The 60948-nt window shown below is 40.7% G+C and overlaps 1 protein-coding gene across 2 annotated transcripts; it reads left to right on the top strand.

Moving 5' to 3' along the window:
• The first annotated feature begins 326 nt into the window (after positions 1-326).
• Positions 327-53156, top strand: SAMD13 (sterile alpha motif domain containing 13). 2 transcript variants are annotated; one of them, XM_005887420.2, is made up of 4 exons: positions 327-413; positions 5072-5156; positions 33071-33182; positions 51993-53156. In XM_005887420.2, the coding sequence occupies exons 1-4, from the start codon at positions 404-406 to the stop codon at positions 52134-52136; spliced, it is 351 nt and encodes a 116-aa protein (XP_005887482.1). In that variant the 5' UTR covers positions 327-403; the 3' UTR covers positions 52137-53156. The 2 variants fall into 2 exon arrangements, with proteins under 2 accessions (XP_005887482.1, XP_070220522.1); XM_070364421.1 differs by lacking the exon at positions 51993-53156 and adding an exon at positions 37360-40004.
• The last annotated feature ends 7792 nt before the right edge of the window (positions 53157-60948 follow it).

Raw genomic sequence — 60948 nt, 5'->3', positions numbered from 1 at the left:
ACGCTCTAATGTGGACTTGGCCCGAGGAAATCTCTGCTTGTCATAACTGCCAAACCCCAGCTCAAAACTTCATCAGAATTGCCACGTGCGAATAAGACAGGAAGAAAAGGGTATTAGCCTGAAAACTCCCTGTTTAAAAATCTCTTTCGGAGTGTTTCACACCTCCAGCTCCCAGGAAGTTTTAAGTTCTTGCAAATGTCCTCCCTTTACCTTCTTAGCGCCCCGGCCCCATGCCTTCCCTCCCGGGCCTCTCAGCTTCCTCGCCGACCCAGCCCTCGGACCCTCGCCCCGAGGGCGGAGACTACAAGTCCCGGCGTGCCCCGCGCGCCCGGCCGGGTGCACTGGGGCTGGGCGCGTGGCGACCGGCGAGCTCTGCACCGGGGAAAGCCTCCCGGCGCTGGCCATGCGGGGAGGTAAGTAATCGCTCGTGCTACGAGGGCACTGGGAACGCGCCCGTCCTACCCCACCCTGTCCAGGATGGAAGGAAACGAAGAAAGCCACGAGAAAAACTGCCCTGCCCTCCCTCGTCTCTGCTGTGTGTCCGGTGCTCCTGCAGCTTGTTGTACCCCCCGAGTGTGTTATCTGTCACCCCGGAGTGGAAGTGGGGGCAGAAGCGTGCCCGGCCCCGTGGAGCGCTGCGGCTCCCTGGGGGCTGCAGGGCGGAGCTAGCAGGAGGGGACCAGGAGATGGCAAGGCTCGGCTGGGCGCTCACCGAGCGCCACACCTCCCTACTCCCTTTCCAAAGATGAGTTCGCCTGGGGAGCCCCCAGTCCCAAAGACAAACGATTTCTTCTTGAAAACCTTAGCCAGAAACTTTCCCCTCTGTCACCAGTGCCACAAGCGAGTCGTTTGGCTGTCGGACGTGACCGCTGATTCAAGAGTCTCTCCGGCATCCCCTCTCCTGCCCTATGTTCTGCCCCCACCGCCCCCTCTCCAGGCCCTCCTCAGTTTCCCCTAGAGACCCTCTAGGGCCCTGCTGAGCTCGGCCCTCCCTTCGGCGACTTCTTGAGATGACTTCTGCAGCGCTGTGTACCCAGGTCTGCGCTCGGCGATTCGGGCTGGAGACGCCTGCGGGCGGATACCTGGAGGCAAGGCAGGGAGGATGGTTCCCCCGGGAGGGTGCTTGCTCACTGGGGGATGAGAGATCAATAAAAGAAGCCGATTGAGGCACCAGTTTCCCATCCTTCCTGACCCATCTCCCTTCCTATCTGAGCCCATTTCCAAGTGTCCCCGAAAGTACTGCTCCGAAATTTCAGCACGAGGACTTCTGAAGTTACTTTAGCACATCCCATGATATCCTGGATTAGAGGGTCTTGTTGGTTTGCATCTCTATCTCTCACTCCCCTTACACACACAGACACAAACACAATGCATACTGCACATTCTGCAGACACACGAATACCACGACACTATGCACACCACAAACACACACATATACCACAGGTACAACACCCACACATATTACACAGCATACGCTTATCACACATACTGCATTTAAGCTATGCCCTACACACACAGCAGACACCACACTACACACAAATAGACTTAATTTTTATTAGCAGAGGGTTAATATCACTTTGTGGAGGGAGTGAGGAGGAAGTGGTTGAGTACTAATATAGATGCTTATACCCACAAATGTCAGTTTACTCCAAAATTAGAAATTAGCTGATGAATGAAACCTCCTGTTGTCAGGATATGTGGCTCATTTTTTATAAAATGGGATTGATTTTTCACAACACCTTCTGAAACCCACACCCTTGTCTAACAGGCAAATTTTGATCACAACAGGCAAGACAGTAAGGGATGTCCTCTTCTATACGTAGGAAGAAATTCTTAGAGGAACAGAATCCTTTCTCCTGTGAGGGTGTCTGAGAGTCAGTATAACTACACATGCTTTGCCTCTCTCCTTTCAAGAGTGGTGGGCTGAACCTAGTATTGTTCTAAGCACTGCCATGACAGTGCTGTCAGGGTACTCTCTTCTCTATCCCTTGCCCCCAGGACTCACAGCCCAGCCCCCTTCCATTTGAATTTAGTTGGAAAACAGTTTAGACACCTCAGATCAACTTCAAAAGCATTATGGAATCTGTTGGTGAAAGAGTCCTCTGTCTCCAGAATAGTTCATCATTTTGATCATTGGTGACAAAACAAACCAAGAAAAAAACCCACTTGTTTGAGCTGTGCTCAAAAAATAGTACTCAAAAATAAAAGAATATTTAGAAGTCTGCCCTAAATTATTATTTACTCTTTCAAGGGGGGCAATGGCAAAGATGTGCAGAGAGAGCATTTGAAATTTTTCTCAGTGATGATCTTCCAAGAAGTTGAAAATTTCTAATACCATTCCTGCAAGAAGTAAGGGGAAGAAAATTGACTTTGAAATTCAGACTGCAAATTTAGATCATAGTTGCTGATTTTCTAGTACCCTTAAAAATTGCTAAAGAAAAGAGAGACCAGCAGCTTTTTCCTCAGTTCTGCCCACTCTATACAGTATTTCAGCAGGAGATGACTTTTTCTAGGATCCTTCTGCCCTACCTTGAGAGATTTTGTTGACATCTTGACCTAAAAGTGTGCAAATATTGATTGTTTATTTCAGTGACAACCATTTATGTTCCTAGTTATATACAGTATGTTTGTGGAATGGGAATGTTTCCCTTGAGCAGTAGTTCCTAGTCAAGCAAGAGAACTGTAAGATTGATCAGGGTAACTTAATCAAAAGATCATGCCTGGCCTTTATTCTACCTTCCCCTTTCCTGAACTGGGACTTAGGATGGTGGAAGATACTATGAATTTGGGGGTTGGCACAAATCCTTTTTTTCATATGTAATTAATAAAGTAGCAGGTGCTCATAGAAAAGAAATGTTGAATTTGTTGAATTATGCTTTTTACGCAACTGGGGAAATCTGGTAAAATGAAACCTCCCAGACTAATTGTTTTTGTTTCGTAGAATAAAGTTTGTTTTATTTTGAGTTTTTGGCTGACTTCATCTGGTAGGATGAATGCCAAAATTAAAGAATGTGGGCGTCCTCAAGCGATCTGGTCATCTCCTTTGCATCCTCTCTGAAATATGTTACTTCCTGCATAATGAAGTAAAAGGATTTTCTGCTGGGCAGTACTTTCCTTATTCTCACAAAGAGCTTGAAAGCCAGCCCTGGGAATTTTGTCAGCAAAAGAGTAACACAGGACTGCAGCTTCTGGGTGTTCACTGAATATAGCCCATAGGCACTGGACTTTCTCTTATTTTTTCTCCCACAGAGAAGAAAAAAAATAGTTTGACACATGACATTCATGCTCAAAACAGCAAAGACATATGATACAGAAACAAGGAGGGGGAGGGAGAAAATAATAGCCTCTTGATACAGTTTGTTTTCCTTTGATCAAGACAGGTGCAGAGAGAATTCTGCAGCTTGGGGACTTGTGATTCATTCACTTCCACTAATTGTGCTGAAGGTAGTTAGCAAAAGTGAACAGGCACACTGTAGCTTTAAAAAGTCAGCCATGAACCAGAAGGCAGTTGGTGCAGCTTGTGTGTGATTCCTAACGTCATGTTGGCTGAGAGCCAGCCTGGTTTTATTTCACTGTGTCAAATTGTACCTCCTTATTGAATTCCTTTGCCAGCCTACTTTGTGAAAGAAAACACTGGGGTTTCTTTGGCTGTTCTTGATAAGCCTATAAAAAAATGACATGTTTTAGTTGCTTCTAGGTAGGTTTTCTTTTTACTCTTCCACAAGAAAAGAAAATAATAATAATAAGACAATGTAGTGTGGTGTTGCAGAGTATCATTGTGAGTGTTTTGTTTTGTTTTGTTTCTGAGATGCTTAGAAAATGGTGAATGTGTAACAGTTTCCAACTGAAGTGAAATCATTCTTTTGGCATGGAGCAAGCAGCACTATCTTCTGTCTACTCTGTAACGGTGTGTGGATGTATGTTAATATCTAGATGTATATTAAATGTTGGATTTCTCTATGAATGATCTAAGTGGTGTAGTGACTGGAAGTTTGTGTGTGTGTGGTATGTGTGTGTGTGTGTATATCAGCAGTGAAGATTATCCCACACTTAACAGTATTATTTGTTAATCATCTACTTCAGTAACAGTGATAAAATCTTGTGAATATACTAAATGATGCACTTGTCATGTCAGAGTAATCCCTAGGGAAGAAGTGCCGAAGTATAAAGTGATTTGAGAGGAAATGTATTTAATTTATGGCTTCAGCTGTAGAAGAACAAGCACATTTCAGAACTAGTTTTTTTTTTTCCAGCAGTTTTGTTTGTAGCTTTTTCGTCTTGCTAATTGCATATTAATTGTAGAGGGATTTTATTTTTTCTGTGTTCTTCCTACTAAACAAAAAGACAAAGTGATGGATGCTACTATATCTCCTTGAATGTTTTGATGATTTTTACATAAATCTAATGAGCTGCCTACCCTCTCTTACACACACACACACACACACCAGCAGCACCTTTCTGTGTTAAGGGCTATCTGACATTTTCGTGAGCTTCCAGCTTTACCAGAGCATGGCCATCTCACAGACAGGTTTTTAAGGTTTTCATTGAGAATATATGAGGTAGGGGAATACTTGCTGACAAAAGCTTTAAGTGCTCTTTTGCATCGCAGTGAAAAAATAGAGGAGAAGTGGGAGTGGACAGAAAAAAAAAAAAAATACAGTAAGAAAAAAAGAAATCACAGCCCGAGGTGGAAAGGGGAGGAAAAGGGGGATTGTTTTTGTCGACTTTGACTCATTTATGAGTTGCAGTGTCTTAAGTGAGAGCTTGGCACTGGGAGAAGCTGTGCCAGTTCGCACAGCACTTGTTTTGAACAAGGATTCAATTTCATTTGCAAATGCTTATTGTCGAGGCAGGGAGTGCCAGCACAGATGAAAGCACCCCAATCTGTCTCCTCCAATTCTTTAGGTTTAATCACATCTCTCCAATCGCTGAGGGAACTGGAGATTTAAGCAAACATATACGTGAATTGGTGTGAGGCTGTAAAAGGGACCATTATGTTTCCGATTCAGAGTATATATTCTTCTCTCACTTTCAAAGAATTAAACACGAGCTTTTCTCCCTTATTGATTAGTTGCTGAAGTAAAGGAACCCTGCAGCCTCCCCATGCTATCTGTTGACATGGAAAACAAGGAAAATGGCTCTGTCGGTGTAAAAAAGTAAGTGAAACTGGCTTGTGAGTTCTGCTTCTGCAAACAACAGAGGGACTTGGGTTCTATTTTTATACTTCTTGCTTACCTACTACAATACACTGTGGGGGCTGTCTTGGTTCATTGGTCTACACTGGCGACCAGCTTCCCCTCTCCCTCCAGCCCCAATTGCCTTTTTCTGTATTCCATTTCTAAGAGATGACTCAGACATCAAAGTGCATAAAGGGTTAGTGTATCAGGCTTTAAAACAGGGAAGGTTGAAGATTCCAGTCCTGAATTCTGTATATTGAAACAAAAACACAGAGCAAACACAGACTCTGCCTCCCAAGTCCATAGGCTACATGGAGTATGGGGCGGCGGGGGGGGCGGTATGTGTGTGTGTGTGTGTGTGTGTGTGTGTGTGTGTGGGAGAACAGAAAAAAGAGATTGCGTCTTTTTAGAATAAAACCACCCATCTCAAAAATGAAAGCTATAGGAAGGGAGGGAAAAAAGTGTCAGAATACTAAGTTTAACAACTTCTCTGTCCTCATTTTATGAACTGTTCCTTGAATGTGAAATATTTCTGCATATACCAAAGTCTCTTTTTTATATCTGCTCTTACAATTGAAACTTCTGATTATATCTATTGTGAGTTATATGCTTGATACTTTTAAATAGAAAAATTCAGTTGCATTATGTGGTGTATTCTGAAACATGCTATGTATTTTAGACATAAAATATCTGTAAGTATATGAAAAAATATTTATTCTAGGAGTTATATTTTGGCTCTAACCATATTGCTTACAAGGAAGAAGTATGCTCCAAGACAGTGTTGTCTGTTTCATTTTTTCCCTGTCATTTTAGTTTAAAATCTCCTTCAACTTGAGCTTTGGAAGAAGCTAATGTAATCTGTAGAAGTTGTTATAACTGAATGAAAAAATAGTATGCTATATATGTTTATGAATAGAAGGTATCTTTTATATTAAAGTTACATTAAACTTAATAAAATCTGCTTTAAAATTTTCTCCTGTAATTTATATATCAATGCCATGCTTCCATGCTTGTTCCCATGTTTGAAGTTTGGGGAAGGTAGGTGGAGGAGGAATGAAAGAAACAGATGCTTTTTGTAATGTGTCGGTTAGACCAACTGCTTCCAGTAGTACCCTGGGCAGTGATGAAATGACCTACACAGATATTGTCCACCGTGGTAGCCATGAGCTGCGTGTGGCAATTACAAACGTGAAATATGACTAATGTCTGATGAACTGAACTTTTAATTTTATTCAATTTGAATCCATTTTAAAAGTTAACAGCTTCATTGAAATATGATTGCCATATAATAAACTGCATGTGTTTAAAGTATAAAATATGATAAGCTCTGACATTTGTATACACCCATGAAACTATTACCAAAATTAAGATAACAAACATATCCATCATCCCCACAGGTTCCTCATAAACCTTTATAATCTCTTCTTCCTGCCCTTCTCTGCCCTTATATTCCCCAGGCAACACTGGTAGTCTCTCACTGAAGATTAGTTTATTTTTCCTAGATTTTTATATAAATGGAATTATTCAGAATGTACTTTTTTTAGGGGGAGGGAAGGGGTCTGGTTTCTTTCTCCCAGAATAATTAATTTAGGATTTGTTTATGTTATAATATGTATCAATAGTTCATTGATTTTTATTACTAAGTAATGTTTTATTGTATGGATATACAACACTTTGTTCATTGTTTGTCCACCCACTTGTTCATAGACTTTTGGGTTGTTCCCATTTATTAGGGATTACAACTAAACTGCCTTGGTCACTTGTGTACAAGTGTGTGTGTGAACATATACATTTTTCTTGGATAAGTATCTAGGAGGGAAGTAACTGGGCCACATGGTAAGTAAGTAAGTGAAGTCGCTTCCGCTCTTTGCGACCCCATGGACTGTAGCCTACCAGGCTCCTCTGTCCATGGGATTTTCCAGGCAATAGTACTGAAGTGGATTGCCATTTCCTTCTCCAGTGGATCTTCCCGACCCACGGATCGAACCTGGGTCTCCCACATTGTAGACAGACGCTTTACCATCTGAGCCACCAGGGAAGGCCACGTGGTAGGTGTATGCCAAACTTTGTAAGAAATTGCCAAACTATTTTCCGAACTAGTTGTGCCATGTTACATTCCCACCAGCAGTGTGTGAGCATTCCATTTGTTCTGTGTCCTCAGGAACTTGGTGTGATCGGGCTTCTTCATTTCATTAGGTGTGTTTTGTTTTGTTTTTTAATCTGAAGATGCTTTGTGTAGTATGACCATTTTAACAACATCAATTCTTCCAATCCAAGAGCATGGTATATCTTTCCATTACTTTGAATCATTTTCAGTTTCCTTTATCAGTGTTTTAGATAGTTCTCTCCTTGGTTATTAGGTATGGTTTTAATTTTCATTTCTGTAATGACTGAGGATGTTGAGTTTTTTTTTTTAATGTGCTTGTTTTATCTACAGATCTTCTTAAGTATTGTTCAGATCTTTTGCCCATCTTTTTATTGGGCTGGTTTTTTAGTATATTATTATGTAGAATTTTTACATATTCAGGTTACAAGTCCTTTGTGATATACATGATTTGAAAATATTTTCTTGTTGTATATAATTTGTTTTTTCATTCTCTCTGCAGTGCCTTTCAAAGTGCAGAAGTTTTAAATTTTGATGAAGTCCAGTTTATAAATTTTTTATTTTATGGATAGTGCTTTTAGTGTCACTTATCTAAGAAATATTTGCCTCGCTCAAGGTCACAAAGATTTTCTCTTATGTTTTCTTAGATTTGGGACTATAATTTTTGAGTTAATTTTTGTATATGGTGTGGAATAAGGATTAAAGTCTTAGTGTTGATAGTGGTTTCGGTTGTTGGTTTTTTTGCCTTTGGATACCCAATTGTTCCAGCACCATTTGTTGAACTATCTCTGCAACTTTGTTGAAAAAAATAACTGATCAAATATCTGTAGCTCTAGTTCTGGACTCTATTTTATTCCATTGATATTTTGTATGTATTTATGAGAGTCCCATGGATGGAGGAGCCTGGTAGGCTGCAGTCCATGGGGTCGCTGAGGGTTGGACACGACTGAGCGACTTCCCTTTCACTTTTCACTTTCATGCATTGGAGAAGGAAAGGGCAACCCACTCCAGTATTCTTGCCTGGAGAATCCCAGGGACAGGGGAGCCTGGTGGGCTGCCATCTATAGGGTCACACAGAGTCAGACACGACTGAAGCGACTTAGCAGCAGCAGCAGCAGCATCCCAATACAACACTGTTTGGGTAACTATACCTTTATGATAAATCTTGAAATCAGGTAGTATTATCCACTCAACTTTGATTTTTTTTGGAACTTGTTTTGGCACTCTTAGGTCCTTTGCTTTTCCATATAAATCAGCTTTTAAATTTCTACCCCCAAAAAATGCCTGCTGGTCATTTGACTGGCATTGCATTGAATTATAGATCAATTTAAGGAGAATTGACATTTTAACAATATTGTGTCTTCCAACTCATTAACACAGCATTTCAATCCATTACTTAGGTCCTCTTTAATTTCTCTCAGCAATGTTTCATAGTTTTCAGTGTGCAGGTCTTGCACATATTTCATCAGATATATCCCTCCATATTTCATATTTTTACACTATAATTAATGGTTGTTGTTGTTTAGTTGCTAAGTCATGTCTGACTCTTCTGTGATCCCATGGACTGTGGCCCACCAGGCTTCCCTGTCCATGGGATTTCCCAAGCAAGAATACTGGAGGAAGTTGCCATTTCCTTCTCTATGAGATCTTCCCGACCCAGGGATTGAACTTGCATCTCCTGCATTAACAGCAGATTCTTTAACACTGAGTCACCAGAGAAGCCCATTATTGATAGTGCTTTTTAAATTTAAATTTCTAGTTGTTTATTGCTAGTATAAAGAAATATGGCAGGTTTTTTTTTAATGTTAATCTTGTATCCTACAACCTTGCTAAACTCACTTATTACTTCTAATGGCTTTTTCATAGACTCTGTCAGATATTTAACATAGACAGCTATGTCTTGTGAATAAAGACAGTTTTACTTTTTCTTTCCCACTGTGGATACCTTTCATTTCTTTTTCTTACTTTATTGTGCTGAATAAGATCTCCAGTAAAAAGTTGAATAGCACTGGTGAGATTAGACATCCTAATTTTGTTCTCAATCTTAAGACAAGAAAAACTTTTACTTTTTTTCTTGTCTTTCTTTTCAGCCTGCTTTTAAATTTTTCTCTGGGTCATTGATTGTTGAGCAATTTGATTATGAGACTCAGTGTAGTTTTATTCATCTTTCTTGTGTTTAAAGTTTGTTTTTTGGGAGGGGGAATCTATGGGCTTAGTTTTTATCAAGTTTGGAAATTTCTTTTTTTTTAATTTAATTTTTTTATTTTTATTTTAATTGGAGGCTAATTACTTTACAATATTGTGGTGGTTTTGCCATACATTCACCATTCATACATTCATACATTCATACATTCATGAATCAGCCATGGGTATACATGTGTTCCCCATCCAGACCCTCCCTCTGACCGCCCTCCCCATCCCATCTCTCAGGGTCATCCCAGTGCACCAGCCCTGAGCACCCTGTCTCATGCATGGAACCTGGTCTGGTGATCTATTTCACATATGATAATATACATGTTTCAATGCTATTCTCCCAAATCATCCCACTCTCACCTTCTCCCACAGAGTCCAACAGTCTGTTCTTTATATCTGTGTCTCTTTTGCTGTCTCGCATATAGGGTCATTGTTAGCATCTTTATAAATTCCATATATATGCATTAGTATACTGTGTTGGTGTTTTTCTTTCTGAGTTACTTCGCTCTGTATAATAGGCTGCAGTTTCATCCACCTCATTAGAACTGATTCAAATGTATTCTTTTTAATAGCTGAGTAATATTTCATCATGTATATGTACCACAGCTTTCTTATCCATTCGTCTGTTGATGGGCATCTAGGTTGCTTCCATGTCCTGGCTATTGTAAACAGTGCTGCGATGAACATTGGGGTACACATGTTTCTTTCAATTCTGGTTTCCTCAGTGTGTATGCTCAGCAGTGGGATTGCTGGGGGAAATTTTCAACTGTTATTTTTTAAATTTTCTTTGGTCTTTCTCCACTTCTCCTTTGGGGACTCCGGTTATAGGTTTATTTGATCACTTGATATTGCCCCACAATTCACTGATACCCTGCTAATTTTTTTCCCAGTCTTTTTTCTGTGTTTCATTTTTGGATAGTTTCTATTGCTTTTCCTTAAGTTCACTAATCTTTTCTTCTGAAATGTATAATCTCTTGTTAATCCCACCCAATGCATTTTTCATTTCAAACAAGTTTTCATCTCTAGAAGTTCAGCTTGGTCTTTTAAATCTTTCATGTCTTCACTTTACATATCCTTCCCTCTAGCTTCTGAACGTATGAAATATAGTCATAAAATTGTTTCAATGTCCTTGTCTACTAATTCTATCACTTCTCAGTCGGTTTCAGTTGATTGGTTTTTCTTTTCACTATGGGTCATATTTTTCTGCTTCTTTGTACGCTTGGTAATTCTTTATTGAAAATTAGGTGTTTTGAATTTTGCCTTGTTGAATGTTTGATAATTTTGTATTCCTGTAAATATTCCAGATCTTTGTCCTGGGATGTGCTTGAATTAGTTGGAAACAAGCAATTGATCCTTTGAAGCCTTATTTTATTAATAAGTATTGTTAGTCAAGACTAGAGCTGTATTTACCCTTTTTTTCCCCCTTTTATTGAAGTAAGACCCACATTTCTACTCTAACCAATACTCCTGAATGATGCGATATTCCTCTCTGGAAGATAGAAACAAGTACTGTTCCCAACTCTGTGTGATCTCTAAGGATTTTTGTCTCTAATTCTTTTTCATGATTCTTTCCCCAGCTTATTTCTTCATGTGTATGTGATAATCAGTACTCCACTGAGCACTTGAAGGGAAACTTCTACACATCTCCAGAGTTCCCTCTCTGTAGCTGTCTCCTCTCTGGAACTCTGCACCCGGGCACAGCCTAAAATCTCTCTTCAGGCAGTAAGTGGCCAGGGCTACATGCTTGTTCCCACCCTTCAGGGACCACTATTCTTTACTGCCTGTGTCCAGTGCCTTGAGTGCCAGTTTCATACATCTTGTCAATTTTTTAGTTGTTTTAGGCAGAAGTGTAGTTCTGGGCCCCATGACTCCACCTTGATCAGAAATAGCAGTCTCAGTTTATATAGCAAGTGGCTATTGGCTAACCTGTTGGCCAAGATAGAGTTAGATTATAATACTGAATCCCTAAAACATAGAGTCTTAAGGCTCTCTCTGAGATCTGCTCAAACTGGGATCACAGTTGCTTCCATTTTGTTTTCCAGGCATGGAAAATAAAGTTGCTTTATTAGACAATGTACTTCACAAAGGATCATTTCCAAAGAAGCCTAGGATAATGACCTATTCACTGGCCGTGTGCTACTGCTCAGAGCTTTAGTTTTACAAGGCTATTGTTTATGGAGTCCTTTCTCTGTGTCTAGCACTTTGTGTGAGCCTTGTTAATCCTCACAACCATATTTTGAGGTATGTGCTATAATTCCCATTTTATAGTGGAGAAAACGAAAGCTCCAGGAGGTAAAAGACCTTCTAAGAGTTCATTGCTTATAAGTCCTGATGTTGGTATTTAGGTTTAAAGTCTGGCATTGAAGCCTGAGCCCTTTCTTCTGCACTGGGGTGACTAGGTTTTCAAAGGTAGCTTTCAGTCTCTTTCACCAGAGGCACAGCTCTCACTCCCAGGGGGCTATAGAAGCCTAAGTACCCAAGATTTGTAAATGATGGAAACATTCAATACTATGACCATAACTTAACAAAGACAGGACTTCCCTTTTCAAAATGGCATATTTCTTCTAAGTATAAGATATATCATAAGTCTGTTCTAAGTTATGCTAGGCAGTGTTTCTCAAAGTGAATTTGTATCACTTGGAGGGCATGTTAAAATACAGGCAGCTGGGCCACACCTCCAGAGTTTCTGTTCGGTACATCCCAAAGGCCTGGGAACTTGTGTTTTAACATGTTCTCTGGTAGTGTTGATGCTGATGTCCAGTGGCTTTGGAAAACAATTTGGCATTATTTTCCAGTGTTGAACCATGAAATATTTTATAACTCAACAAGTCCATTTCTGGATATATGTTAGTGCCAGATATATACTAGAAATGACATTTGAACCATAGATGTAATTTAACATTTTCTGGTGGTCATATTTAAACAGATGAAATTAATTTTAATATAGTTTATATTTGACTGAAAATACCCAGGATGTTATCATTTTTAAATGTAGTCAATATAGCACATTATTAATGAAATAGTTTATATTTCTGTGCTAAATTTTATCAGTGCACTATATATTTTACACTTAGAGTATGTTTCAGTTTGGATGGAAAAATTTTATTATAAATATTTGATCTCTATTAGATTTCATAAAATTTGTGATTGAAAAAGTAGAATCACATACCTAAATAATTCTTAAAAGTCTCAATAAATGAATCAAGTACCAAAAATTATTTTCCTTTAATACATTTGTGTACATTGACACAACTTGTTCTTCTTCTATTTTGTATATTTCCTTTTTGTTCATTTATTTGTCTGCACCAGGTCTTAGTTGTGGCATGTGGGATCTAGCTCCCTGACCGAGGATCGAACCTGGGCCCCCTGCATTAGGGGCGGGGAGTCTTAGCCACTGGACCACCAGGGAAGTTCCTGGTTCTTCTCTTTTAGATTTGACTTGACTTGGAAGCAATAGCGTATCCTTTCAAAACTAAGTTAAATTTGCTGATACTCAAAAAAATCATATTGTTAGCATTAAATTCAAAAGTGTATTACATAAATTTATAAGACATATAAATTTATCCAATAAATCATTCTTCAAATTTCTCTTAAAATTGATTTGTGTTAGAAAGATGTGTAAAATTATTTTTATTATACTCTGAAAAGTTACAATTTCAACACAAAATTTTGTGCCTCTTTACCTAGGTTACAAATCAGCATTTCCTTTTTTTTCTTTTTCAGGAGCTTCAAATTAATCTCATTTACATGTAGTCTGATACATCAATGAGAAAATACGAATTTCTCTGCCATTTTTTGTCTTTAATTATTGAATATTTGGAAAGCATTTTTTGTTTTAATGAAATCTTGAATTGGACTTAACAATACAATAAGTCTTTGTATATTTCTTCTATAACTTAACGAGTATTGGCAAAGAACACAGATCTTTAAATGTGCTCTGTTTCTTTTAAGAGTTCCATTTTTCGGCATTGATCTGTGGCATTTACAAATATTTATGGAATGATTTAACAATGGCATTCTTGACACATTTCAGGAGTCCGCTTCAAAAAACCGAACACATGTATCATACAGTACAATGAAGCAATGAAATATGTCTCCTGTTTTAAAAGTATATTAAAACCAGATTTTTTTAAACTTAGTGTGGCTGAAGTACCATCTACCAGGATAGGATTTAATTTTTTCAAATCTAGCTGAAGTTATTCTTCAATAAATATAAAACATTTAAAATATTTAAATAGGAATTCAGTTTTTCAGGCCATAAATTGATAACATTTCTTCTTAAATTTGGAAGTCTTCTGAGATAAAGCAGACTCCAAGTATGAACTTGGCAGTGTCTTTGATGTTATGGGCTTCCCTTGTGACTCAGATGGTAGAGTCTGCCTGCAATGCAGGAAACCTGAGTTTGATCCCTGGGTCAGGAAAATCCCCTGGAGAAGCGAATGGCTACCCACTCCAGTATTCTTGCCTGGAGAAGTCTATGGACAGAGGAGCCTGGCATGTTACAGTCGGTGGGGTCACAAATAGTCAGACATGACTGAGTGACTAACACTTTTCACTTTTGATGTTGCACTACTCATCTAAAGCTAAAGAAAAGTAGTTGTGTTTTTCCAAATTTGAACCAATCGATCTTAGATACTGTTAAAAAGATCTTACATTCTTCGGGCAATTGTTTGATGGCATGATTGAAAAATGTCTCACTTTTGATGAACTGCCTTTTTAGTATTTTATCATAATATTCTAAAAACTGAATATAACAACATAGCTATTGAAAAAACTGTGTTCTTTTTTTGTGCTAGAATCCAAGTTGTTTATAGCTGGGCAAATTTATGAGCTCAGATTCTGTTTAAAATCACTTCAAAATGTTTTGTTGGACGTTGAATTTTGATTACAGGTGTCTAATGTTATTAGCTCTTTTTGACTGTTGAGAAGCAAGTTACCAAATTCACTATGTCTTTGCTAAAAATGTCACTTAATGTTTATCCATTTTTCTTTTTTTTTTTTTGTCTTGGTATTTTTCCTTAGGTTGGGTGTTTTTTTTTTTTAATTTTATTTTATTTTTAAACTTTACAATATTGTATTAGTTTTGCCAAATATCGAAATGAATCCGCCACAGGTATACCTGTGTTCCCCATCCTGAACCCTCCTCCCTCCTCCCTCCCCATACCCTCCCTCTGGGTCGTCCCAGTGCACCAGCCCCAAGCATCCAGTATCGTGCATCGAACCTGGACTGGTGACTCGTTTCATACATGATATTATACATGTTTCAATGCTATTCTCCCAAATCTCCCCACCCTCTCCCTCTCCCTCTCCCACAGAGTCCATAAGACTGATCTATACATCAGTGTCTCTTTTGCTGTCTCGTACACAGGGTTATTGTTACCATAAACAGCTTTTTTCCTTTTGCTCTGCTCCAACGAATTGCAATTGCTGTTCATCATGAAATTTCCAATATACTTTGAGTCAGGCTCCTTTTTTCTTTACTGTTCTGACTCTGGTGCTAGTTTCTGCATCTCCTTTTGATTCTGCATCAGTGGTATGCCTCCTTTTTACATTTTAAAATGTATCCATACTTACTTTTAACTAAAATATTTTATTGCAATTAAAATTGTAAGATTATTAATTACCAATTACAACATACAAAGAGAGTCTTATAACCTGTGCTGTCGGCATCAAACACATTACAATATCACATGGGTGCATAGAAAAGATCATTTATCCTGAATCAATGTATAGATGCCAACTGGATTGCCATGTGTTTATGTGTAAAACTAGAGAAAGAGAGCTGCATCTGATTGAACTTCAAAGTAGTTTCTAGGCACTGCAATGGTTAAAGGGAAATGTTATCACACCAAAACAATGAAGTTGTGTTGATCAGAAACATAATTTACTTTAATTCGGGTTTTTAAATTTAAACTAGTTAAAATGAAAAACCCAATTTCTTAGTTGGATTTTTAATGCTCAACAGCCACCTGTGTTTAGAGGCTACAATATTGCACAGGTTATAGCCAAAACAAGCTCTTGCACACATGCATGGGGAGAAAGGTTAAATGAATATGGGGTTGGGGAGGATGATTCCCTCAGGTCAGGGATGCAGGGGTGGGATGGATATAAGCATTGTCAAGATTATAGTTTTTTTAAAAAATATTATAGCTTCTATTTTGCATGATGGATTCATGGTGATTATTAAGTTTTAAAATAATTAAATAATTAAGAGGGAGCCATCTTAATAGTTTGGGGTATGTTCTTCTAGACAGTTTCTATATAGAGCTCTCTGTATCCATATATATGTGTGCTGTGCTTAGTCACTCTGTCATATCCGACGCTTTGTGACCCTATGGACTGCAGCCCGCCAAGCTCCAAGCCCGCCAAGGACTCTCCAGGATACCACTCCAAGAATACTGGAGTGGGTAGCCATTCGCTTCTCCAGGGGATCCTCCCGACCCAAGGATCAAACTCAGGTCTTTTGCATTGCAGGCAGATTCTTTACTGTCTGAGCCACCAGGGAAGCCCAATGTATATGGAGACATAAACTTTTATTGAACAAATGGGAACATAATGTTCTCTTTTTTAGGGATTTCAGAATCACAGATTTTGAATTAATCAAAACTTTGGTACATGACACTCTTGCTATTGATCTATGTTTAATCATGTAGAATTTTCAATAAATTATAAAAAATTCTAGGTGTTTCACATATATGTGCGTATCTATACAACTTACAAGTATACATGTGAATATTTTTCCCCATTCATTTAGTCTTATTACTCCATTTTTCATCAGTTGGTCTTTTATCCCTTTTTTCCTTTTCTTCTAGGAGGGAGGAGGAACTAATATTCCCACACACAATAGATGCTTTTAGTAAGTTGGCAGCTTTTCAAGTGGTTTATCTCCCCACCACCACCAACCCCTCACCCCACGGTAGAGAAGCTCTACTGCAATAGAATGCTCACAGCAACAAAGCTTAGCAACCTTCAAAAGAAGCTATTTCTTATTAAAATCATGCCTTTTCTTGCTCATGTATCTCACCGTCTTCTTCTGCCTTTGTGTTCAGTTGGTTGTTTTATTATGAAGCAAAGACTAAATTTTGGAACTAACATTTCTTTTATAATTAGTAAAGTGATACTTTTCTTAGTAATGAATATTGGAAAGTTTTCAACTCACTTTAATATTGAAATACTAGCTTTTAAACATTGAGATATAATTTTCATATAATGTATCAGTTTCAGATATACCACATAATAATTCATTATTCACCACGATAATTCAAATGTTCACCACGATGACTGTAGTTAACATGAATCACATACACAGTTAAAGTTTTTTCTTCTGATAAGAATTTTTAAGATCTACTGTCTTTAACAACTTTCGAATATACAGTACAGTATTATTAGTTATAGTCACCATGCTGAATGTTACATCCCCATGAATTACTTATTTTATAACTGGAAGTTTGTACATTTTGACCACTTTCACCCATTTAGTGCTCTGCAACCCCTCCCCTCACCTCTGGCAACCACCAATCTGTTCTCTGTATCTTTGGTTTTGGATTTACTTTTTTTGAATATTTTATTTTTAGATTCCACATATAAGTGAGATTATGTATTTGTCTTTGGCTGACTTATTTGACTTGCAGAGGGCATTTAAAATGCCCTCACATTCAATTTATATTGTCAAAAATGACAAGACTTCCTTTTTATGGCTGAATACTATTATATTCTATATATATATATATATATATATATATATACACACACACACACACACACACCACATTTTCTTTATTTTCCGGTGATGGACACTCAGATGGCTTTCATGTCTAGGCTATTGTAAATAGTGATGTAATGAATGTGAGGGAGCTATATCTTTTTGATTTAGTGTTTTTCTTTCTTTTAGTTAGATGCCCAGAAGCAAAATTGCTGAATTGTATGGTAGTTCTGTTTTTAATTTTTTTCAGGAACCTACCTCCTATTTTCCATACTACAATTCTACCAATAATGCATAAGGGTTCCCTTTTCCACATCTTTGCCAGCATTTGTTATCTCTTGTTTTTTTCTTATGCCTTTCTAAAGGGCATAAGATACTTCCTTATTGTTTTGGTTTGCATTTCCCTGATGATTAATGGTTCAGTACATCTTTTCATATACCTGTTGGCCATCTGTGTATCTTCTTTGGAAAAAATGTCTATTCAAATCCTCTGCCCATTTTTAAATTTGATTGTTTATTAATATTTATTTTTACTGTGGAGTTATATGTATTCTTTATGTATTTTGGATTTGCAAGTATTTTCTCCTGTTCAGTAGGTTGCCTTTGCACTTTGTTGGTTCTGTTTGCTCTGCAGAAGATTTTTAGTCTAATATAGTCCCACTTGTTTATTTTTGCTTTTGTTGCCCCTGTTTTGGGAGTCAGATCCAAAAAAAAAAAAAACATCGCCAAGACTGATGTCAAAGAGCTTACCACTTATGTTTTCTTCTACAGGCTTTATAGTTTCAGGCCTTACATTCAAATCTTTGACCCACTTTGAATTAATTTTTCTATGTGGTATAAGGTAGTGTTCCAGTTTCATTCTTTTGCACATCGTCCTCTTGTTTTTCCAGCACCATTTATTGAAGAGACTATCTTTTCCCCTTTGTATATTCTTGGCTCATTTGTCATTAATTAATTGGCCATATGTGCATTAATACTAACTTTTGAAATAGCCCTCTCTGAGGACTGTTAACTATTAAATATTAAGCTAATTATTAAATTTAAAGAAGTTGTCATTCTTAATGTGAATTACAAGATTAGGAAGTGAATGATAGAAGTAAGATATTAGGATAACGTTAGAAATTATTATTGGTATTACTAGAATTTCTATTGGTATTGCTAGAATTTTTAGGTAGGGCTTCCCTGGTGGCTCAGATGGTAAAGAATCTGTCTACAATACATGAGACCTGGGTTCGATCCCTGGCTTGGGAAGATCCCATGGAGAAGGACATGGCAACCCACTCCAGTATTCTTGCCTGAAGAATTCCACAGACATCAGAATTCAGGTGGCTACAGTCCATGTGGTTGCAAAGAGGTAGACACAACTGAGTGATTAACATGCCAAATTTCAAAACTCTGACTTCATTGTAGAATTATTAAAGAGACCTTTCATATAACAAAAATAACAATAGCTACCATTACTTACCTCATTAAAAAAAAATCCAGCAATGTTTATGTGTATAGCAACCCACATATCAGTCAGGCATCTAATTCTAAGGGAATCAGTCACATCTAGGGTTAAATAAATAACTTCACAGGATATTTATTTATTTGCCTGGAAGTCCTGCAAGGTTCCTTAGGGAAGGAGGAAGAGGAAGCTGTTAGAAGTAATTGTGCATCTGATCACTGGCTTCAGCTTTTGTTCATTTACTCGTATTCCTGTCCTTTTGTGTTGTCAAGTAAATAATCAGCAGTCCTTAGATGTGTGTTTTTTAAAAGCAAGGAGGAGATTGCAAACAGCTTGCTGCAACCAGACTCCACAACCATACTGCTTGAGTCTACCTGCTTGAGTGAGGGCTCCTGGCACGCTGTTCTTTCCAGGGAACAGCAGTCTGGAACAGGGAGTGATCTCAATGTAAGATTCCACTCTACTAAACACATGGGAGAATAAAATAAAGCTCCCAAGATGTTTAAGTGGCTAAATATCAAATACTTCTTAACAGATAGTTTGTTAGAAAGAAAGGAAGAAAGGGAGGGAGGGAGAGAGAGAAGGAGGAAAAAAGAAGGAAGAAGAAAAGAGAAAGAGAAAGGAGAAGGGGGGAGTGGAGAGGAGAGGGGGAAAGTGAGCCACTAATTCAGACATGCAACATGACCTTTCTAATCAGAATCTGATGTCGTAACCCTTCTGTGGATACATTTGGTAGGATAAGTCAGGGTGCTATATGTATGGATTCTTGAATCAGAGAATATATGGTAGTTGATAGTGATACTTGTAATTGGTAGTTTTATTTTTCTTCAGTTCAGTTCAGTTGCTCAGTCGTGTCTGATTCTTTGTGACCGCATGAATCAGAGCATGGCAGGCCTCCCTGTCCATCACCAACTCCCGGAGTTCACTCAGACTCATGTCCATCAAGTCGGTGATGCCATCCAGCCGTCTCATTCTCTGCCGTCCCCTTTTCCTTCTGCCCCAATCCCTCCCAGCATCAGAGTCTCTTCCAATGAGTCAACTCTTCGCATGAGGTGGCCAAAGTACTGGAGTTTCAGCTTTAGCATCATTCCTTCCAAAGATCACCCAGGGCTGATCTCCTTCAGAATGGACTGGTTGGATCTCCTTGCAGTCCAAGGAACTCTCAAGAGTCTTCTCCAGCACCACAGTTCAAAAGCATCAATTCTTCAGTGCTCAGCTTTCTTCACGGTCCAAATCTCACATCCATACATGACCACTGGAAAAACCATAGCCTTGACTAGACGGACCTTTGTTGGCAAAGTAATGTCTCTGCTTTTGAATATGCTATCTAGGTTGGTCATAACTTTTCTTCCAAGGAGTAAGCGTCTTTTAATTTCATGGCTGCAGTCACCATCTGCAGTGATTTTGGAGCCCAGAAAAATAAACTCTGACACTGTTTCCCCATCTATTTCCCATGAGATGATGGGACCAGATGCCATGATCTTCGTTTTCTGAATGTTGAGCTTTAAGCCAACTTTTTCACTCTCCTCTTTCACTTTCATCAAGAGGCTTTTCAGTTCCTCTTCACTTTCTGCCATAAGGGTGATGTCATCTGCATATCTGAGGTTATTGATATTTCTCCATGCAATCTTGATTCCAGCTTGTGCTTCTTCCAGCCCAGCGTTTCTCATGATGTACTCTGCATATAAGTTAAATAAGCAGGGTGACAATATACAGCCTTGACTTACTCCTTTTCCTATTTGGAACCAGTCTGTTGTTCCATGTCCAGTTCTAACTGTTGCTTCCTTACCTGCATATAGGTTTCTCAAGAGGCAGGTCAGGTGTTCTGGTATTCCCATCTCTTTCAGAATTTTCCACAGTTTCTTGTGATCCACACAGTCAAAGGCTTTGGCATAGTCAATAAAGCAGAAATAGATGTTTTTCTGGAACTCTCTTGCTTTTTTGATGATCCAGCGGATGTTGGCAATTTGAGCTTTGCTTCCTCTGCCTTTTCTAAAACCAGCTTGAACTTCAGGAAGTTCACGGTTCACGTATTGCTGAAGCCTGGATTGGAGAATTTTGAGCATTACTTTACTAGTGTGTGAGATGAATGCAATTGTGTAGTAGTTTGAGCATTCTTTGGCATTGCCTTTCTTTGGGATTGGAATGAAAACTGACCTTTTCCAGTCCTGTGGCCACTGCTGAGTTTTCCAAATGTGCTGGCACATTGAGTGCAGCACTTTCACAGCATCATCTTTCAGGATTTGGAATAGCTCAACTGGAATTCCATCACCTCCACTAGCTTTGTTCATAGTGATGCTTTCTAAGGCCCACTTGACTTCACATTATAGGATGTCTGGCTCTAGGTGAGTGATCATACCATCGTAATTATCTTGGTCATAAAGATCTTTTTTGTACAGTTCTTCTGTGTATTCTTGCCACCTCTTCTTAATTTCTTCTGCTTCTCTTAGCCCACCCTCATGACCACATTTAACCTTAATTGCTCTATCTCCGAAAAGCCCTTGCCCACACTGAGGGTTAGGACTTCAGCATAGGAATTTTGGGGGTCAGGTGGACACAATTCAGTCTTAACATATTTTCTTATGATAAAAGTTTGGTTATGTTTGGTTATTCCCTTAAATAAATGACAACTTGGGTTAAGGATTGAATCTGTTCAATTTACCATTTGTGCATTGTAAATAGCTACCTTAAGGAAGTATACATTTCAAAAGAGTAAGATGAGCAAAACTTAGAGTCAGCTAATCATATCATCGTATTTTAAATGTGATAACAACAAGGAGTTCCTATCAAAGTCAGCAGAATTCACAAACATGCATTATATATCTTCTATACATTAGTAGCTCGAAGGGTTGCTGTTTTCTACATAGATTCTGGTGTGCTACTGATATTCCTACAAAGGAAAACCGAGTTTGTTAAAGCATTAAAGCCATAGTCAGTCCTTTGGAATAGTGACCACTGTGCCTGGCTCAGAGCAGGGAGGGGGAGCTCTGCAGGCCGTCTGTATGCAGTTGTCTTTAATATTATTACGGGAGTATGAAACATTCCTATGTTTATGTGTAGTGTGAATGTGGGTGTGAATTGTATCTGATAGCAAATAATATACAAAAATGCATGGAATCCTGTTGAGAGGAATGTCTTTATTTCCTCCAGGTCAGAGGTCTTTATTTGTACTAGGAAGTTGAGAACAGGTGGGGGAAAAGGCAGATTTGTTTTCAGAAAAATGAAGTGGGGTGTTTGGGAGACATTCCAGCAGAGGAATGCCAAGGACAGAGTGCCCTGTGATTTCAGAGGAAACGCATGAGCCTGAGGGAAGATGTCTCTGAGGAAAGAAATGATGCAGGAAGACTGACCTCCCTGTTCCTGGGACCTGATCCTGATGTTGCTCTGGATTCAGGGCTCCACACACCTAATACAGCCTGACTCACACTGCCCTCCCTCCCTCCCTCCATTCCTCTTCTTCTTTAACTGCTCTTTGTAATAAGGCAGGAACATGTTAAAACCATTCTTCATCATGCAGCTGACTTGAGATTTTCCTTTTCACTAGACTGCAAGTTCCCAAGCCTTATTAATTGCCAGACTCGTCGTGAGCAGGTGAAACTTAATTGATAATGGGAATAAAAGATCGGTTGGGTTTATTAGGAAGGAGATGTTTAACCAGTATCTATTTTAAATAAGTAGAGTTCTAACCCTTAAAAGCTGAACAAACAGGGTTTTGAGTAGCATAACCAAAGCTGTGGATATGGGAAGGTCCAGGATGTTGACTGGTTGGATTTCAGTACAAACTTGGAATGGGAAAGAAGCCTGGAAAGTTATGTTTGAATTAAATCCCTGAGTGCCAAATATACAGAAGAGCTATTTGCTCTTTCAGTACTTTTGTTGCTTGGGTATGTGGCAGTGAAATGCAGTCAACTCTTACATAGCTGGATATTAAAAAATGAAAAATGTCCTGTCAGGAAACTTTGAATCATCCTTTCTCTTTGTCTGGCTGTCTTTAAGCCAGATACCTACTTGTTAGGATGAAGGGAGAGGGAGAAAAAAAAATGGAGATAAACTGAAAGCTCATTTGGTTGCTTCATCCTTAGCTATGTCCATAGGCCAAGAGATCAATGTTGATTTATTGTGATCAAATTTATATTGCTTTTAGCCAAAGGCTGTTTTAAGATATGACCAAAGAGTAGGTTAATATAATTTGAAAAGTAAGTTATCAAGATCAAAATAGTACAAAGTTCAAGTGTATTTCTGAGTGGAAACACAAGTAACATTGAGAATTAGCTTTATAAAAGGAGTAGCATGATAAATAAATGTCACTGTAATATATTAACTAATTGAAAGTAAGTTTTGCTCTGAACTTTAAAGTTGAAATGCAATCAATAGGTATAACAGGGTTTTGAAATCCCATATGGGCTGTATTTATCCAGAGTTTCCTTCTGGTCTTATCAACCTTCAGAATCTATTCTAACTATCATGAAATATACACACTAAATTCCAAGAAAGAGTTTCGAATATTTTTCACCTGTTTCCACGAATAAAATTAAAGGGGAATGGGCACTTCTGCTGCTAGCACTTCAAATTATCATGTGCCAACATGAAAACATTCACCATAAGGTCATAATCTGCATGTATCTGCCAAATTTGTTATTTATTGCATTTCTGTCCTCACGGTTGTGTCTCTTTAGCTCTCTCTAAAAGTGAGGTGATTGTTTAATTAAGGGATAATCAGTTCCCAGTGTGAAGTATTCATGCATGATATAATTCTTATCCATACATGATGTTCCCAATCATATGCACAGGGACTGAAAGGAGACAGTGTTAAATGGGAACATTGATTCGAATAAGTGATGGGACTGGAGACAAATTCTGCTGTTCATTTCTTGCTAGTCTTTTTTATAATAAGGAAAAAATGCATATATATACTTTCAAAGTCTCCATGCCTGGAAAAATATTCATGAATTTATCATCTTTATATTTACATTATATTCTAGGAAATATTTTGCTGTGACAATAATAATAAATACCAAATGATAATGGAACTGTTATATCTGCCATCTCTTTTCATTAGCAAAATTAGCAGCCGTAAAGGGAACCACCAGCTGGGAGCTGTTTCAAACAGCACCATTTAAATTCCTCCTGGAGTTTGACATGGACATGTTTGTTATAAGAAAGATTTGAAGAGAATGGCCCATTTAAAAGGGAACAGAGCATCTGAGTTTGCCACAAATAACAGTCCTTGAGGAAACATATGGCTTTCCCAGTGGGGAAAGGTGACGCTTAAATCCATCCTCTGAAATGTTCTCATCATTTTTTCTGGCCTTGGCACTCTGGCCTCCTGAACCCCCACCATCATGGGCCTTGGACCACCTCTAGGTTTCTTCTTAATACTCTTGCTGAAACCACTGGACAATTCTGCAGACAATTCTCCTCTCAGGGAGGACCTGAGTGTTTGTTTGAAGCAAGTGATGCCTTTCAGAATTGCATTAAAAATTTTCAAGTATCCTAGTCAAGCAGCATTCTCCAGGCCCTCCGGTGCATGCATCCTCAGAAGCACCAGTTCATTCCCCCAATTCTAACACTTAGAGTACGCTGTTTACATGTCTGCTTCCCCTCACCAGAGTGCCGGTTCCGTGAAGGATATGCGTGCCTATCCTCGTAACCTGTCTCTAAGCACAGCACTGAGAAGACAGTAGGCTTTTAGTAAACATTTATTGTATCAGTAAGTATGGGCTGGAAAAAGAATTGATATGGAGACAGACAGGTATGGAATTCAATCCTGGTTTTATATACTATGTGATATGCAGTGAGTTCTTAACCTTTCTGAGCCTTAGTTTCCTGAAAATCAGGTCACAGTAGCCAGTTTACAAGGAGCTAGAAGACTGACAATAGGTTATAAGTGAAAAGCCTATTGTAGACTGTAAGTACCCTCTGGATGTTAGTCCATTAATGTAACAGATCTTTGCTGTGTATCAACTGTATATTCCAGTCCAACCAGTGCTGGGTGCTGGAGAGATGCAGAGATGGAGACAGTTTCTCCTTTCAAGATGTGTGTGGTCTAACATTGTGATTTTTATGTTACTTTGTCTTTTGAGCTAATCAGCTGTAACTTAAGTGGATCAGACGTTCCCCTAGATTCTTCTGTAAGGATCCCCTCGCCCTAAGTAGGAGACTTTCCTCATTACTCTTGCTCTTCATGGTAGGCTGCCAGCACTTTTGCAAAGCCTTTGTTCTCTGCTATGATGCTAGTACTCAAGAATATTTCAGAACTGAGGAAGTGATGATGTCATATCCCAGCAGAATAAGAATCAGGAAAGGCTCCCATCCTAAAATTACAATGTAGCATACTTTGTATATATATATATTATATATATATATATATATAATATTTGTATGTATAGATGTAGAAGCTCTATACAGTCAGCAAAAACAAGACCAGGAACTGACTGTGGCTCTGATCATGAACTCCTTATTGACAAATTCAGACTTAAATTGAAGAAAGTAGGGAAAACCACTAGACCATTCAGATATGACCTAAATCAAATCCCTTACGATTATACAGTGGCAGTGAGAAATAGATTCAAGGCATTATATCTGAAGAACTATGGACGGAGGTTCATGACATTGTACAGGAGGCAGTGATCAAGACCATCCCTAAGAAAAAGAAATGCAAAAAGGCAAAATGGTTGTCTGCGGAGGCCTTACAAACAGTTGAGAAAAGAAGAGAAGGTAAAGGCAAAGGAGAAAAGGAAAGATATACCCATTTGAACGCAGAGTTCCAAAGAATAGCAAGGAGAGAGAAGAAAGCCTTCCTCAGTGATCAATGCAAAGAAATAGAGGAAAACAATAGAATGGGAAAGACTAGAGATCTCTTCAAGAAAATTAGAGACACTAAGGGAACATTTCATGCAAAGGTGAGCACACTAAATGACAAAAATGGTATGGACCTAACAGAAGCAGAAGATATTAAGAAGAGGTGGCAAGAATACACAGAAGAACTATGCAAAACAAAGTCTTCATGACCCAGATAACTACGATGGTGTGATCACTCACGTAGAGCCAACATCCTGGAATGTGAAGTCAAGTGGGCCTTAGGAAGCGTCACTACAAACAAAACTAGTGGAGGTGATGGAATTCCAGTTGAGCTCTTTCAAATCCTAAAAGATGATTCTGTGAAAGTGCTGCACTCAATATGCCAGCAAATCTGGAAAACTCAGCAGTAGCCACAGGACTGGAAAAGGTCAGTTTTCATTCCAATCCCAAAGAAAGGCAACGCCAAGGAACGCTCAAACTACCTCACAATTGAACTCATCTCACACACTAGGAAAGTAATGCTCAAAAATATCCAAGCCAGGCTTCAACAGCCAGTGAACCGTGAACTTGCAGATATTCAAGCTAGACTTAGAAAAGGCGAGGAACCAGAGATCAAATTGGCAACATCTATTGGATCATCGCAAAAGCAAGAGAGTTCCAGAAAACCATCTACTTCTGCTTTTATTGACTATGCCAAAGCCTTTGATTGTGTGGATCACAAAAAACTGTGGATAATTCTTTAAGAAATGGGAATATCATACCACCTGACCTGCCTATTGAGAAATCTGTATGCAGGTCAAGAAGCAACAGTTAGAATGGGACATAGAACAGCAGACTGGTTCCAAATTGGGAAAGGACTGCTTCAAGGTTGTATATTGTCACCCTGCTTATTTAACTTATATGCAGAGTACATCATGTGAAATGCTGGGCTGGATGAAGCACAAGCTGGAATCAAGATTGCACGGAGAAATATCAATAACCTCAGATATGCAGATGATACCACCCTTCTGGCAGAAAGTGAAGAAGAACTAAAGGGCCTCTTGATGAAAGTGAAAGAGGAGAGTGAAAAACTTAAAGCTCTACATTCAGAAAACTAAGACCATGACATCTGGCCCCAACACTTCATGCCAAATAGATGGGGAAACAATGGAAACAGTAACCGACTGTTTTCTTGGGCTCCAAAATCACTGCAGATGGTGACTGCAGCCATGAAATTAAAAGACATTTACTCCTTGGAAGAAAAACTATGACCTACCTAGAAAGCATATTAAAAAGCAGAGACATTACTTTACCAACAAAGGTCCATCTAGTCAAAGCTGTGGTTTTTCCAGTAGTCATGTATAGTTATGAGAATTGGACCATAAAGAAAGCTGAGCTCCGAAGGATTGATGCTTTTGAACTGTGGTGTTGGAGAAGATTCTTGAGAATCCCTTGGACTTCAAGGAGATGCACCAGTCAGTCTTAAAGGAAATCAACCCTGAATATTCTTTGGAAGGACTGATGCTGAAGCTGAAACTCTAGTACTTTGGCCACCTGATGTGAAGAACTGACTCATTGGAAAAGACCCTGATGCTGCAAAAGATTGAGGGCAGGAGGAGAAGGGGATGCCAGAGGATTAGATAGTTGAATGGCATCACCAAAGCGATGGACATAAGTTTGAGTAGGCTCCGGGAGTTGGTGATGGACAAGGAAGTCTGTCGTGCTGTAGTCCATGGGGTCGCAAAGAATGGGACACGACTCAGTGACAGAACTGAACTGATATTTTGTTATCACAATTTGATAGCTCTTCTTAATGAATAAAGGCAGCTAATTGAAGATAGCCACAGGGATGGTGAATTCAGATGTTTTCTGGGGGCACTTAAGAGTGTATTGGATGGGTCACTGTGCTTACTGCTAGAAGTGAGCTGATTAAAAAGCCTAAAAAATGTTTTAGAACAATGAACTCCTTTCCAAACATTTTTTCAAGCCTATCTTAAGCAAGAGAGGGAAGGTAAATGGTACCTAGAAAAGAGTCCTCAATGTCAGCTCATGACTGCTTATGCTGATAGGATGATGGAAAATCCCAGCATGATAATACCCCACTCCAGTACTCTTGCCTGGAAAATCCCATGGATGGAGGAGCCTGGTAGGCTGCAGTCCATGGGGTCGCTAAGAGTCGGACACGACTGAGCGACTTCACTTTCACTTTTCTCTTTCATGCATTGGAGAGGGAAATGGCAACCCACTCCAGTGTTCTTGCCTGGAGAATCCCAGGGATGGCGACGCCTGTTGGGCTGCCGTCTATGGGGTCTCACAGAGTCGGACACGACTGAAGCGACTCAGCAGCAGCAGCAGCAGCTTTAATTTGAAAATACATGTTAACACCCTAACATGTTAAGAATGTTAGGATGAAAAATAGTTTTTCCCCATGTGTTTTGCCTAAATGGTAGGAAAGCGTTGTGGGGGTGGGGGTGGGGAATCAGGGTGAGGTGAGGGACATGTGGCATGTGTGAGTGAGCAAGTACATGAGTGTGTGCACACAAGGGCAGTACTGACAGATTTACAATCTCTATGCCCAAAAGGGACCGTACCTCTAATTAGTAAGCATTGACTCTGTTTTTAAATTAAGTGTTGTGTTAATAAGTAATTGATCACATGTGCCATTGATTATGGAGAAGGCAATGGCACCCCACTCCAGCAGTCTTGCCAGGCAAATCCCATGGACAGAGGAGCCTGGTGGGCTTCAGTCCATGGGGTCGATAAGAGTCGGACACGATTGAGTGACTTCACTTTCACTTTTCACTTTCATGCATGGGAGAAGGAAATGGCAACCCACTCCAGTGTTCTTGCCTGGAGAATCCCAGGGACGGGGGAGCCTGGTGGGCTGCCATCTATGGGGTCACACAGAGTCGGCCACGACTGAAACGACTTAGCAGCAGTAGCAGGAGCCATTGACTAGTGACTCCTTTTTCTTTAGGAGAGAATTTTGTTGTTGTTATTGTTGTTTTAATTACTTTTTACTGGAGTATAATTGCTTTACAATGTATTAATTTCTACTGTACAGCAAAGTGAAGCAGCCATACATATACATGTATCCCCTTTTTTGGATTCCCTTCCCATTTAGATCACCACAGAGCACTAAGTAGCATTTGATGAGCTACACAGTAGGTTCCCATTAGTTATCTACTTTATACATAATATCAGTAGTGTATACATGTCAGTCTTTATCTCCCAAATCATCCCACGCCCCACTTACAGCCTTGGTGTCCACACCTTTGTTTTATACATGTGTCTCTATTTCTGTTTTGCAAATAAGATCATCTACACCATGTATCTAGATTTTTTTAATCAAATATTTTAAGTTTCTACTATGAGCAAGACATTATTCTGAGGGTGAGGCAGAGGTACAGCTCAGCCGTTGACTTCTAGATATTTGAAGACTTTCAGAAATGCACAGACTCTGGGCAATTTTATTTCTATTGAAAGTAACATGAATCTTTTCAATTTGCACTGAATGTTGAATGTTTCCAAGCTTAGTTCTTGGACCCAGTTCTCTCCTTGTCCCCTCCCAAGGTTTCAAATGCCATCTGAACACTCTGACTCCCCACTGTGTACCTCTAGCTCACTTGTCTGCTTTGAGCTCCAGACCCATATTCCGCATTAAATCTCAACTTGGATGTAGATGGTACCCCGCACTCAGTGTGTCCAGCTAAACCTGGGGGTGTGGTCTAAGTGAAGTTACCACCATCCAGCCAGTTACAGGACACTTTCATCTCCTTAGTTCTCATGTCTAGTCCACCACTGGGCTCCTCAGGTGGTGCTCCTGGTAAAGAACCCGCCTGCCAATGCAGGTAGACATAGCAGACATGGCTTCAGTCCTTAGGTTGGGAAGATCCCCTGGAGGAGGGCATGGCAACTCACTCCAGTATTCTTGCCTGGAGAATCCCATGGACACAGGAGCCCGGCAGGCTACTATTCACACGGTTGCAAAGAGTTGGACACGACTGAAGCAACTGAGCGTGCAGGTACTTTGTTGTTCACTTGCTCAGTCATGTCTGACTCTTTGCGATCTCATGGACTGCAGCATGCCAGGCTTCCCTGTGCTTCACCATCTCCCGGAGTCTGCCCAACTCATGTCCGTTGAGTCGATGATGCATCCAACCATCTTGTCCTCTGTCATCCCCTTCTCCTCCTGCCTTCTCTCTTTCCCAGCAACGGGGTCTTTTCCAGTGAGTCAGCTTTTCAGACCAGGTGGTCAAAGTATTGGAACTTCAGCTTCAACATCAGTCCTTCCAGTGAACACCCAGGACTGATCTCCTATAGGATGGACTGGTTGGATCTGCTTGCTGTCCAAGGGACTCTCAAGAGGCTTCTCCAATACCACAGTTTGAAGGCATCAATTCTTCAGCTCTCGGCCTTCTTTATGGTCCAATACTCACATCCATATTTGACTACTGGAAAAACCATAGCCTTGACTAGACACACCTTTGTAGGCAAAGTAATATGTCTGCTTTTTAACATGTTTTCTAGGTTTGTCATAGTTTTTCTTCCAAAGAGCGAGCGTCTTTTAATTTCATGGCTGTAGTCACCATCTGCAGAAATTTTGGAGCCCATGAAAATAAAGTTTGTCACTGTTTCCATCATTTGCCCATCTTTTGCCATGAAGTAACAGGACCAGATACCATGATCTTAGTTTTTTGAATGTTGAATTTTAAGCCAGCTTTTTCACTCTCCTCTTTTACCTTCATCTAGAGGTTCTTTAGTTCCTCTTCGCTTTCTGCCATAACAATTATATCATCTACATATCTGAGGTTATTAACAGTTCTCCCAGCAATCTTGATTCCAGCTTGTGCTTCATCCAGCCCAGGATTTCACGTGATGTACTCTGCATATAAGTTAAATAAGCAGGGTGACAATATACAGCCTTGATGTACTCCTTTCCCAGTTTGGAACCAGTTGATTGTTCCATATCCAGTTCCAGCTATTTCTTCTTGACCTGCATACAGGTTTCACAGGAGACAGGTAAGGTAGTCTGGTATTCCCATCTCTTTAAGGGTTTTCCAGTTTGTTGTGATACACACAGTCACAGGCTTTAACATAGTCAGTGAAGGAAAAGTAGATGTTTTCTAGAACTCTCTTGCTTTTTCTATGATCCAACGGATGTTGGCAATTTGATCTCTGGTTCCTCTGCCTTTTCTAAATCCAGCTTGGACATCTGGAAGTTCTTGGCCCATGTACTGTTGAAGCCTACCTTGGAGGATTTTGAGCATGCCCTTGCTAGCGTGTGAAATGAGTGCAATTGTGCAGTAGTTTGAACATTCTTTGCCTTGCCTTTCTTTGGTATTGGAATGTAAACTGACCTTTTCCATTCCTGTGGCCACTGCTGAGTTTTCCAAATTTGCTGGGATTTTGAGTGTAGTACCTTAACAGCATCACCTTTTAGGATTGGAAATAGCACAGCTGGAATTCCATCACCTCTTCTAACTTTGTTCATAGTGATGCTTCCTAAAGCCCACTTGACTTTGCACTACAGGATGTCTGGCTCTAGGTGAGTAATCACACCATTGTGGCTATCTAGGTCATGAAAAATTCTTTTTTGTGTAGTTCTTCTGTGTATTCTTGCCACTTCTTCTTAATCTCTTCTGCTTCTGTTAGGTCCATACCGTTTCTGTCCTTTATTGTGCCCATCTTTGCATGAAATGTTCCCTTGCTATTTCTAATTTTCTTGAAGAAATCTCTAGTCTTTCCCATTCAATTGTTTTCCTCTGTTTCTTTGCATTGTTAATTGAAGAAGGCCTTCTTATCTCTCCTTGGCTTTCTCTGGAACTCTGCATTCATTGTGTATATCTTTCCCTTCCTCCCTTGCTTTTTGCTTCTCTTCTTTTCTCAGCTATTTGTAAGGCCTCCTCAGACAACCATTGTGCCTCTCTGCATTTCTTTTTCTTGGGGATGGTTTTGATCACTGCTTCCTGTACAGTGTTATGAACCTCTGTCCGTAGTTCTTGAGGCACTCTGTCTATCAGATCTAATCCCTTGAATCTATGCATGCACTAGTCCACCACTAGCTGTTGCTGATTCTGTTGGTTAAATACTTTTTAAATCCATATGTTTCTCTCCTTTTCTACAATAGTCTCAGTCACCATGAGCTCTTACTTGGTCCTGTCTTCTCTGGCTCCTCTCCAATACTCTTTTTTCCAGAAATGTGAGTCAGATCAGGTCACGCCCATTACCTCAGACCATTTAACAAATCCCATTGCTCCTAGACAAAAATTCAGAATCCTCAATGCGACATCCAAGACCAACATGGCTCTCTGTATGTATTCCTGTCAGAGAGCCTGAAATCATCTTTACCTGACTTCTTCATATGATTAACTTTCTGGCTGCTCTCTAGACCTTACCTGAAAAGAAACTTCCACAAGAAAGCTTCTCATAGGCCCTCCCACTGCCATAGGACAGAGTACCCATCCTTAGCTGCATTGCATGGCTATGCATTTGGTTGTATGATTGTGAGTCAGTGTCTACTCCCCCTGTGCTGTGTGCTCACAAAGTAAGGACTGTTCTGTTTTACTCACCAAATGTATTCCCAGTTGGAGGACTAGGAGAGGGCTTGGTCCTGAAGGACCTCCCGAGCCAGGTGAAGCTATTTGGAATTATCCAAAGGGCAATGGGAAGCCTTTGAAAGTTTGGAAGCAGGGGACAATGTGATAGGATGTATACTCTAGAAGAATCACCGTGGACAAGGCGTAGAGAAATCCAAACAAGTACTCTTGAAACACGGAAATAAGCAGAGACACAGTAACTGCAGGTCCACTCTTTCTCTATTCCACCTTTCCTCCTCTCCTCTCCAAATCCAGTGAGGTTACCCAGATACCCTCTCAAACAAATGCTTGATCTATATCTAGTTGCCTGAACATTGAGTGACTTCCTAACAACTTGGTTGATGCAAGGAATAATAAAGTGAGAACTGGTCCAGACCCAAATGTACATCTTCAGCCCACATCTCCCACTTTAGTAGAAAGTCTAGAGACTGTCTAATAAGCAGAGTATAATACAATGTGGAAAGTGCTCTGATAGGAGTTAGAATGGAGGTCTGGAACTCAGAGGCGGTTATAACTAATACACTTTCAGGTGGAGCAGAAAATGCCTCACAGGGACTGTGGCATTTGATCCAGTAGGAAGGATAGGATTTTTTCAGAGACAGCTGAGGGGGCCCTCAGTGGCTGGAACAGCACGTGAAGGGCATGGCTGTTGGGGAATGGCTTTAGCTCTGGATGGGGATGGGGGTGGGGAAAGTGGTGATGTGCTGGGGCCTTATTGTAGAAGGTCTGGTATTCTTAGTTCAGGAGTGTGAATATGATATTCTGGGCTGCCAGAAGTCACTGGACCACTCCGAATATCTCTAAATTAAAAAACAATACATGAGGGAATACTTTATATTAAAGGTTTATAGAAAAAGCAGTGACTGGGCCAGTGAGAGCAATGATCTTCTGAACCCAAGAAACACAAGAATGATTCTGGTCCTGAAGCATGTACCATGGGGTCTGGGCCCCTGGTTGCAGTGAGCTGACCCAGGCCTGCCCCCAGGAGACCGAGTAGGGACCTGGCCACACACGGTCGTGAGCATGCTCTGCCCTGATAGCCATCCTGATTGGTATTTTATTTTGCAGTTCCATGGAGAACGGGAGGCCACCGGATCCTGCAGACTGGGCCGTGATGGATGTTGTCAATTACTTCCGAATGGCAGGATTTGAGGAGCAAGCTAGTGCATTTCAGGAACAGGTAACTCAATCTAGAGAAATACACAATGAACATGATTGCCTCCCTTCCCCACAACAAGCAGAAGGGACTGAGAAGGAAAGGCATAGAGAGCAGTGAGGGATCAGTGATGCCCCAGGTCACCCCAGCCCCCGGGAAACTGAGAGGGTGGGGAAGGGAAGTATGGAAGTGACAAGCTAATGATTCCTTCCTGCAAGAGGAAAACCCAAGCTCTGAGACAGAGACATGGGTGCAGCTATAGAGAGGAGGTCCAAGTCTCATCTCCATCTGCATCTCAGAAAGCAGAACACAGAAAAAAGAGGAAAATGAGGGGTGAATCTGGCAGAGAGACACACTTCTGTCTGCTGCTGGCCTCTGCGCCACCTGAGCTGTTAATTAAGCCTCCTCCAATTTGCTTGCTGGGTGCTGAGCAAAGTCGAATGGAAAGAACACAGGGTTTGGATTTCAATCCTGCTTCTTATAATTCTTTGTGATCCCAGGCAAGTTGTTATGACTCTCTGAGTCATGTTTTCACATCTGTAATACCAGGCTGTCAGTGCCTAGGGTGGTATTTTGAGAGTTAAAGGGTGAAGGCACGGTGCCTAGGGTAGGTGCTGGCCCAACTTTGATGCCCCCCAAATGTGAATTCCCTCACTCAGATCCAGTGTTGGTACTGGAGAGATGGAGAGAAGAGCAGGGGATCCCTCCCAATTGTCTGGGTGATTCCTGGTTCCATTTTCCAGGCTGGGCCAGCACTGCAAGGGATGGTTCTCAAAGGGCTTTGACCATGAGGAAGCAAATCAAGGTACATGTGATCACCACCAGACCAGCTCTGTAGGAAAACACAGAGTTCCCATTTCCCTGTCAATGAAGTCTGCAGTCTTCTAAGCATTCAGTTCACTTTTCTAATTTTATAATGTAATTGAGAGAATTATAAACTGAGCAATACATTTCGCTGCTTCTTGCACATCCCCTTAGCCATTTCTTTCTCTCTCAAGATAGGTTTGGATAAGTGCAGTTTTCTAATATCATGTTTTCTAATGAGATATATATCTTGTATTCTAATAAATATCTAATATCGTATATAGACAAGTACACTTCTCTAATATCATAAATAAATCTAATCTCTAGATTTCCTTCAGCCAGTTTTTTTCTTCAACTTTATCCCTGCATATGTGTTTTTTGTTAATTTGGAAAATTTGCCAGAATAACAGCTTAAATCACTTCACACCCACCAGGACAGCTAAAATTAGAAAAACTGATAGCAAATGTTCATGAGGATATAGAGCAACCACACTCTCCTACATCGTTAGTGGGAGTGTAAAAAAACACTCATATATCTACCCCATGATCTAGCAGCTTCATTCCAGAGTGTTTACCCAAGGGAAATGAAAGCATATGTCCACCAAAGATTTGCACAACACTGTTCAAGTAGCTTTATTGCTAATAGTACAAAACCAGAAGCCCAAGTGTCCATCAATAGAGTGAATATACAAACTGTGGTCTAGCCATCAGATCAGATCAGATCAGATCAGTCACTCAGTCATGTCCGACTCTTTGCGACCCCATGAATTGCAGCACACCAGGCCTCCCTGTCCATCACCAACTCCCGGAGTTCACTCAGACTCACATCCATCGAGTCAGTGATGCCATCCAGCCATCTCATCCTCTGTTGTCCCCTTCTCCTCCTGCCCCCAATCCCTCCCAGCATCAGAGTCTTTTCCAATGAGTCAACTCTTCACATGAGGTGTCCAAAGTACTGGAGTTTCAGCTTTAGCATCATTCCTTCCAAAGAAATCCCAGGGCTGATCTCCTTCAGAATGGACTGGATGGATCTCCTTGCAGTCCTAGGGACTCTCAAGAGTCTTCTCCAACACCACAGTTCAAAAGCATCAATTCTTCGGCACTCAGCCTTCTTCACAGTCCAACTCTCACATCCATACATGACCACAGGAAAAACCATAGCCTTGACTAGACGGACCTTTGTTGGCAAAGTAATATCTCTGCTTTTGAAAATGCTATCTAGGTTGGTCATAACTTTCCTTCCAAGGAGGAAGCATCTTTTAATTTCATGGCTGCAGTCACCATCTGCAGTGATTTTGGAGCCCAGAAAAATAAAGTCTGACACTGTTTCCACTGTTTCCCCATCTATTTCCCATGAAGTGGTGGGACCGGATGCCATGATCTTCGTTTTCTGAATGTTGAGATTTAAGTCCACTTTTTCACTCTCCTCTTTCACTTTCATCAAGAGGCTTTTTAGTTCCTCTTCACTTTCTGCTATAAGGGTGGTGTCATCTGCATATCTGAGGTTATTGATATTTCTCCCAGCAATCTTGATTCCAGCTTGTGTTTCTTCCAGTCCAGCATTTCTCAGGATGTACTCTGCATATAAGTTAAATAAGCAGGGTGACAATATACAGCCTTGACGTACTCCTTTTCCTATTTGGAACCAGTCTGTTGTCCCATGTCCAGTTCTAACTGTTGCTTCCTGACCTGCATACAGATTTCTCAAGAGGCAGATCAGGTGGTCTGGTATTCCCATCTCTTTCAGAATTTACAGTGGAATAAAGAAAAATGAACTATACTGATACACACAACAGTTTGGATGAGTCTTAAAACATTATGCTGAATGAGAGAAGCTCTGCATAAAAGAGCTTGTTCTGAATGGTTTTTGTCTTATTCCATGTGGGTTGCTATAACAAAAATACCATGAACTGTGTAACTTATAAACAATACTTATTTCTCATATTTTACAGGTAGGAAGTCTAAGATGAAAGCATTAGCAGACTGGGTGTCTGGTGAGGGCCCACTTCCTAGGCAGCCATCATTTTGCTGTGTCCTCACCCAGAGGAAGGGATGAGCAAGCTCTCTGGGCCCGCTTTTATAAAGGCACAGATATACATGGGGGCTCTGTTCTCATCATCTATTAATAATTGCCTCCCAAAGGGCCCGCCTCTTAATATCATTACTAGTACCCTCAAGATCCATTGCGGGGTTGGTTTCAACATACAAATTTGGGGGAGAACACATTCAGACCACAGCAGTTCTGTTTAGATAAAGGATGAAAACAGGAAAATACACTAATGGTAGAAAAAAAATCAGACAGTGCTCGCCTCTGGGTAGGCAGGAAAGGGGAATGACTAGGAAGGAGCATGAGGGAACTTTCTGAGGGATGGTGGCATTTTGCATCTTGATAAAGCTTTGGGTTATGGGTATATGCTTTGGTCACTGCTTATGCACAAACATATGCAGATGATTCAGATTTGTGTATTACACAGCCAGTAAATGTTTCCTCAAAAGTAAAGACCTATAAAAAATAATTAATGGTATACAAACTGAAGTATTTAGGGGAGAAGTATACTGATGATGCAACTTACTTTGAAATGCATCAGAATACAGACTCACAGTTGCATAGAGGGATGAGTAGATGGATAGACATATGATACAATAAGCATGGAATATAATCATTGTAGAATCTACGTGGTGGCAATACAGGTGCTCCCTATAATATTCTTACAACTTCATGTTTGAAATTTTTTATAATAAAATTGTGGGGGAAAATAACTGCGGTTGGAGAGTGGAAGGCTGATCAGCTGAAACCTATTTTGTTTTGGTCTAATGTTATAATGTCCCTTTGTGTCATTGCAGTTGAATAACTCACTTCTAAAATTAAATTTAAATAGTATTATGAAAGGTTAACAAAAAAAAGAACTGAGCTAAAAGGTCTCTTGGCCAGATTCCCAGCTGCCCAAAAGCATTTTTCAGAAGGAGCTTTTGCTCAGACTCCTCTGATACAGATGGCCCAGACTGGGGGTGGAGGATATTCTTTGGGCCTTTCAGACTCTGAAATGGAACTGGCAAGCTCTGAGCTCTGCCCAGGAGCAGGCCCTTTCTCCCAGGAATGACATCAGTCTAGCACCAGTGACATGGGAGTCAAAAGGGGACACAGTTCCCCAAAGCATCTCATTCAGAAGTCCTTCAAGGGAGAAAAGGAACACCGTCTTGTTTCTTCAACTCTGGAGCCTGAGAAATGAATTCCTGAGGGAGTGGAATTTTGCAAGCATGGTCTAGATGCTCAAGTTACTTCATTCTTATGGAAAGGTGATTGGAAAGGAAAAGAATCTGCCTTGAATTATTCTCTGGAAGTGACTTGAATCTTCCTCCTACTTTGAATCTCATATCTTTCCTCTTCTCATTAAAGGAGGTAAACTTTGCAAGGAAGCAACCACTGGCCAGACTCAGGCTGACAAGACCAACAGCTGCTGTGCTTTTCATGAGGACTGAGGATCAGGATCCTCTGCTATGTTATCCTCTTCCATCACCATGCTTCAGAGGCCTTCAGTGCTTCACCTCCAGTGATCTTCCTGGAAATGAACCCCAAGCAGTCAGCAGTCACTCACCACATTCATCCCTGATGGGAAGACTACAGGCTACCCCCAGCCCAAACACAGGACCCTTTTAGGCACTTCTAGGTCACAGCAGCTGAAAGAGAAAAAGAATGGCCACATCCTTAAATCTCCATAGGGTAGGCTCTGCCCTTCCATGTGACAGAAGCAGGCCAGGAAAGTGAGCATCCTCTAAACCACCTTAGAAAGTGGCAGGTTCAGAAAGGGTAGTACAGTTGCCAAACGCAGCACGTCTTGGTGTGAGAGCTTAGTTTCTTGGCTGTTATGGATGGAATGTTTGTCCCCCTCAAATTCATTTTAAAACCCTAACTCGCAATGTGATGGTGTTTGGAAGTAGGGCCTTCAGGAGATAGATTTAGATGAAGTTTTGAGGCTGGAACCCTCGTGGTGGGGTAAATGCCCTGGAAAGGGAGCTTGCTCTTTCTCTCCGTATTATATGTAAGGATATAGCACGAGGGCAGCCATCTGCAAGGTGGGAAGAGGGCCCTCACCAAGAGCCACATGTTGGCACTGTGATCTTGGACTTCCTGCCTCCAGACTGTGAGTAATAAATCTCTGTTGTTTAGGCCACCTGACCCTTGGTGTCTTGTTACAGCAGCCTAAGCTGACTAAGACACTGACATTGACGCCAGACATGTCCACCATGACATGTGCTGACTTTCAGGAGAATGTCTATCTTCTTGGTATGGTCTCACAATATATTACTGGATATCCTGTTGTTGTACCAACCAGACTAAGAGGTTTATTTCTAGCAGCGTGTTCCTTTGGAAGAGGTCAGGCCATTGATTTGTCCAAAGTGCAGGGATGTCCCATGTTCCTGTGGTATGGAGGGGCAGCTGGATTAGCCGAGGGATCTTTGTGTAACCTCCTTTTCTCTATGCAAGCACAGTGATACCTAATAATTATCTCCCTAAGGTTCCCACTGATGCAGTTATCACCATCAGGTTTTCCTCTTATCAACTTCTTTTGAGCTTCTGTGTGAGCCACAAGTACAGACCAAAAGAATTATCAAGAGGGAAGGCCTAAGAACCTGCCCAGTCCCCTCCACACCCCTGCACCAAGGATCCACTGTCAACAGTGTGCATGTTTGGGGTCATTTCCTGCTCTGGCCATTCTGTCATGACCAGTGACATGGCTCTCTGTCGCCCACTGGCCTCATTAACGTTGCTCCCCAGATGACTCACTGGCGCATAAGAGGAGGAGGCACTGGGATCCCTTCCTAGACAAGGCAGTGATTACGGCTATTGCCAACACTGTCTCTCATCCCCACCAACACGGTGGTGTGGTGGCTCTTTTCCCAAGTGTCTTCCAGCATTCAGACCTCTTAGGCTGTGGTGTGAAGGATATGAGTGAGAGTCATGACTCCTGGTTTCTTTCCTTCTGATCAACTCATGGTCATTAGAAGACCCTGCAGGGTTGGCCTTTCTGGGACTCAGATTTCTATGATGAATGTTGAGTTAAACAAGCCGAATATTGCTCAAGTTCCTGCTTTAAGAGCCAATTGTTACCTTGCAACTGGCCCTCACGAAGTAAGCTTTCAATGCACAACACAGGGCAGAACTAGATGATAAAAAATTGGCAGTGGCCCAGGGATGTGCGTCACCTGCTTTTCAAGAGTCAAAGGTAACTTAGGAATTTTACTTTCCTAAGGGTTTAGTTTTTAAGAAAGAACTTCTTGACTAACTCATTCAGAGGCACCTCTACCTTCCTTACATAGAACATTTAGGATAGAGTTTATTTTGTTAAACTCTGAAGGCTGAGAAGCTTCTGACGGTGCTTTCAGTTGCCAATTAAGTCCATCACAGCAAATGCATCACTCCAACTGGACCCTACCTGCCTGTTGTAGGGTAGTCACTTCATATCTTCTTTATCTGACTCACACACTCAGAATGTATGTGAAGAAGATGGAAATGGAGAGCGCCATTCAGTCACTGTCACATAACTCATATCGTTCAGATCCTCAGACTCACAAGTGAGCGACATCACTGACTCTGTTTCTAGAATAATATGTATCACTAAAATCATTTTTTTTTCAGAGTATCATGACAAAATAATATGCAATTCATGGTGACTAATTTTAATCCATTATCTCCTCACATTCCCCAAACCATGTGACTGGAACAGTATTTTACTGTGAAATGTCCAACTGATTGTTAAAGCTGTTCATCTGAAATGCCAAGACTGATCATTCTTTTAAGATGGCTTATTACTAACTTCGTTTTCTGAAGGTTGAGCTTTAAGCCAACTTTTTCACTCTCCACTTTCACTTGCATCAAGAGGCTTTTAAGTTCCTCTTCACTTTCTGCCATAAGGGTGGTGTCATCTGCATATCTGATGTTACTGATATTTCTCCCAGCAATCTTGATTCCAGCTTGTGCTTCTTCCAGTCCAGCGTTTCTCATGATGTACTCTGCATATAAGTTAAATAAACAGGGTGACAATATACAGCTTTGACGAACTCCTTTTCCTATTTGGAACCAGTCTGTTGTTCCATGTCCAGTTCTAAGTGTTGCTTCCTGACCTGCATACAAATTTCTCAAGAGGCAGATCAGGTGGTCTGGTATTCCCATCTCTTTCAGAATTTTCCACAGTTTATTGTGATCCACACAGTCAAAGGCTTTGGCATAGTCAATAAAGCATAAATAGATGCTTTTCTGGAACTCTCTTGCTTTTTCCATGATCTAACGGATGTTGGCAATTTGATCTCTGGTTCCTCTGCCTTTTCTAAAACTAGCTTGAACATCAGGAAGTTCATGGTTCACATATTGCTGAAGCCTGGCTTGGAGAATTTTGAACATTACTTTACTAGCGTGTGAGATGAGTGCAATTGTGCAGTAGTTTGAGCATTTTTTGGCATTGCCTTTCTTTGGGATTGGAATGAAAACTGACCTTTTCCAGTCCTGTGGCCACTGCTGAGTTTTCCAAATTTGCTGGCATATTGAGTGCAGCACTTTCACAGCATCATCCTTCAGGATTTGGAATAGCTCAACCGGAATTCCATCACCTCCACTAGCTTTGTTCATTCAGAAAACGAAGATCATGGCATCCGGTCCCATCACTTCATGGGAAATCGATGGGGAAACAGTGGAAACAGTGTCAGACTTTATTTTTCTGGGCTCCAAAATCACTACAGATGGTGACTGCAGCCATGAAATTAAAAGACGCTTACTCCTTGGAAGGAAAGTTATGACCAACCTAGATAACATATTCAAAAGCAGAGACATTACTTTGCCAACAAAGGTCCGTCTAGTCAAGGCTATGGTTTTTCCTGTGGTCATGTATGGATGTGAGAGTTGGACTGTGAAGAAGGCTGAGTGCTGAAGAATTGATGCTTTTGAACTGTGGTGTTGGAGAAGACTCTTGAGAGTCCCTTGGACTGCAAGGAGATCCAACCAGTCCATTCTGAAGGAGATCAGCCCTGGGATTTCTTTGGAAGGAATGATGCTTAAGCTGAAGCTCCAATATTTTGGCCACCTCATGGGAATAGTTGACTCATTGGAAAAGACTCTGATGCTGGGAGGGATTGGGGGCAGGAGGAGAAGGGGACAACAGAGGATGAGATGGCTGGATGGCATCACTGACTTGATGGATGTGAGTCTGAGTGAACTCCGGGAGTTGGTGATGGACAGGGAGGCCTGGCGTGCTGCAATTCATGGGGTCGCAAAGAGTCGGACATGACTGAGCGACTGATCTGATCTGATCTGATCTGATTACTAACTTTTGATAATGTTTATGAGGCCACTGACTTACTAACTATAAATAAAATAATTTATTGCTACAAATTGCCAAGTAACACTAACCTCCTCAGATGGAGCAGTAAAGTGGACAGGCCAGTCAGAGCAACTCTGAGCCCTACTCTGTGTCCTAAGTTGTGATCAGATGGACTTCAACTGTCGTGATTCTAGACAGACACTTCTAATCAGACCCAAGACACATCCAGGTTTGTGGAGGTGGGGGGAGAAAGGGGTTAAGATTATACAATTATAAAAGCCTTCTTTTGTAATAAAAGTACAAAATTATGATACAAATTTGCTAAGAGGAAATTTAAGCTTCCTTAGCTTCATGGTAAATCCAGCTCTGAATTAGACCAGTTAAAATCCTGCAAATGGGAAATAACTTTTATTACCTTGTCAGCATATTACAATACCAAGTACTAGAAGTATTCCAGGTGCTTTGACACATGATATTTCTTAACAGTTGAAGGCTTCTGAAATGCTTAGACTATTTTGTAGCATAATGAACAGGGGAAGTGGCAACTCAAACTCTGCTGATATGTCCTTTAAGCCCACAAAAGTTTTGAAAAGAAAGAGTCAAAAAAACAAATGAGTAATGTTAGCAATAAGAAAACATCCAAAAGAATGGAAAGCAAAACTGATAAGAAACTTCTGAATTTTTTGATTGAATAAAGTAGAATAGATTTCTATAAACCAAAACCCCAAATGATTTTTAAATCATTTGTTTGAAATGAGAAGTTATAAGATAGCCAGGTACATGGTGCTTCTTTGGCTTATTCACTTGTTCAGTTGTTTCTATAGTAGTTATAGCTTTTTCTAACACTTATGAAAATAAATATAAAACTATTAAAACAAAATAATGGACATTATTACAAATATTTTATTTTACTCTAATAAGGCCACCCAAAAGCCTTGTAGGTATAAGAATCATTTGAAGGAAGCACAGAAGATTCTGGGCAGAAGGAGGATTAGATACAAAGTTATGGGGACATGAAAAAATATAATTTATCTTGAAAACTCCTAGTACCTTGAAGTAAGAGATGTGGAGCAGGGAATCCCTGAGGATAAAACTGAAAGATAAATAGGGGTCCAGATAACAGACAGTCTGTTTGCCTGAGAGGGACTAGGAACCACTGGAGGATATTGAGTGGGGAGTACCATGATGAAATTTGTGTTTTTCAAAGATCAGTCTATTGTCAATGTTGGAAAGCAAGGAGACAAAGCACAGGAAATCTGTAATTGTTCCATTGGGGATGGAAAGGAAGAAACAGATTAGAAAGTCTAGGGAAGATGGTCAAAGAATTTAGTAGATCATTGGCAATGGAGGGTGAAGATTTGTCCTGTTTCAGTTCTCTGCCTTAGCACCAGGATTGAGCTCACTGCTCAAAATGGGAGAGGGAAGAGGCTTGGTTGATGACTGCTAGATTTCTAGATTGGTTAGTTGCAAAATTATCCCATTAACCAGGACATCTATGAGAGGTCAGTTCTTTTTCTTTTTCTTTTTTTAACTTTTTATTTTGTATTGGGGTAGAGCCGATTAATGATGAATGTTGTGATAGTTTCTGGTGAATAGCAAAGGGGCTCAGCCATACATACACGTGTACTCATTCTCCCCAAACTCCCCTCCCATCCAAGCTGCTACGTAACATGGAGCAGAGTTCTATATGCTACACAGCAGGTCCTTGGTGGTGTAGCACTGTATACATCCATCCCAAACACCCTAACTATCCCTTCCTCTTAGCCTTCCCTCTGGGCAATCATAAGTTCATCTCTAAGTCTGTGAGTTTCTTTCTGCTTTGTATGCTTCATTTATATTATTTCTTTTTAGATCCCACATATAAAGAATGTCATATGATATTTCTCCTTCTCTGTCTGACTTCATTCAGTAGGACAATCTCTAGATCCATCCATGTTGCTGCAAATGGCATTATTTCATTCTTTTTTATGGCTGAGTAATATTCCATTGTGTATATGTACCACATCTTCCTTATCCATACAAGAGGTCAGTTTTAAGAGTTTTACGAGGAATAAATGGATGGATGTAGAGATTGATCCAGCCGGTCAGCTGATGACAGTAGGGTTTCACTGGAGCTGAGGGGAGGCCTGGGAGGTGGAAGACACTTTCCTTCAAGTAGAGGAGTGAATGGGAGGCAAGTGGAGGGAGAACCAGCAGTGGGAGGGTTGTATAGACATGAGGGCTCTTTTCTAAGAGAGGATACTTATTTAGATGCAGGGAAGTAACCAAAATAATTGGATAGTTTAAAATAGAATGAAATTTAGAACAGTTTAACGAAGCAAAATCCCTGAGGATAGGAAAGGGATGAGATCAAAGAGGGTGGAGGGACAAGGATATGGAGAAATTTGAACCCTCGTGCATCACTGGTGGGAATATAAAATAGTGCAGCTGCTACAGAAAACAGTTCTGGCAGTTCTTCAAAAGGTTAGGCATATAATCACCATGTACCTAATCCTGTCCAACTCTTTGCAACCTCATGAACTGTAGCCCACTGGGCTCCTCTGTCCATGGGATTATTTCCAGGCAAGAATACTGCAGTGGATTGCCATTTCCTCTTCCATGGGACCTTCCTGACCCAGGTATTGAACCCGTGTCTCCTGCATTGTAGGTGGATACTTTACCACTGAGCTATCAAGAAAGCCTTGAAAAAAAAAAATCACCATATGACCCAGCAATTCCACACAAAAGAACTGAAAAGAGGGACTCAAATAGATAATTGTACAGAAATGCTCATTGCAGCATTACTCACAATAACCAAAAGGTAGAAACAACCCAAGTGTCCATGCACAGATGAATGGATAAATAAAATGTAGTCTAGAACATAGAGGGCTTCCCTGGTGGTTTTAGCAGTAAAGGAGTGCAGGAGACATGGGTTGGATCCCTGGGTTGGGAAGTTCCCCTGGAACAGGAAATGGCAATCCCTACTCCCTCCAGTATTCTTGCCTAGGAAATCCCATGAACAGAGGAACCTGACAGGCTACAGTCCATGGGGTAGCAAAAGAGTCAGACATGACTCAGCAACTAAACCACCACCCTCATGGAACATACAAAGGAATGTTATTCACGCATAAGAAAGAATGAAGTTCTGATGCAAGTTGCAAGATTAATGAACTTTGAAAATATTATGCTCAGTGAAATAGGCCAGTCAAATATTATATGATTCCGTTTATATGAGATATCTTAAATAGGCAAATTCATAGACATACAACCAGGTTAGAGATTGTCAAGGGCTAGTAGGGGAGGAAGGGGTTATTGATTCATAGGGTTTCTCTTTGGTGATGGAGAAGTTTAAAAATTAGTGGCAATAATTGCATAACATTGTGAATATAACTAATGCCACCACTGAATTGTACACCTAAAAATAGTTAAAATTGTCTTTTTTGTGTTATATATATTTTATTGGGCTTCCCTGGTGGCTCAGACAGGTAATCTCCCAGCAATGCAGGAAACTCAGGTTTGATCCCTGGGTTGGGAAGATCCCCTGAAGAAGGGAATAGCAACTCACTGCAGTATTCTTGCCTGGAGAATTCCATGGACAAAGGAGCTTGGTGGGCTACAGTCCAGGGGGTCACAAAGTCGGACACAACTGAGTGACTAACACTTTCACTTTTCTTTCATATTTTACTGCAATAAAATGTAATGTCAGGTAATATACATGATTCAACTTGGTTGATAAAATATTCAACTATTATATTTTTTAAAAAGAACATGAAGGGGTTAATTCTGATCAAGACTGGTACGTCGTCCTCTGTCCTTCCTGTGCTCTGGGAGCAAGGAAAGCATGTGCACAGAAACAGCTGAGAAGTTCCTTTCCCTCGGGGACATTCAGGGAGTTCCTGACAGTTTCTGCTTTTTTTTTTTTTTTTTTTTTTTGCTAACCAAGAGGCAAGCGTCTCTGCTTACAGTGGATAGGATGGGTAGAGGTTTAAAAAGGAGCTAGAGGAGAGAGTAGTGAAGTTAAGAATGGCCACCAAGAGGAAAGGGAAAGGGAGCTGAGCAAGGATAAATAAAAGAACTGTTGATATATTCTCCTGACCCAGCCAAGACGGGCATACTGCACATGTTTAGTGCTTATCTTCATGGTTTCTTGATTCCCACCCCCATCCTCATCCCCACTGCACCAGGTACAGGAATCAGAGAACCTGGATTGATTGCTAAATTGTTCCTGGGTGGAGTGTTCATGGCATGGGCACAATGCAGGACTCAACCATAGAGGGTGATTCGAGAGAGAGCATGTAAAAAGAGTGGTTCCCAGGGCCACCCAGTGCGTGCAGACTTGATACAAAAGAGGAGTCAGCAGGTGACACATTACCCTGGAGAAGGAGAAAGAGATGAAAAAAGTGGGTTTAATGGGAGGCAGGAGTGGGAGAGAGATGAAGATATTGGACCTTCAGTGTTACAGTGGTGGGGCGCTCCTGGCTGATGACATAGGTGATGTGATTGAAATGATGTGATTGAAATGGTTGGTGTACTAAGAGCAGACGTCATGAAAATGGGTATAATAGCTTAACTATGGTAGAGGGTTTTTACTCTATAGTCTAAGGAGATTGGTTGGGGGGTGTTCTGCTTCACTGTAATTCAAGGTCCTAGGCTGATGGGAGCTCTGTCATCTTCAGCAGGACACTTTCAAGATCACTTGGGAACTGACATCCAGTTGGTGTAAGGATAAAGAGCAAGAAGGAGCACACGTGGGTGGTTCTATGGGTCATGCTGAAGAGAGGTCATCCTTTCACTTGTCATTGGCCAGACTGTGGTCACACAGCCACACCCAATTACAAGAAAGTCTGGAAAATGTGTAGTTGTGTGCCCTGGGAAAAAGAGCAGCCCTGCTACAATTGAGCTTTAAAGCCATTCTTTAAAGCATTGGCTGTCTTTAAGTCCAGAGAGGCTAACTTTAAGAGAACAGCTGAAGTGAAGAAGCCATATCTGACTGTATGTGGAAGTCTTCACTTCTAATTCTGTTCCTTCAATCTGTTCTTTCTTCTCTGGGCAGAAATCTCTGTAACCTAGTTTCCTCATTTGATGACATGAGTTTTGTTCCTTTGCTTCATCAGAAATGTGTACATGATTTTTTGGTGTAATAGAGCCCTTTATCACCCACTTTGTACCAGAAGCAGATATCCACAAGGAGATATCCATTACATTACTGAAGGCATAGCCTGCAGAAGGAGCCAACATGGATTTTGTGTTTGATATAAATGATACAGGGCTCTCCTGGTAGCTCAGCTGGTAAAGAATCCACCTTCAATTCAGGAGACCCCAGTTCGATTCCTGGGTCAGGAAGATCACCTAGAGAAGGGACAGGCTACCCACTCCAGTATTCTTGGGCTTCCCTGGTGGCTCAGTTGGTAAAGAATCTGCCTGTGATGCGGGAGACCTGGGTTCAATCCCTGGGTTGGGAAGATTCCCTGGAGAAAGGCATGGCAAACCACTCCAATATTCTTGCCTGGAGAAACCCCTTGGACAGAGAAGTCTGGCAGGCTACAGTCTACATGGTCACAAATAGTTGGACGTGACTGAGTGACTTAGCACAGCACAGCACATAAATAATATAAATGCAAGACCTCATTTGTTTAAGTAACAGCTTCCAACTGTTACTTTAATGAATGAGATAGATTTCTTTTTGAGCCACACATTCTCTGCTAACAAGCTGCTCAGTGTTTTTTAACTGGATGAAGTCCCTCCAATATGTATACTGCCCACCCCAAATTTTCCACCAGTAGGATTGCAAGACAAGCACAGCATCAGCTGATAGTCACTGGTTGATAGTGTTGAGCTCATAATCACTCCACCCATGCTGAGCTGCAGACAGCAGGGCAGCTGTGGGGACAGTGTAGAGGATATCAGCCCCAAAGAGGAATTCCTCCTCAAGAGGTTTTGTCCCAAGAACCATGTAATAAGACTCAAAAGGCCTTAGTGTAGACTTCTGTAGCTCACCATCTTCCTTTCTGAAGTTTTATGGAAATTCTTCAGATAATACACTCTGTCTTGGTGAGGAAGAGTCCTTTAAAGAAATATGGTGAATTACTACAAAGTCCTAGGGGTGCCTCAAAATGCTTCCTCCTCTGATATTAAGAAGGCCTATCACCAGTTAGCGCTTCAGGTCCACCCAGACAAGAACTCAGAAAACCGGGAGGCAGCTGAGGAGAAGTTCAAACAAATAGCAGAGGCCTATGCAGTCTTGTCAGATGCCAAGAAACGAGACAACTATGACAACACCAGGAGGCACTGCATCAAAAGGGAAAACAGAGGAGATGGCAGGGACAAGGATTATTTGAAGGAGGAACTGCGCTTTGCAAGGCCACGCTGTGACTTTCAAAGCATCTTTGAAGATCAAGACTTCTTCTCAGGAGGCTGTTTTCCCACTGACAGTGTGGGAGGGGCCAGGAGATTCCGCCCCTCCTTCTTTGATGTGACCCCCATCCCGGACACAGGATTTTCCACTTTTGTATCCGTGGGCTCTGGGCCAAATTCCCCTTCCTCCAGGACATTTGTACCCTTCATAAGCAGTGGAATGGGAAACTTCAAACTGGTCACCACTTACAGCCAGATAGTGAATGGCAAGAAAGTGGTTATAAAGAAAGTTCTAGAAAATGTGAGCTAAAAGACCAAAATGGGAAAAGAACATCTGTTTCATCAGATTCCTCCACGCCATGGGTAAGGAGTTGCTGCTGTGTTCTTTCATAGGGAGACTGCTGTGAGGCTGGTGTGTCTGGTGCTGATCCCAGACAGAATTGGAATCTGAGAATGTGTTGAATTGGAATGGACAGGGTCTGAGTGAGTGAGTGAAAGTCACTCAGTTGTGTCTGACTTTTTGAGACCCCATAGACTATATTCCATGGAATTCTCCAGGCCAGAATACTGGAATGAATAGCCTTTCCCTTCTCCAGCAGATCTTCCTGACCCAGGACTCAAACTAGGGTCTCCTGCATTGCAGGGCAGGGTCTGCTTAGTCCAAATTTTTCATTTCACAGAAGAAGGGACTGATGGGCCAAATGCTCCACAAGGAGGAACTAGGAAGCCACAGAGTCTGGCTTACAGCCTAAGTCTTCTGATTCTAAACTGAACCTCTTTCCCCCTGTACTCTATCTAGGACAGTAGAGACCACCACAAATATGGCCTTCTGAGAGGTGTACAGAGTCCTACCATCACAAATCCCCCTGACTTCTCTTCCTGACTTCTTTTTTCTACCCTACCTTGCTATTAGCCATTGTCTCTGTCTTGATGGCCCTATTCTCTTCCAACCTCATCATCTTTCTCTCCATACATTTCCAATGGACTATATCAATTAGGCTTAGTTGAAAGAGTCACCTATATATAATGTTGTTAGAGTGAAAAGTAAATGGGTGAAGATTGCTTAAATATACTTTAAAAACTCGCCAGCATTTTATCAAATGCTCAGTAGAAGTCGGAATTCCACTTCACATGTGTTATCTCAATAATCTTTTCAGCAGTGAAGTACTGCTTTTCCCCATCATACAAATAAGGAAATGAGGCTTAGAGAGATTAAGTAACTTGCCCCAGGCCCCACCTAATAAGCAATAAGATAGTGTCTCACTCTAAAATACAGGCTTATCTACTGAGCTGTAACATCTATTGATTCTACTCATTTATTTTTAGATCTAGGTTCTTGCCCTCATTGGAAATTTACACCTGTCATCTCTAAATCTTACTTCCATGCATGGATATTTCAGGAACTTAAGTAGGCAAGCATTTTGAGTCTTATTGCCCAGCAGGCACTTGGTTATTCTAACATGAAAACAGAAGCAATTTAAAAAGTTTCACTGAAACTAACAAATGATTACCACTTAACACAGAAATATAAACAAAATCCCAAGGTGTGAATTATATTTTTGTTTTGGATTAAGACAAAATCATGGGATGTTTTTGTTTGTTAACTGGATCTGGTCAGACTGCAACTCCTTTATTTATATAATACAACTACACTCCAGAGGATCATTTCCTTGTGGAAAGTTACTGATGGAGTCTGCATTAGACACCTCTGTCTTCTGATTTCCAGTCTCATGCCATTCTAGTATACTGTGCTGACTGGCAAAATTTGGGCTTCATTTGCCTTGCAAGCTTTTATAGAAGTTATATAACAAATGATTAACTTTCTTAATCTAATCTAAAATAGGGAACTTTCCTATGTTTGTGATTTTTATAAGACACATTTTTATGTAGTCTTTGAACTTTTTAAATCTCAGTGGATTTTCTGAACTTGAACAAGAATATGCCTGCATCCCATTGGCAAAGGGTAGCTTTCAGGCAGGGAGAACACGTCCAGAAAGGAAGCAGAAGATGGGTTTGGAATGGGAACACATCCCATTTCTATCAAAGCTTATACTTTTCCACTTAGTAATCATTGAGAACATCCTGTATGTCAGACACTGTGCTAGGTGCCTTATATGAATCATTTTTTAACCTCCCAAATCCTTCAGGGGTTTATTTCCATTTTACAAGCTTGGAAACTGAGGCTCAGGGAAGTTTAAGTCCCTTACCCAGAGCCACACAATAAGTTGTGGAGACAGAGTTCAGTCTGCAGTTTGTTTGACCTGAAAGATCCCATTTCCATTATGCCATCTTCACTCCCTTTCAGTTGAGCTGTAATAGTTATGGTTTAAGTTTTGTTATACATATAAATTCTGTTCATTTCAAAAATTTTTAAATGAGGAATTCCAGATGGAGTTTTCTTTTACAAACCCTCATCCGAGGTGAACTGCAGTGTGGCTACCAGACAAAGGAAAATCAAATTGGAGCGTGAAACATAATTTTCCATTTTGTCTTAAATAAAATCCAAATTTCAGCATTTTTCACAGACGAACTTGGCTTTTGACAGAAATGCTGAGTTGTAGAAGGACTTTTTGCCAACAAAGATATAAAAATTTTCATTTTCAGTTAGTCAAGGAAGTTTTCTTGTATAGAAATGAAAGCACTGTCATCTCTTCCTGGTGCCTGTTTCAAATATGTGGTAAGTTAAGTACAGGCAAGCAGCAGCAAAGGAAAAATGGAGAGCAGGGAAGGCTTTGCTGTTGTGTGAAGCATCCCCAGTGAATCCCTACTCATCTCAGGGCATGAGGTAGAGCATGAGCTTTGCTGTAACCTGTGATTCAGATTCCTGTGACCTCACAATGCCCAGAGCTGCTACTGCGGTGTCCAGGAGTCAGGGGTCATCTGCCAACTCTCAGGCTTGTAGGTTTTGTTGACGGGACAGTCTTTGGGATTGCTAGCTGCCTAAATAGAAAATAATTAAGATTGGAAAGTCAGTTCCTATGTCCTTAAATAATTGTAAATGAATCCTCTCAAAACTCAATATTCCATACTATCAGCTGAGGAGATAGAGCAATGGACTTGCCTAAGGTCACAAAGTGGGTGTTTCTTTAATGCTGTTTCTCCCACACATTCAGAGCACATCTTCCTCACAGCTGGCGATATACATGAGAGGCTTTGGAGGAATGGCATCCTTGGGGACAGTGTGGGAGGGAGTCACAGCTTTACGTAGCGGCAGGGGCACAAGGTGTCTCCGTGTCTGCCCAGTAGTGGGGGGTGGGGGGAGGGCGGGCGGGAGCGGGTAGAATCATGTACAGCTGTGTGGAGTTTACTGAGCATGCGCAGCTGGTCCATCTCATGAACCCAGGTTTCCTCGGAAGTAGCTTAGCGAGGCCTCACAATAACGAAGATAAGGTTGTATTCAGCGCTCTTCTCAGTGCTTCTTTTCCAAAGGTTTCAAACTACTTTCTATTTCGGGTCCTCATCTCTTTCACAAGAAGCTTGCTTTTATGTCATTTCAAAGTTTTGTAGTCTCCACGGTAGAAGTCCGAGGGGTTGGGTACCTGAGAGGAGGGGGGCCATGGACTGTAAGGAGAATCTGGAAGGGAATTTCCGGTGGGCACAGCCCTGCCCCTCGCTGCCTTATCTGGATTCTTGAGGCTCCACTAAGACGACGCAGGTAGCATGACAGTTGATTTTCGGATTGAAGCAGGATGGTTCTCCTTTTAAAGGGCAGGAAAGAAGTTCTCAGAGAGTGAGTCATTTTTCCAATGCCCATTGTTCTGATTGAAAAGGTTTCAGAAAACCTGACTCTGGCCCCCACTGGTCCATCGAGACAACACATATTTGCTTCTAAGTGTCAAGAGAAACAGAAGTGAGTTATGAGAACATGGGCTTTGGCTGTAGGCAGATGGGAATTCAAATTCTGTACCATTCTTTCGTAACTTCTGGGCAAGCTAAGTTTTTGCCTTTATCCTTGGTTTGCCTATAAAATTAAGTTGATAATTCCCACCTGTCCTAATTTATGGAGTGATTTGGGAATTAAATAGACAAAAATTCTTCTTAAACTTCAATAATATTTTATAAATGCAAAGTGTCATTCTTCCTTTCAGAAGCTTCGTCTTTGATCCTTCAGGGTACATACTCCAGGCTTGCTGTCAGTTTTTTAAGATGTGACATTTATGATGTGATCTGAAAACAAGATCAGCTATAGATTGTATTTAACTCCAAAATAAATGGTGAAGATGGAAGATAAAAATAGAAGATTACATTTGGGGCACTAGTTTTTAAAAAATAGTAATGTTTTTAGTGTGGAGACAAAAACTTCTTCCTTTGACCTTCCGTTTTTCTTCATTATCCTTGAACTTTTGGACTTACATGCTGGCTTTACCTTCTGCTTCCATTATAGGAAATTGATGGAAAATCCCTGCTACTGATGACAAGAAATGATGTGTTGACAGGACTTCAGTTAAAACTGGGGCCTGCTCTGAAAATCTACGAGTATCATGTAAAACCTCTTCAGACAAAGCACTTAAAGCACAACTCTTCCTAGTAGTCAAATTGGGGTCTTGGACCTCAAAAAATACATAATGAAAGAATTTGGTTTCATGTGATGAAACTTTGTAAACAGAATACATACATGTGTATATGTAAAGAATTTCAATCAAATGAAACGTTATCCTATGGGATAGACTAGGCAATCCATCGGCTAACCTGAACTCAGCCAGGAGGAGTGAGGACATGCGAACAGGATGGTTTACCTTGTTGACCTAGTCAAATAGAGTGGTCTTTGATGAGATTAGGTACCCTTCCCCACAAGGAGGGTTTTCTTCATAGATTACGTTCCCAAATTCCTTGAAAAAAGAACTGAATGGAATGAACATCTTCCAGTTACAGGTGTAACTGACTGTAACAGGGAAGATCAAAAGCAAGAAAACTTGGGGAGGGGGATAAAAGAGAAAGGGATTGCACCTCCCTTGAAGTCCTCTGCTCCTTAGAGCTTGTGTTATTTGGATGGAATTGCCAACACCCTTTTTTATAGAGGGTCCTCCACTTGACCTTATTAAGGTTTCACTGGGATATGCTGCCGTGTTGGAGATGGACGTACATCATGGCCCCTTGAGGAGCAGAACTGTGGCTCTGGAAAGAGAAACTCTGTTGTGTTTGGGGATATCCATCTATCTTCAGTTAGCTTTCATGGGGGTTAATGGTATTTTCTGCATAGATCTGCTTTTAAATTGATTCTTGGTTTCTGAAGAAGACTTTTTTTTTTCACATTATGGTTTGTATTTATAATAATTTGTTTCTGAAGAAATTTGCCAAGAGTTATAGATCAAAAAGCCTTGTTACCAGTACAGAATATTTTTCTATATATATATTCCTTCATGATGGTGTAATATTTTTTTAATTGCTCCAATGCTTTGTTTGATTTCTTATTTGAGTACTTGTTTTTAAGAACTTGAAAAGTGGGCTTGCTACATCTCTGTTCAAAGAGACATTTGTTCAGTCTCTGTGTGTCAACGCCATATTGAACTGGTGCTTTGTGGTCACAATAAAGCATTGCTTAAGTTTATTCTCCGTGTATTTTTTATCTTTTCAGTTTCGTGCTTCTTTGGTTGGGCTTCAAGGTCACTCCTTGAAACCATGGAGAGAAAGTTAATCCTGCTTTAAGAAATTAATTATATATATAGAAAACATATAGATCTATATGTAGATTTATCTTCTTTATAAACTGAATTGTCTAAGTTAGCCTTATTCCTTACCTGTATCCTACAACTAATTTTATTATCATTTAGGGTATCATTTTAGCCAATGTTTGTCTGTGTTTTTCTATTTTTTGCTATAAGCCAGTGGGGGAAGGGGTGTCACGAATTTTTTTAAATTCCAATGAAAACTTTGGACCTTCCCTCCAGATGAAAGCTCACATTCCCACATACAAAACATTGCAGAGTTGATGGACTCTGCAAAATTCCCTTTTCCCTCCTCAAGTTAAATAGTCCTTATTTCAGGACTGTTACAATTCAATCTCCTATGGAGATGTTTTCTCTAAAGAAGAGAATGTCCAAATGAGTGGGGTTCAAAACTGTATTCCAGATTAATTCAATTATGGAGTTTATGGTGTGTTGTTTTTGTTTTTTTCGTCGCTTCACCATGTGGCTTGGCTTGTAAAATCTTTGTTCCCCAACCAGGGCTTAAACCTGGGCCCTTGGAAATGAAAGCTCAGAGTCCTAACCACTGGACATCTAGGGAATTCCATGAAATGTAATGCTTTGTCTTGCATAAGTGGGAGAAGTGTTTAAGAAAGAGACATTCTCCATCCTGAAGTTTTCACAGTCTACAGAGCATATAAGACCAAAAGGCAAAATATAGTTAGGTACTGTGAAGTGCCATAGTGTTCAAAGACGAGGACTGTACCTGCTGGAAACCTGCATTGGAAAGAAGTGACAGGAAATCAAATAGAAGGAAGATGGAAGGAAGAACTTAACCTCTCTGAAGGAGCTTTCCACAAGTGAAGTAGTGATGGTGCTTAAACTCTCTCTACTTCAAAAGGATAGCATGAGGATATCCAAGCCCTCTTCTGTGCATCTATCTAATTGATAGATCCACAGATTTGACTGTGAATGATAAAAAATATTGTCTCCCTCAATCCTACCCTTCTTCTAATTCATGTAAACAAAACAGAAGCTTGCTTCTCTTTATGGGAATGTCCAGATAGAGGGACTAAGTGGTAAGGTCCTCCATGATTGTTAGGGACTTAAGTTTCTCTTTTTGCTCTATCACACAGCTATTCATTCCCATAATCATTTTACAGCCCAAGACGGCTGCTTCAGCTGTCACCATCACCACTTGAATTCCAACTAGTGGGGAGAAGAAAAAAGGAACATACATCCTTCCTTTAAGAACACTTCTAAGAAATTTAGTAGTGTTACTTCCTCATATTTTTCTGTCCAAAATTCAGTCATACCTAAGCTACAACCAGGGCTTGAAATATCTCTTTTTCTTAGAGCCAATGAGCCCAACTAAAAGTCCCATTATTCTGTAGACAAGGGGAAAGGGATATTAGGGGACAACTTCCTTTACCACTGTCAGCAAGCCATTGAACACTGGGAACAAATGACACTGAAAGTGTGTGTTTTTCTCTATGTATTTTCTATATATTATATTTTCTCTAGATTTTAACTTGGACTCACACTTCCTTCAGTCTCTGGATATTTTTATCACAGTCTCCTTTCGCAGCTATTAGAAACCTTGTTCACTACCCCCAACCTAACTCAACTAAGCTTTAGACCTAACTACTCTATAAATGCTTGTCAAGGAAAAAAATAAATAAATAAGGAAAATATCTTAATTGAAAAGCAAACTGAAAAAAATAAAATTATTTCTCAGTCTCTGTTGATAGCTTTCAGACAAAATTAGCAAATTAAAGATAGTCTGCCTTTCTTATACCCAGAATAAAGGCCTATGACAGGCAGGCCTGAGTGCCTTAGCAATATCGTTAGGTGCTTTCATCCCTACTCCTTCCCCGACCCCATCTAGGGAAAAAACAGTGTGACCTAAATAGGCCATAGACACAGTCTGGAAGTACTAGAAATTCAGCAGGTAGACAGCCTTTGTGTCCAGACAGCTGTAAAACCAGAGATGTCTGATGTCTTCTCAGCTCACACTGGATTTCTATTAATGTGATCTGGGTCTGCAACTAGCAGCAAATACACATGCAGTATAAGGAAGCACTTCATGAGTATAAGTGGGAATGAGTTTGCCTTGATGTCAATACATTTTGTGTGAAAACTGTTTAATGTTGAATTTGACTATTCTCAATCAGTGGGACAGACAAGATATCAGAATCATGGGAGATTTAAAAAAGTAATTGCCACTCCACCTCCCCTCCCCACATTTGAACCTTGAATTCAGACTCTATGAAGGAAATTTAATGAATTGATTTAAAGACAAGGTCACAAACTGGTTGCTTTTCAGTAGAGTCTAAGCCGACATGTTTTCCTTTGGCCATTGCAGTATGTGTATATTTTTACAACCACATTTATGTTCTTATAGGTGACGCTGAAAACTCCAATTTATTACAGATTCTTTGATTCCCTAATATCTTGCAACCAGCAGCTGCACACTTTTACATTAACTGTTTAGAACCTGATCTAAAGCAAAGAACATATAGAGAGAGCCTGCTTAGAGTAAGTTAACTCAGGAACTAGAAACTGCATGTAGATTTAGTTTAAAAGAAAACAAGCCAGCATATTACATTGGAATGTGAAGCAGGTTTAAGCATTTTTTGATGCATAGTGGACAGGATGACAATGAAAAAGAAACCAATTGGCAGCTGTCTCTTCATTTAGTCCTTGACAAGTATCCCATGTGAGCATGAATTTTGTCCCTCTGGGCTTAGCATGTACCATCAGGGGCATACTGCTCTTCCACTGCATTAGTGAAATGTATCTTTGAAGGAATTTAATTTGGAAAAGTCTAATGACCCAGAGTTGCCCAACCACTCTCATATTTAGAAGCTGAATGAAAAAAGTACTTGCTGATGGTGATCCATCTGTCTTTGACGGTCATTACAAATGGGATCTGCAGGGGTCAGGTCTGGGCGCAGAGCCATTAAGTGTTTTCTGTAATGATTTGGAAGATGAAGTTAAATGTTCAAAGAGCTGACTGCTATAGGACTGATATGCCTTTTAGAAAAAAACTTGTTAATTCTGTTTCTAAACCAGGAACAGAATCTACAGGAAGGAGAGAGAACTCAATGGGTGCATTAATGAGCAGCTTGTTAGCTTCATGCTGTAGCTCTGTAGGCAATTAAGTATTTTGTGTATCATTCCTGGCTAGTAGTGGCAGTGCTATAAAGAGGGAAAGAGACTAAAATGATCACATCCAGGCTCATTTGGCGTCTGTGGCTGCCATGTCTTTGTGAACCTCAAAAAAAATAGTTGTGTCTGTTCTAAAACGGAGGCAGAATAATGGAGGCCCTCTGAGCAAAGCAAGGACAGTCTTTGGGTCCCCACAGTAGGTAGCTAGGTTGATGTCTCTTTACTGTAGTTGGGCTGGGTGTTCCCGTTTACAGTTGTCTTTAGGGAGAAATCACAAAAGCTGGGAATGCCTGGCAATCTCCAAATAAAAAATACGTCCCTCCTCCATAGAATAAGTACATGGGAAGGCCTACCACTTTTATCATAGTAGAGGTGGGCAAGAGGTCAGTGAGAAAATTTGTAAATAATACTGAACTTGCTGGGCCATGGCCTGGGCAGCCAGATCTGCAGACAGCCAAGATAAGAGCACATGTGCCACATTCAGCACATGCTATCACCTAGGCACCAACCCACAGGGCACCTTGGGTCACAGAACTTAGAGGCCTTAAGCTTCCAGAAATGTCAAGGAAAGATCTGCCATGGGGGTCTCCAGCTCTGTCATGCGTGGAGCATATTTATGGCCAAGTTTTCAAGTTAACTGTCTTCTTTCTGAATTAAAGATAGCAGAATGATTCAGTAAATTGTGTCTCAGTCACTTTTTCAGTGAATTTTACTCTTTTTATATACTGGAAAATAAAAAAAATTGAAATTAGACTATGAAATTTATTAGATTATAAATACACTTTGAGAAAAACTCAGTAAAACTCTTCAAGAAGCCAGCAGTTCCTGCCTTTAAAAGTGAATGTCTGGGACAGTACCCTGTCTCCTGTGCCAGAACCCAGTGACACTGGTTGAGAAGCACTGTGGTGTCGTGGTGGAAGCCCTGGAGCTGCTCCAGGTGTTTACGAGCTTGATCCAGCCCTGCCATTGACTTGACCTGGGAACTTGGGCAAGTTGAATGACTCCTCTTAGCCTCAGATGTCTCATCTTTTCTTCAATGCAAATACAGAGACAGACAAAGCAGTACAATAATGTGAGCCACATATGTAGTTTAAAGTTTTCTAGTAGTCACATTTTTGAAAGTGGAAGGAAACAGAAGAATATATTTCAGTTCAGTTCAGTTCAGTCACTCAGTCATGTCCAACTCTTTGCGACCCCATGGACTGCAGCATGCCAGGCCTCCCTGTCCATCACCAACTCCCAGAGTTCACTCAAACTCACATCTATCGAGTCGGTGATGCCATCCAGCCATCTCATCCTCTGTCGTCCCCTTTTCCTTCTGCCCCAATCCCTCCCAGCATCAGAGTCTCTTCCAATGAGTCAACTCTTCGCATGAGGTGGCCAAAGTACTGGAGTTTCAGCCTCAGCATCAGTCCTTCCAAAGAACACCCAGGACTGATCTCCTTCAGAATGGACTGGTAGGATCTCCTTACAATCCAAAGGACTCTCAAGAGTCTTCTCCAACACCACAGTTCAAAAGCATCAATTCTTCGGTGCTCAGCTTTCTTCACAGTCCAACTCTCACATCCATACATGACCACTGGAAAAACCATAGCCTTGACTAGACAGACCTTTGTTGGCAAAGTAATGTCTCTGCTTTTGAATATGCTATCTAGGTTGGTCATAACTTTCCTTCCAAGGAGTAAGCGTCTTTTAATTTCATGGCTGCAATCACCATCTGCAGTGATTTAGTATATCCAAAATACTGGGCTTCCCAGGTGGCACTAGTGGTAAAGATCCCACCTACTAATACAAGAGACATAAAAGACTCAGGTTCGATCCCTCAGTTAGGAAGATCCCCTGGAGAATGGCATAGCAACCCACTCCTGTATCCTTGCCTTGAGAAGCCCATGGACAGAGGAGCCTGGTAGGCCACAGTCCAGAAGTTCTCACAGAGTCAGACATGACTGAAGTGACTTAGCACAGCACGACATACAAAATATTACCATTTTCCATATGTAATCAGTATAAAATGATTAATTATGCACTGTACAATCTTTTATTCATGTCTTCAAAATCCACAGCACCCATCTCAGGACAGACAGTTCAAGTGTATCAGTTAGAATTAGCCTCAGTTGAAAATCAAAATAACAATGACTTAGACAAGACAGAATTTCTCTACAGTATATGTGGGGGTTTCCCTGGTGGCTTAGCCCCTGCAATACAAGAGACTCAGGTTCAATCCCTGGGTTGGGAAGATCCCCTGGAGAAGAGCATGACAACCTGCTCCAGTTTTTTGCCTGGAGAATTCCATGGACAGAGGAGACTGGTAGGCTACAGTCCATGGGGTTGAAAAGAGTCAGACATGACTGAGTGACTAACACATATGTAAAGTCTCAGAGTAAAATCAGAGTTGGTATGGTCACTGCATAATCACTGGGTCCCAGTCTTCTCCTAGCATTTTGCTGCACCATCCTTAACACACAGCTTCCTGTACAGTCCAAGGTAGCTGCTTAAGCTTCAGTATCACATTTGTATTCTAGCCAAGGAGGAGAAGAGGAGAGAAGGGTACCTGTTATGAGAAGTTACATATAGCATTTCCACTTACATCTCTTTATCTGAAATTTAGTCATTAGGCCATACCTAGATGCAAGGAATCTAGGCATCTAGACTTGATGGACATGAGTTTGAGCAAGCTCTGGGAGTTGGTGATGGACAGGGAAGCCTGGTGTGCTGCAGTCCATAGGGTCACAAAGAATCAGACATGACTGAGCGACTGAACTGAACTGAGATGCAAAGAAAGCTGGGAACTCTAGTCTTCTTTCCAGCAGCCAAGTATTCAGCTGAACAAGGACAAGAGGATGGATAATGGGAGAAAGCTAGCAATCCTTCCATAATACCAATCTCATAAGATTGACAGAGGATTGAATGAGAGTATGTTGTACAATCATTAGTATTACATGACAAGTGCATTAAAATATTGTTTTATTACTTGTACAATCATTAGTATTACATGACAAGTGCATTAAAATATTGTTTTATTACTATGATCTCACTCCCTTTCAAGCTTAGCCCAGCCCCAGAATTAAAAAATGTGTGTGTATGTGTGGGTGTGTGAGTGCGTATGTGCTCGGTCATGTCTGACTCAAGAATACTGGAGTGGGTTGCCATTTCCTACTCTAGGGGATCTTCCTGACATAGGAAGATTGATCCCGCATGTCTTGCATTTCCTGCATTGGCAGATGGATTCTTCACCACTAGCTCCACCTGGGAACAAACATATGCTAAACCCAAATACTGCTCATTTGATGCACCCTAATATTGCTGAAAGTGAAAGAGGAGAGTGAAAAAGTTGGCTTAAAGCTCAACATTCAGAAAACGAAGATCATGGCATCTGGTCCCATCATCTCATGGGAAATAGATGGGGAAACAGTGGAAACAGTGTCAGACTTTATTTGGGGGGGCCACAAAATCACTGCAGATGGTGATTGCAGCCACAAAATTAAAAGACGCTTACTCCTTGGAAGGAAAGTTATGACCAACCTAGATAGCATATTCAAAAGCAGAGACATTACTTTGTCAACAAAGGTCCGTCTAGTCAAGGCTATGGTTTTTCCAGTAGTCATGTATGGATGTGAGAGTTGGACTGTGAAGAAAGCTGAGCACCGAAGAATTGCTTTTGAACTGTGGTGTTGGAGAAGACTCTTGAGAGTCCCTGGGACTGCAAGGAGATCCAACCCGTCCATCCTAAAGGAGATCAGCCCTGGGTGTTCTTTGGAAGAACTGATGCTGGGGCTGAAACTCCAGTACTTTGGCCACCTCATGCGAAGAGTTAACTTATTGGAAGACTCTGATGCTGGGAGGGATTGAGGGCAGGAGGAGAAGGGGATGACAGGGGATGACAGTGCATGACAGAGGATGAGATGGCTGGATGGCATCACTGACTCGACGGACATGAGTCTGAGTGAACTTCGGGAGTTGGTGATGGACAGGGAGGCCTGGCGTGCTGCGATTCATGGAGTTGCAAAGAGGTGGACATGACTGAGCGACTGAACTGAACTGAATATTGCTGAAAGATAAAATGATTTACTTCTTAGGTCCTTGTATATTGGGTGGTTCCAGATGCTTTATCTTCATAAGGGCACATAAAAGGAGAAAACTTGCATTATTTAAGCTCCATGAAAAAATTGTTATGCTGAGTTAAGGGAAATGTGCTGAGCAAAATGTATATAAGCTTTTATTGGTCCCCAAAGACCTAGAGAAGTTAGTCTGAGGCATTTGGTGCATTCTAAATATTAATGCATCCAGTTCCTAATCCAAAATGAACAGTCAATGACATTCGAAACAGTTTTGTGAGAGCAATGAAAGGGAGACCTCTGAGACTTTTGTCGTTTTTAATGAAGACAAGTGTGGGTCAATAACTAACAGGAAAAAATTCTTTCAATAAAGTTTAAAAATAGATCTGCATTTATTAATTTGAGCCAATTAGGTTGACGTCAGTCTGTTTAATTGTCTATTTGGGCTGATTTTATAATGAATTTTTAATACTAAGGTGACTTCTCCCAG

Source organism: Bos mutus, chromosome 3, assembly GCF_027580195.1.
Source record: "Bos mutus isolate GX-2022 chromosome 3, NWIPB_WYAK_1.1, whole genome shotgun sequence".
Classification (NCBI taxonomy): domain Eukaryota; kingdom Metazoa; phylum Chordata; class Mammalia; order Artiodactyla; family Bovidae; genus Bos; species Bos mutus.
The sequence above is the reverse complement of the archived record's forward strand: the minus strand, read 5'-3'. Positions and strand labels throughout refer to the sequence as shown.

Excerpts from the sequence above, each read along its gene's own strand:
- SAMD13 (XM_070364421.1), top strand. Across the intron at positions 5,157-33,070 it reads GGCTCTGTCGGTGTAAAAAA|TTCCATGGAGAACGGGAGGC; the intron begins GTAAGTGAAACT and ends TTTATTTTGCAG. Across the intron at positions 33,183-37,359 it reads CTAGTGCATTTCAGGAACAG|GAGGTAAACTTTGCAAGGAA; the intron begins GTAACTCAATCT and ends TTCTCATTAAAG.